This window comes from Talpa europaea, assembly GCF_964194135.1.
Source record: "Talpa europaea genome assembly, chromosome: 14".
NCBI lineage: Eukaryota > Metazoa > Chordata > Mammalia > Eulipotyphla > Talpidae > Talpa > Talpa europaea.
Genome location: NC_140082.1, coordinates 92,759,438 through 92,829,097, shown reverse-complemented (window position 1 = coordinate 92,829,097; position 69,660 = coordinate 92,759,438). Strand labels below are relative to the sequence as shown.

General features: G+C 56.1%; 2 protein-coding genes across 7 annotated transcripts; both read right to left on the bottom strand.

Moving 5' to 3' along the window:
• Window positions 1–15,046: 15,046 nt before the first annotated feature.
• On the bottom strand, window positions 15,047–47,432 carry LOC311183504 (AP-3 complex subunit sigma-2; the record flags this gene model as incomplete). Of its 5 annotated transcripts, none has more annotated exons than XM_084252993.1 (6): window positions 15,047–15,893; window positions 17,220–17,327; window positions 33,044–33,115; window positions 42,716–42,827; window positions 43,223–43,314; window positions 47,364–47,432. In XM_084252993.1, the coding sequence occupies 6 exons, from the start codon at window positions 47,430–47,432 to the stop codon at window positions 15,729–15,731; spliced, it is 618 nt and encodes a 205-aa protein (XP_084109119.1). In that variant the 3' UTR covers window positions 15,047–15,728. The 5 variants fall into 5 exon arrangements, with proteins under 5 accessions (XP_084109119.1, XP_084109120.1, XP_084109122.1 ...); XM_084252994.1 differs by having other exon boundaries at window positions 15,047–15,857; XM_084252996.1 differs by lacking the exon at window positions 17,220–17,327 and having other exon boundaries at window positions 15,047–15,857.
• Window positions 47,433–51,291: 3,859 nt separating this feature from the next.
• On the bottom strand, window positions 51,292–58,766 carry LOC311183503 (arpin). Of its 2 annotated transcripts, XM_084252992.1 has the most exons (6): window positions 58,634–58,766; window positions 57,656–57,731; window positions 54,934–55,066; window positions 53,313–53,519; window positions 52,862–53,025; window positions 51,292–51,797 (listed from the first exon to the last, which is right to left on the bottom strand). In XM_084252992.1, exons 1-6 carry the CDS (start codon window positions 58,723–58,725, stop codon window positions 51,789–51,791), a joined length of 681 nt encoding a protein of 226 aa, XP_084109118.1. In that variant the 5' UTR covers window positions 58,726–58,766; the 3' UTR covers window positions 51,292–51,788. The 2 variants fall into 2 exon arrangements, with proteins under 2 accessions (XP_084109118.1, XP_084109117.1); XM_084252991.1 differs by lacking the exon at window positions 51,292–51,797 and having other exon boundaries at window positions 52,355–53,025.
• Window positions 58,767–69,660: the final 10,894 nt, after the last annotated feature.

The window sequence follows — 69,660 nt, the reverse complement described above, 5'->3', positions numbered from 1 at the left end:
CTCCTCTGCGCGGGCCCTGCCTGGTCTGTGTCTCTGGGGGAGGCCCCGGTCCTGTGTTCCGTGCTGGCTTTCCTCGTGGCCCCCCAGTGTGGCCAGGGCTCCCCCAGGGCCCTGTGGAAAGAGTCCTGGCGGTTCTGTTTGCCACCGAGGATCCGGACTGATCCGGGGAGCGGTTTGGGCCCCACATCACTGAGGAGGAAACAAGCACAGAGAGGCTGGGCGGGTCGCCCAGGGTCACACAGGCAGAGGGTGGGGACCAGGCTCGACCAAGATCCGTGGAGGACCTTTCCTGAACATCCCAGCGCGGGAGGCGGGCGGGGGCGAGCCCACCGAGCGCTGCTGCCCCCCAGGCCAAGCGAGTGGGCCTTGGCTCATGGAGCGGAGAAGGGGGTGTGTGGGTCTGCTAGACTTAAGCGGCTGCTAGGCTTAAGCGGCCTGCTCAGCCACCAGGGTGGTCACCTGCCGTCTGCGTTCCTACCCGAGGTCAGAACCGCCCAGCCACGGTCACAGGAGCCAAACCTGGCAGGTGCCTTCACATCGATCCAGAGCAGAAAGCCGGGTCACTCCGGGGCGGGCGTGCACCGCGAGGTGTGACCTGGAACGCCGGGCCGGGCCGAGGACGGACGCGTACACTTACTCCCCGCTCAGACAGCACGAGGTGTGACCGGGAACGCCGGGCCGAGGACCGATGCATGACAAGGGACCCCAGAAGCTCATCAGTGGACACTGTGTTGATAAGATTAGGACCATGGCCGGGGCTGGGGGCTGGTTTCGATGACAGCCCTTGGTCATCAAGCCGATAACATGGTCAGCAGACTCGTGTCCCCCCAGCCCTAGAAGTTCCTGCGTGTCCCCCACCCTGTTCTCCTTGTCCTCCTATCCCGCGTGGCTGGTGCTCTGTGATTATTCTGTTATAGAGCAACCCCGATATTAAACGGGTTCCTGGCTGTGGGTCCTCACCCGCGCGCTTTAAAGGGACTGTGCGCCCATATTTGAAGGGCCCATATTTGCATAGAATAGCACAACGAATCACCCGAGGTTGTCAACTATGTGCCAGGAATAACCCCAAGACTGACTCCCACCCCAAAGCCGTTGGGGTTCAATATCGAGGCAAGTGCCCTTTTGAGGACTGGCAGGTGGACTTTACACAAATGCCTAGAACAACAGGCAACTTCAAATACCTGTTGGTTTTTGTGGACACGTTCTCGGGGTGGGTGGAAGCATTTCCCACAAAGACGGAAAAAGCTTCCGAGGTTGCAAAACAGCTGCTAAAGGAGATAATTCCTCGCTTTGGGCTGCCGGACTCTATCCAGAGTGATAATGGGCCGCATGTGTCTCTGACGTCACTCATGCAGTGAGCAGTGCGTTGCAGATCAACTGGAAATTGCATGCTGCGTGGAGACCGCAGTCTTCTGGGCAAACAGAAAAGATGAACCACACCTTGAAGAAAACCTTGGCGAAACTGTGCCAAGAAACACAGCTTCGTTGGGACCAGGTACTATCCCTTGCCCTCCTCCGCATAAGAGTGGCACCTAGAAGTGGGCTACAATTAAGCCCCTTTGAGATTGTGTTCGGAAGACCCTTCCAGGCCTCCGTTCTGAAAGCCAGTCCGGACATAGCACAAGATCGCCGGATCACGCAATATGCGAAACACATCCAGGAGGTTCTGGCAGTAATTCATAACTTTGCAGCCTCGAGGATCTCTGTGCCTCCTGATCAACCATTGCATCCCTTCAAACCTGGAGATCAGGTCTTACTGAAGACCTGGCAGAGTGGGGATGCCCAAAACCAGCTGTCAGAAAAATGGACTGGTCCATATGACGTTTTGCTAAGCACACATACTTCTCTGAAACTTGCAGGTATAAAACCCTGGGCACGTCATTCCAGAGTTAAGAAAGCGCCAGGAGGAACTGACCCAGAGACGAAGTCCCACTGGTCTTGTGAACCCATTGAGGACTTGAGATATTTATTTAAGAAACAGAAAGAAACTTGAATGTTACCGACTTCTTTTCCAGTTATTGTTGCAGGATACCTAAGAACTCGTTTTTTTTTCTGAAGAAACCCTGAGAAAAAAAAAACTACCATGCTCTAACCAATCTCTTCCTTTCAAAGTTTAGGAGACGTGAAATAACATCTAGGATCATGCATATGCTGACAGTATTTTTTTTACATAGAAAGGTTTTTAATCTTGATTTTGTTATTTCCTGTCAACTTTTGTTTTTTTACTTTGAAGTTTTTTTTTCTGCTTGTTTTTTTTATTGTTACTTTGGCCTATCAGACAAACTGCAGTTGCGTGGGATATCCCACGCGTGATGAATGGTAACTAAAGAGCTCTTTGTGTCTGTATGTTGTCTGTCTGTATGTCCTTGTGTCTAACCGTCTTGACCTCCAGTGATCGACAAATTGGTATACATGGTGCCCATATAAGTTGAAAAAAAAAAAAAAGAGTCTCCAGTTATGAGAAAAACAAAAAGTTATGGTTTGATTGTCAACATTGTGCTACTGAACTAAGCCGGTGCCTTCATAGAGATTTAATATTGTTGTTTCTGTTAATTTTCTGATATTTATGGCAAAGCTTCCCAGAAATCTAAATTCAAGTACAAATTTGGTGGCCTGTCATTTGACTGATGCAAGGAAATTTTGTGGAACCTCAGTAGAGCTCCTGAGACACGCCACGAAGTTTCTCCCTTTCCTCCTGGGAAGGCATTACATGAATTTGTTCTATTTGGCTTTTACCTAATGAAGTAAAACTGGAAGGGAAGCATTGTCACTTGGGAAAATGGTAAAAACTTTGGTATGTACAATATGTTAACAGTAGTATCGGGTATGCATGTAAATTGTCAAGGGTGATTGTCACCTTGTAATATTGTATAATTCAATTGTTTCACACCTACAGAAATTGTTTCCGGAAATATAGGGAGAAAAGGTCTCAACAGATTCCTATTGATGGAACTGTTGAGAGTAAAAAACTTTCCTACAAAGGACTGAATAGACCTGGAAATACACCTGACATTTACTAAGGTTTCTTTGACATAATACTGGAAATTTTTTTTTTATGCATTCTCTCCTGAATCCACGAAATTTTTGTTTTGTTTTGTTTTGTTTTGAGTAACCAGGATCTGCAGAAAGGTTGTAATTTTTTTTCCAGCAAAGCTAACTTGTCACATTTTCTCTCCCCTTGATACCAACACAGCGTACAAATAGTGGTAGTAATTTTTGCTACTTATCTCAGAGTCTGTTTTTGCATAACTTCCATGGGGATTTTGTCTGTTTTAACAAAAAAATTGGACATAAGTTTGATTGTGTGGCTTTGTGTGGAGTTCTTCCAAAAGTTAAAAAAGAGCTGAACCAAGAAGAGGAGAACCTGTTTGCCTTGTTCGTAGGGTTCCAGAGACCTCCAAGGAAGGTGAGGAAGCCGCCTCCATGGGCAGGACTGGGCAGCCCGGCCAACGGAAAGCCCTGGTGCCCTCGAGAAGAGGAAAGCCCAGGTGGAGTCTGATGAGACCAGCTTTGTTCCTGAAGCCTACATCGACCGGATGCCACCGGTTCGCTCTGATCCTGTATGGAATATTTCAACAAAGCCAGCTAAAATTGCTGTTAGTTATTTCTACCCTGTGATTTTATGCAAAAATAGGAAAAATGGTTTGAAAGTAGATTTAGTTTGCAAACTTTTGCTTTGCTGTTAAAAGTTTGGGATCAAGGTTGAGAAAATTTTGTGTTTTTACATCAGTTGAACCATTTTAAGATTTTTTTTTTCTGAAATTTTTACATATCTGCTGACTTGTTTTGGCTAACGCCTCCAGATTTTTTTTTTGGCTTAAACTGATGAACTATTTTTCCTGGAGTGGAGGACTTTTGCTTTCCACAGTGGACAAATACCTGGAGACACTGGTTTTCTTTCACACTAAAACCTGACAAAACGTTCATCTGAGACTGCATCCCAACCTCCATATATTCGATCTTCATCACCATGGAAATGGTGGCAACAAGTGAAAGGGGGGAATTGTTAGGGGGAAAAGGCTGTCCTAAAGCTAATCCCATACAGGCTTTGCGGACTCCACCCCCACCCCAGGCCAAAGCCAAAGACACTGGGAACTCCACATCCCGTCACCACCCAAGGGAAGGTGGCTGGGACCTGAGGGTGGGGTTAAGCAGCCAGGTGGATACAAAAGGCAGACACGTGGGCTTTGGGGGGCTCTCTCCATTTTTGGGCTCTCGGCCAGCTCGGAGCGTCCGGCCAGCTCTGAGAGTGACTTTGGGTTCCAGGTCAGCAGATCGGGTAGGACGCATTAAAGACTTTATTTCCCTATTTTCTCCCTGAGTTGTCCATTTTCCTTATTTCCTTTTCCCTTGTAAATAAACCTTTTATTAACCCTTTTGCGTGTGTCTGTAGTAGAGTATTCATAAGTCCCTTTAAAGCGCGCGGGTGAGGACCCACAGCCAGGAACCCGTTCAATATCGGGGTTGCTCTATAACAATTCTATCAGTAAACACGGCCAGGATCTTGCTCTCGGCAGCCTCCTGCCTGTGCAGCCCGCTCCACGATGCCCGTGTCTCTGTCAGTGTGGTGTTGCCCGACGCAACAAGTGGCACCCGACAGGGACCCCGCACCCCGCTTCTCAAGCTGGGAGAAGGGAATTGGACGTCCTCTCAAGCCTGGCCAAAAGGCTTCACAGCCCGAGTCTGCGACGAAGCGGTAAGAAGGTGTTTCCATTCGTGTGTTTCCTACCTTCTTTTTCTTCAAAACCAGCCCAGTAACAGGTCCACAGACAGCATCTGTGACGATCGTCAGCTTGGTAATAGGCCCCCGACCCAGACTCTGCGACGCTTTTCAGTTGAAGCTTTCCTTTCTCTCTTAGAAACTTGGGTAAGAACCCCACTCCCCCTCAGAGCAACATATAGAACAACTCGGGGCTCCTCTGCTAACTCAAGGGTGTGATGTGTCCGATAAGGAGAGCCCTCAATTTCTAAAGGCAATTAAACACTATCATCATAACACTCCTCAAGAAGGAACCTTAAACTTAAAAATTTGTGAAAGTCTAGGAAACCACTTACAGAGAGACTTAGAAACAACCCCTGTTTCTCATTTTAAAATATGGAATTTGGGCCTCCCCGGTGGCGCGGCGGTTGAGCGCTGGGCTGCGAAGCTGCCCGTGGCCTCTGCAGTCCCAGTTCGATCCCCGGCTGCTCCCCGGCCCCCGGAGGAGGGTCCCGCACGGCGCGCAGACCTCTCCTGCCGCCCGCTGCTCCCCTCAGCAGTGTCCTTCGGTCCTTCTGCCTGCTCTGCTCCCCGCTCTGGCTCTGGGGAATCCTCTCACCCTCCTGTGCTTCTGACTGTACCCAGTGCTTGTGTAAATAAAACAAACAAACAAATAAATAAATAAACATGTAAAAAAATAATAAAATATGGAATTTATGTAAATCGGCTCTTCAGTTGCTAGATAAAGAAGCCTTGATGAATCCTAAAGAGCCAAGCTATAGCTCAGAGGACGGGCCCTCCCCTACCTGACAGTGATAGAGAAGCTTTTTTTTTTTTTTTTTTTTAAAGATTTGTTTATGTATTTACACAAGCACTGGGGACAGTCAGAAGCGCGGGAGGGTGAGAGGATTCCCCAGAGCCAGAGCGGGGAGCAGAGCAGGCAGAAGGACCGAAGGACACTGCTGAGGGGAGCAGCGGGCGGCAGGAGAGGTCTGCGCGCCATATGGGACCCTCCTCCGGTGGCCGGGGAGCAGCCGGGGATCGAACCGGCGACGCAGAGGCTGCGGGCAGCTTCGCAACCCAGCGCTCACCCGCTGCGCCCCGGGGGAGGCCCCCTTACAGCATTTTCAATGGTGTGTCTTACCTCAAGGGATGAAGAATAGTCCCACCATGTGTCAGCTATTTGTGGACAATGCTTCACATCCAGTTCATGCTCCATTTCCCTCTTGTCTTATTACTGTTGCATGGATGGCATTTTGCTAGCAGCACCATCTACTAACCTCCTACAGGTTTGTTCAGAAGTTTTAATGACCCATTTAAAACTTGCAGGATTAGTGGTAGTGTTAGGGGGAAGTGATGTCCTGAGTCAATCCCATACAGGCTTTGTGGACCCCACCCCCACACCAGGCTAAAGCCATCAGGACATTGGGGAAGACAAATCCCGTCACCACCAAGGGGAGGGTGGCTGGGACCTGAGGGTGGAGTTGGGCAGCCAGGTTGGGTATAAAAAACCAAACACGAGGGCTTTGGGCTCTTTTTTTGGCTCGCGATCGCTCGCCTCCCGGCTTCACCGCTCCTGGCTGGCGGCAGCTCTCAGAGCGCCATTTTGGGATTCCTGATCGGCGGATCGGGTAGGACTCATTTAAAACTTTGTCTTCCCCTTTTCTCCCTGAGCTGTACATTTCCTCATTTCCCCTTCCCTTGGAAATAAACCTTTTATGAACCTTTCACGTGCGCCTGCAGCGGAGCATGGATAAGTCCTTTTAAGCGCGCGGGTGAGGACCCACAGCCAGGCACCCCGTTTTGTATCGGGGTTGCTCTACAACAGTAGCACCTGACAAGATTCAGTCTACTAATCCTATTCTTATTTAGGTTTCAAGATGCTTTATTCCCAAGTAATTCCTAAAATTCCCACTTTACATTTATCTGATTCCGTCACATTAACGACTTTACAACAATTTTTAGGACACGTCAGTTGGCTTCGTCCAGCTCTTGGAATTCCAACCCATGCACTATCTGAACTTCGCGTCCTTAAAAGGTGATCCGGCCCCTGCCTCTCTTTGCTTACTTACTCATGAGGCAAAACAACAATTAACATTCCTTAACGAATGTCTTTGCTCCTCTTGTGTAGATAGATGTGATCCTAAAATCTCTCTCTCTTTGCTTATTTTAAACACACCCCATTCTCCTGCAGAAATTATTGGACAATGAACCTCACCTTTTCGCATTACTGAATGGCTTTTCCTTCCCTCCCAGCCAAAAAATCGTCTATCTCCTTATTTTTCTCAAAGATGTTCCTTATTACAAAAAGGCCGTTTTCGTTGTCAGTCCTTATCCAGCTCGATTAACACAGTCATGATCCTGGCTCTACTACCACAGGCCTCTGCAAGCAGGACACAGAATGGCTCCGCGCTCAATCAGAGCAATTTCCAATTGTTTTCCAGAATTTTGTTGGATCTTTCTTTTATTCTACCCTCCCCCCCATAAACGCATTCAATCCCTACAGCTTCTCCCTCGTCATTCCTTCAATGTTGTGGTCAGTTCTCCCATCCCCAGGCTCTTACATCTTCGTAGATGGTTCCTTGGCTACAGGCCGCGGAGTCATGGTCTGGCGCCCAAACTTGGATGCTACATGGCAAACTGCCTGCACTGCACCTTTTCCTTCGGCCCAACGCGCTGAACGAACAGCTGTTATTTTGGCTCTTTCCTCATTTCCCTCACGGTCACTTACTATCACCCTGACTCATCATAGTCTCCCGCCCTAGTACAAGACAGCTCCCTGCTCCTCTTAATACAAATACTGATGACGCCCTATTATCGGCTTTTATCTTTTTACAGACTTTGCTTCCTCTACGTGTTCATCCCATTTTTATTGCTCACGTTTGCAGTCATTCCGGCCTCCCAGGTGCACGATCCGAAGGGAATGAGACGCTGATACGGCCCTGAGGGTGTTTAACATGTTTGCAGATCCTGGAACTTGTCATTCCTTCTTTCTCCAAGGAGCTCGCAGTCTAGCAAAAACATTTAACATTCCCCTCACACAGGCACGGGACATTGTTCGAGCTTGTGCTGTTTGTCAACGCTCCGGCCCTACTTTTCCCTCAGGTGTTAACCCGCGGGGCACTCAAGCCAATGACTTATGGCAGGTGGATGTCACCCCCTTCCCTTCTTTTGGTCCTTTACCTTGTCTCCACGCCACAGTAGATGCCTTTTCAGGATTTCTATGGGCCACGGCTCAGCCCGCGAACGTTCTTCTCATGTTATTTGTCATCTCTACTCGCATTTGCAGAATACGGGCTGGCCTCCCCGTATTCAAACTGATAATGGCCCAGCTTATACTTCTAAATCTCTTACTACCTTTTGATCTCAGTGGGGCATTCAGCACACTCCCGGGATTCCTTATAACCCCACAGGAACGGAACCGTGCTAATGGACTTCTTAAACTTTTCCTTACAAAACAAGAGGGGGACTGCTCCTCCCCTCCTGCTCAACTTTTTAAAGCTCCAGTCACATAAAATCATCTGCAGTACAGAGGCACAGATCGGAACCTAGTCACTCCAGTTACACTCCTTTCTCCACCTAAGGAAAATGATCATAAACCTCTAGTGTTATACAAACAATTGCCTAATCCTAAGTGGTTAGGCCCAGCTCCTTTACTCTCCTGGAGAAGAGGGTATGTCGCCACAGGGTGTTCAGTGGATTCCCGCCCGGTGTGTTAAACCCCACCATGAGTCAACACAGCCCCATGAACAATCTGATCCCAATGATGCAGAGCCTGAGACTCACCTTTCCATCGATGGAGAACCAATCTTCGAAAAGGAAGCACCAAAATCCTGATTCTCCAGCCCTTACATGGGGAGATGTCAAACGCAACTTTTCTAACGTTTGCAGCTCCCATCCCTATTTGCTTCTCTTATCTCCTACTCTCCTCTTACATTCACGGGATAATATTACTTTTCCAAAAGGTACTACAGTCACGTCTTGTATTGATTCTTCAGTTTTATCTAAACACTCAATTTTCGTTATTAAACGACATATGTATGCAGGGATCCCAGTCAATCTGACTCGTCCATGGGACGGCGGCTCCCCTTTAAATCAATTAGTTCAGGGGCCTCCCCGGTGGCGCAGCGGTTGAGCGCTGGGTTGCGAAGCTGCCCGCGGCCTCTGTGGCGCCGGTTCGATCCCCGGCTGCTCCCCGGCCACAACAGGAGGGTCCCGCATGGCGCGCAGACCTCTCCTGCCGCCCGCTGCTCCCCTCAGCAGTGTCCTTCGGTCCTTCTGCCTGCTCTGCTCCCCGCTCTGGCTCTGGTGATTTCTCTCACCCTCCCGCGCTTTTGACTGTCCCCAGTGCTTGTATAAACAAAAACAAACAAACAAATAAATAAAAACATGCCTCTATTAAAAAAAAAAATCAATTAGTTCAGGCTTTAGACCGAGTCTGCCATGTGCGCCGCTTTTTAGGCACATTGATTGCTGGGATCATGTTCTTAGTCTCCTTGGCTGCTACTGCAGCAATGGCATCTACTACATTGGCCAAATCATTACAAACTGCCAGTGAGGTGCATCAATATATGACCAATACCGCTGAGGACTTGCTGGAACAGGCGCACATGGACCAGCAGATTTGAACTCACTTAGATGCTCTTGAGTCGGCAGCCTTCCCGGCTCGTTCTCTTCTGAGATGTGATCCCGGACGTAGCCGGCTGTGTGTCACTAACTATACTGCTGAACTTTTAACTTCACATTCCTGGGATTTTCATGAAAAGGATTTGTTATGAGCTTTCAGCTCTCCATGGGCTTCCTCGGTGGATGATCTGCAGGAATGATTGTCAATCCAGTTGGACCAGTTTAAAAGGCAAATATCTCAAGAAACCATCGATGGATCACTCTGGGGCATCGAGAGGTATGACCGGGAACGCCCGGGGGCTGAGGACAGATGCATAAACTTACTCCCCGCTCAGAAAGCACGAGGTGTGACCGGGAACGCCCCAAGGCCGAGGACCGATGCATGACAAGGGACCCCAGAAGCTCATCAGTGGACACTGTGTTGATAAGATTAGGACCATGGCCAGGGCTGGGGGCTGGTTTCGATGACAGCCCTTGGTCATCAAGGCGATAACACGGTCAGCAGACTCGTGTCCCCCCAGCCCTAGAAGTTCCTGCGTGTCCCCCACCCTGTTCTCCTTGTCCTCCTATCCCGCGTGGCTGGTGCTCTGTGATTATTCTATCAGTAAACACGGCCAGGATCTTGCTCTCGGCAGCCTCCTGCCTTGAACAGCCTGCTCCGTGCAGCCCGCTCCACGAGGCCCGTGTCTCTGTCAGTGTGGTGTTGCCCGACGCAACAGGGGTGCCTAGTCATTCCCACCTGATCATCATTTATCTCCTGAAGCTAAACGTGGACCAGTGCGCGCTGGGCTCAGTCAATAGTGGCAAGAAAGCATGCGAGACCCCTCCCACGCCTGATGGGGAGACGGCTGGGGTGAGGGGTGGCTCTCTCAGGCGGGCGGGACAGGGACCTCCCTGAGGTGACATCCCAGCAGGGAGGGCAGAAGGCAGAGGGGTGGCAGGGCAGGCGCTCAGGCCAGGGACCTGCGCCCTCAAGATACAGGAAGGGGCAGGCAGGGCGGGTGGCCCCGAGGTCAGAGGCAGCTACCGCTGGCTCCGCAGGGCCGCTGTGTTTTCTGAGGCTGGTGAGAAGTCTCTGGAAAGTTCTAAGCACTGCCAGTCGCAGTGTGGTCTGCTTAGAGCTTTCGAAGGTTCATTCTGGCAGCTGAGCAACAGCATGGGCCTTAAGGAGGAGAAGGGGCGGCGGGAGAGGCCATGAGACCGTTTGGGGGTGCTGGTGTCCGGCAGGGGTTGGGGTGGGGGCACCGGGGGAGATGTTGGCTGTCAGGCTGGGACTGGAGGCTAGTGGGCCCCCAAGGAGACTGAAACTTGGGGCCATTAGGAATGAGGAAGTAGGGACTGGGGACCCTGCACCCCAATCACAAAGCCTGAAGGTTGGCCCAGAGCAGAGGACTGTGGGAGCCAGAGCAGCCCGGGCAGCGGAGCAGGGCTGGGCCTGCAGGGAGTGCCGTGACCTGATCTGACTCCAAGGCTGTGCTCGGAGGCTGACCTGGGGGCGGGGAGGGAGGGCACTCAGACTGCCACCTGTACCCGGCACAGCACGGTGCCAAGCAGGGCCACCGTGACGCCTGCTTGTCTGTCTGACCCAGGCATTTCCTTCTAATCTTGTCCCTGCCGCCTGCACTTTAAACAGCTGGCCAGGTGGCTGGCACACTGGAGGGTGCAGGCAGGGAGGGGCCAGCCCCAGGTAGTCCAGCAGGGGGGACCCTCCAGCCTACAAGCCGGTGGTCAGGGCCTCCAGCCTACAAGCTGCTCTATAGCAGTTGGTGCTTCAAATCCCGCTGGCCTTCCCAGATCAGGGACAGGAGGGCTCGCCAGGCCCCGTGTGCCACCTTGGCCTGAGCTGTCTCACGCCGGCCAGTGAGATGGGGTGGCCTGGGGCCAGCTCGGGAGCATCTGGGAGGCCTGGGGAGGGTCAAGGGAAGGGTGTCCAGGGCCAAGTGCACAGAACTGAGGCCAAAGGAGAGCATCCTCCAGGCTGCCCAGGTGGTGCTCCGCAGGGATTCCTGAGGGCAGGGCCCAGATCCTCCCACTGCAGTGCCGGGGCAGGGGTCCGTTGACTCCCCAGGCCACACACGCACGCCTTGGGGGGTCATTTGCACCCCAAATGGGTGCCACAGGAGAGAAGGCCCAGGTGGCAGAACCATCACGGACCCCTAGTGACACCCCTCGCCAGCTGGCACTTCCGTTCTGGTGCATCCATGCCTGAGGGGTCCTGGCGGCTCAAGATTTTGAATATCACCACAGCTGGGCACCGATGGACCCATCTTTGAGTCACTGACTGGCACCCCGTGCTATGCTCTTGGGTCGCCAAGGGGACTCCCGCCGGGGTACAGGCCACCGTCAGCAGGGGCAGCCCTGCGCTCACGCGCTCGGAGGGGCCAGCTGATGTCTCAGCTGACAAAACCTTAGGTTTGCTCGGGGAAGGGGAAGCGTGGCATCCCCACAAGGCCCTGCCCCAGTCCAGCTGAAGCTGAGCCCTGGCCTGCCCAGCGCCCCTCCATCCCCTCCCTCCAGGGCTGGCTCCAGGCTGTGTGTCCCACTCTTGGGGTCCTTGCAGTCACTGCTGTGCTCCCGTCACCAAGCTCCTGGGGGGGGGGGGGAGCGTCACTTTCCAGAGACCCCACCAGCTTCTCCAGCAGGACCTGGGCGGGGCAGGAGCTGTCTCTAGCCAGCACGGGGCACAGCCGGGGCGGGGCCGGCGCTCACCGTCCACCAACCCCCCTTTCTCCGCGTGGAGCCCTTCTGGTGCCCATCCGTGCTCTCGCCCGCAGGACCACCCCCACCCCCGGCAGGAGTCACCCCTTCAGGCCCAACCCCACCGAGACTCTGGCAGTGCCCCCGACCCTGCTGTGCCTGGACACACCCTGCCCCTCAGGAAGAGCCTCGTCAGGTCTCACTTCTCTGCCTCCCTCCGGGGAGGAGGGGCGAGGCCCCGGCAAGCCCAGGTCATCTCTTCCAGTCCCGGCGCCTCAGCAGGGCCTCCCCACAGAAAGCCTGCCCTTTCTAGAAGACCCCCCACTGACCACTCTCCCCCTGCCCCGCCCAGGCCTGCGTCCTCACCCTGCTCCCAGCCCCGGCCACCTCACTCCCGAGCTTTGACCATCGCCTCCTGAAAGGACACTCACTTCCTCTGCTGCCTGCTCCCATCGCCCGCCACCCCCCTCCCGGTGCGCCACCCCCCTCCCGGTGCGGGGGCGCCTTGCCTCCTCCCGCACCGGGCTTCCTCCCCCCAACGCCTTGCCCCCACTCCCTGCCGGCCCAGGGGCCACCAGCTGGGCCCTTCTCCTGTCCCTCTGCCTCACAGCCCTCACCTGACAGGGCCGCGGGCGGCAGGGAATGGGCTGAGGACACTCCCTGGCCACCTCGCTCCCACCACTCGGTCCAGGTGTTCATCGAGCGCCTGCAGACAGGCCTGGAGGAGGGGTGCCCCTGCCCTGGGGGGGCTCCCATCCACAGCTCAGCACCATGGAGACAGGCGAGGCCGAGGGAGGGCAGAGGTCAAGCACCAAGGCCAAGTGGAGCCCACACCCGAGGAAGACACTCCGTTTCGGTGAAAACCCAGGGTCTCTTTTACTCGGTCACATTCAAACCGCTGTTTCCTTCAGGCCCAGGCTGCGGGCGGCAGGCCGGGGTCTGACCGGGCGGGCCGCTGGCGTGCGTTTGGAATGGCTTCAGCGTGTTTCCTTTTTAAAACACAAATTCACCCGACGGGGAAAAGCTACAGGGGCCTTTGGAGATCAAGAGTCCGCTGGCCCGGGCAGGGCACGGCCTGCATGGCCTGACCCCGGTGGGCGGAGGGTAACAACGAGACAGTGGGGGGGAGGCCCCAGGAGGCTGAAGAGGGGGGCCTCCTCCTCCTCCTGGGCTGCCCTCCGGGCACGGCTCTGCCACGCGCTGTCAGGAAAGCCATTTCCGAAGTCCAGGAGAGCCCTGCGGGCGGCCCCGCGGACAGGGCTCAGCTGGCCGCTGTCTCTCGCGCTCCGCTGGCTCTTCCTGTGAGGCTGGGCCAGGCAGGGCCTTGCCAGGGGCTCCCAGGAGGGAGGAGACTGCGGGGCCTCGAGCCCCACCTGACCCTGTCCACGGGCAGAGGAGAAGCGGGCAGCTCGGAGCATGTGCGGGTGTCGTGGGCCTGGTCCTCGACGGAGCACCTGGCAGTGGGGCCTTCGTGAGGTCAGGGGGTGGACGGAGAGCCCAGAGCCGATGGCAGAGGACGTGGCCCAGGAGACGGGCGCTGCTGCCTCTGGCACCGGGAGGCTCGGCAGCTGCTGCTTCGGCTCCAGCCTACACGACCTGTCACAGCCGCCAGAACCAGGACAAGCGGTGGCGAGCACGGCCGGCAGGGCTCCCGGGGGCCAGCTGGCGGTGGGGAGGGTGAATGTCCTCTAAACACACAGAGCCTCGGCGTCTCCCCCACCGGAGCCTGGCGTTCAGCACTGAGTTGGGGGATCTGAGGGGTCCGCACCCCCAGGAAACGCCAGCGCCAAGCACTGGGCTAGCAAGCTAGCCCAGCCCCACGTCTGTGCAGACCCCCCAGCAGACGCCAGGCCTGCAGCAGCCCCGGGCAGGTGGTGAGCGCTGACCCAGGCTTGTCCGGATAACAGTTTTTCAAACAAAGCCCAGGCTGAAGTTTTAAGCCATTTAAAAGGCCGGGAGGATGCTGTCGGGGTGCCCATGCTGGGGTCTGTGGGGAGATCCATGGTTTGGTTTAGGGGAACCACTGGTTCCTGGCAGGCTAGAGAAACGCAGGACACGTGGCCGCCTGAGGGTCGCGTGGGGACATGCACAGACAACCTCCAGGAAGACCAGCTGGCGCGGCCTCGTGGCCCCCACAGCGCTCAACACAGGCTTGTTTAAGAGGGGCGTGGAGGGGGCTCCCTCACACTCGCCGCTGCCCTGTGACGGGGAAACCACGCCAGCCCCCACCACAGCTCCTGAGAAGCTACTCCAACGCTTTAGCCTCCGTTTCCTTCTATGTAATGAAAACACAACTGGGCACCATCTCGAGCAGTGACGTGAGGCCGCAGGACCGAGCGCCGTCTCCCTTCATCCACAAAGCGGAGTGGCCAATGCTGCAGGGACGCCGGGGGAAGCCAGCCACGCTGCGACAGCAGTGCGAAACGAACACGGCTCCCTCTTTACCCCTCTCCCACGTGCAGCACACGCGAGAGAAACATGTGATGTGCTCGAGTGTCTGCTAGAGAGGCGAGGCCTTCACCAGGAGGCAGGGGCTTGGACAACGGACAGACGTGCATCCATCTCCCTCTTCTGGAGGAAGAGGCCGACCCATCTCCTCCTCAGCGCCGCCCAGCTCTGAAGCTCTCAGAGGCTCAGAGAGGAAGGATGGGGCCCAGCTCGGGAAGCGCTCACTGAGGAAGCGGTGCGGTCCAGCCAGGCACCCCCTGCAGGCCCCTCAGGAGGCCTGAGAACAGCCCGGGGCCGGGCAGCAGTCACAGGTGAGACGCCGCACCTCCCCTCACGGAGCACAGGCAGGTAGACTCCACCACACACCACCTCACGGGTTCCCAAAGCTCGGGAGGGTGTCACCTGAGAACAGGCTGAGCCCTGAACGGCACCCAGGCAGGGCCGCGCACACCCCAGGGAAAGACACAGCCCCGCCCCACTTTGGCGGCAGCACATCCTCCCCCCCCCCCCCCCCGCCCCCAGAGCTGGACAGGGGCCCTGGCTTCCTGCATTCACAACACAGCGACCGAGTGCCTGTTCCTCGTGAGCAGAATGTATTTCCAGCCTGCAAGAGCGGACTCTGGACTATGCCGTTTTACAGTCAGTTTTACCTTCTAGAGACACACTCGCCCCGTGCGGTGTGGGGACAAACACCAGGTTTGAGTGTGGACTGCGTCCGGCACATAAACCCTTCCAGAGCAGCGCGAGGGCTGGACCAAGGGGGTGACGTGCTCTGCAGAGGGGGCCACTGAGAGCCCCGACCACACAAAGGGGCTCCAACTCGGACAACCCTGAAGCAGCCGGTAGGCAACTCTGGTTCTTGTAAAATCCTGCCTGTTACACGCCTCATCCCCCAAACTCGAGCATCGGCCAATTTCCGGCTACGTCGCCTGCAGAGGAGACAGGCCCTCAGAGCCTCGAGGGCTGAGGAGACTCTTGTCAGAGAGGGGACGGCACTGGGGTGGGGGTTGAGAAGCAGAGGGCCCCTCGATACGGGCCCCGCCGCTGGGGATCGGGGGGACGGGGCGAGGCTTGTCCGCGCTGCCCCTCCGAGGAAGGCAGGCCCCCGCGTGGGCAGCGGCCACGTGCAGAGGAGGCCGCACGACCGCAAATGCGAGAAGGGGGCCCCGCCCTGCTGGTGTGACTCTCCGGGCGCAGGCGCTGCTGCGGGACTGGCTCGGCCCGGCCCCCGCACCCCAGTCTGTGCGGGTCCTGGCCCTCAGACAAACTGGGACAGGTTGGGGACTTTGATGTTGAGATCGCCGATGTTGATGTTCCGAGGGATCTCCGGGAGATTGATGTTCTTCACAGCAGACACAGCCCTGGCGGGGGCTGCCGAGAGACCACCCTGAGGAGAGAAGAGGTGGGTGAGGCCGACCTGTGTCTGCTTCGTGCTTAAAAAAAAAAAAAAAAAAAAAGCGGAAGAGGCTCCGACGCTGAGACTGAGCACACACAACGCAAGGTGCGATGTTCAGGTTACAGGGGCTTAGGGTCCGGGGGCCCGAGTTCTGTGGGCCTTTAGGGGCTGTGTCGAATGCAGTTTTGTAGCCCCAGCACAGAGCGGCACCTGGCATACAGGAGGCGCTCAGTATGGTTTACCCAAGTTGTACTCAGCCCCTGGGGCACTTCTCTGGTTATGAAGCAAAGTAAAACCCTCTCTCAAGAGAGGCAAGGGGTCACAGGGAAGTTCTTAAAAGGAAAAGGCAGTTCCAGCCCCGGGCCATGTGAGCTGGCCGGGGGACGTCACGTGGCCCAGGAGGGAGGCGCCTGTGCCAGCCCTCGCTGTCCCCGGCCCCCCGGTAGGGCTCTCTCCCAGCTGCCTCTCCACGATGCAATTCCAGCCTCACCCAGGCCTGTTTCTTCTGGTCTCCAGTCCCCTTGCCTCTGACTCACTCACTATTCCTGGAAGCTCCCCAGCCTGCATTTCTGAAACAACCGTAGTTGCCACAAAACACGTGGCCTGGAAAAGCTGCTTCAGCGGGGCCGGCAGTCCTCACGGGAAAGAATTCCAGTTTCTTCCTTTGTAAGATCTACTGCAGTTACAACGAGCGACGAAGCCCTTGAAGATGCTCAGTAACTACAGAGCGGCCTGTTCCGCCTGCTGGCACGGGTGGAGGTGCGTGCCGTGACCTCTGGCTCCCCGGGCAGGCCGATGAAGGGGACGGAGGCCTCGGCACAGGTACCAGGAGCATCTTGGTCAAACCCAGAGACCACCGGGCCTGCGCTGGGGCATGTCATTTCCAGACCAACCCAAACTCTACTGTAGCTTTCTATAAGGTTAACTGGAAATACGGGAACTGGGAACTCTGCGGTCTGAAAGACACCAAGAGAAAGGGCGGCTGGGAGCGCAGACTCCCACCCCACACACAAGTGAGGACGCCACACTGGACCCGAGGGGCCTCTGGCTCTGTCCAGGGACGTGCGGCTTGGAGGAGAAATCACAACCGCAGCCACCGACCACAGCCCCCACGCCGGGAGCTGCTTGCCGCAGCCACCGGCTTTCCCAGTCACACTGCCAGCCCGAGGCCGAGATTTCAAGCATCATTCTGACCTGTTGAATTCTCAAGGCCGGCCTTCCGGTCAGTGTGTTTGGGTGGCTCAAGGAGGAAAGGAGACAGGCTCGGGGCGCTCCGGCAGTTGCACCACGACACGAACCCCCACCAGCGCCCGCTCTACCCTCGCCCGGGGCGGAAGAGCCGCTACAACTCACCTCGGATTTCTCCAGCCTGTTCTGAGCTTCCATCTGAGCCACGATTTCATTCATGTTTGTTTCCAGCACCATCCCGCCCATCACCACCTCCTGGAGGATGTAGTGCACCTGAGGAGGAAGCAAGAAGAAGGGTCAGGGCAGTGGGGCCGCCGGGGCGGGCCAGGCGGCAGCCTCGGGGGCCCTCCCGCGCGGCGGGGCCCCGGTCAGACGAGACTCCTGAGGTCCCAGCTTCTCCGCTGCCAGGCGAGACCACTGGGCCTGCCCACGGGGCATCATACCCCAACCGCTCGGCTGCTCCCGGCCAGGGGAGGTGGCGAGTGCACAGGCCCTTGAGCCCCACCTTGGCCGAGTTTCGGCTCTGCTATTTGCGAGCTGGGCGCCGAGAACTAAACGCGACACCGTGTGTGAAGCACTGAGCTGGCGTGCGGTCCACGCTGGGTTCTGAGACGGTCGCGGCAGCTTCACCGCTGATGCCGTGGCGCCTGGCGCGGTGTCCCGCAGCCCCACAGCAGCCCGCAGCGCTGGCGGACGCCCGGGTTCCCACGCCGCCCTCTCCGCCACACTTCCTCCAAGCCCCAAACTATCTTCCCCCCAGATCACCGCTCGCCCCTGGCTCAGAGGGCAGCACGACGGAGGAATGAAAGGCACACGCGCCCCGGGTTCTGGGTACTCGGGAGGCGGGTGGCAGTATGAGGGGAGGCTTGAAGGAGAAGGTGCAGGAAAATGCCCGACACAGGCCCCGGGGACCAGCAGTCGATCATTAGGGGAAAACGTGCGTTAAGGCTGGATCTGAGCACCACAGCGCAAAGTGAGAACTCTTCATGCTGTTCAAAATGTGTTCCAAGTGCAAAAAAAAAAGTAAATAAAAATGTACACTCTGTTTTCTTTTCTTTTTTTTTTTTTTAAAAGATTTATTTATTTATTTATGCAAGCACTGGGTACAGTCAGAAGCGCGGGAGGGCGAGAGAATCCACCAGAGCCAGAGCGGGGAGCAGAGCAGGCAGGGGAGGTCTGTGCGCCATGCGGGATCCTCTTCTGGTGGCCGGGGAGCAGCCAGGCATCGAACTGGCGCTGCAGAGGCTGCGGGCAGCTTCGCAGCCCAGCGCTCACCGGCTGCGCCACCGGGGAGGCCCTGCACGCTCTGTTTTCTATAAAACTAGAAGATACCAAAACTCTGGCCCCCAAAGTAGGTGCAATAGCTGCCAAAATCAGGGACCTGTAAAAACATACTTCCTACAGGCAAAGGACACACCCTCTGGGACCAGACATCCTTTGCCTGGCAAAGCAGGAACTTGCGTGGGCCAAGAGTTAGGGCCAATCAACGTGCAAACAAGCTCTTCACCTCCCAAAGCGCGCCTGCGGCCGGGAGAGCACTGCCCTGCCCTCACAGAGCCCCATGCCTGGGCTGCGGAGGGACAGCCTGGACCCCACGCACGGAAGCGTGCAGCCAACCCGGAACAGCAGCCTGGCACCTCCCCAAGCCGGCATCCTGCAAACAGCTGGGCCATGGAAAACTTACCTATTTTTTTTTTAAAGACTTATTTATTTATACAAGCACTGGGTACAGTCAGAGGCGCGGGAGGGTGAGAGGATTCACCAGAGCCAGAGCGGGGAGCAGAACAGGCAGAAGGACCGAAGGACACCGCTGAGGGGAGCAGCGGGCGGCAGGGGAGGTCTGTGCGCCATGTGGGACCCTCGCCCGGCAGCCAGGGATCGAACCGGCGCCACAGAGGCTGCGGGCAGCTTCGCAACCCAGCGCTCAACCACTGCGCCACCGGGGGAGGCCCAAATTTACCAATAAAGACATGTTGTAAAAGGAAAGCTGCCCCGGGAAAACAGATAAACAAAATATGAAAGATTTGGAAAGAAAGAAGAAAACCGAAGGCAAAGACCAGGCGACGCTGCGTGGAGCAGATGAAGTGGCAGGGAACGAACGTGGACACGCAGACCGGCCCACAAGGCTACGGGCAGGTACAGTCCACACTGCGTCCACCAGGCTGACGGCATGTGGTGGCCAGGGCCAGCCACTGGCGCCAAGACAGACCTTCTAGGAAGGTTTCTAGATTTCTGCAACTAGGCGAAAAGATCAAACTGCTCAAAAGAGACAAAATCTTGAAAATGTTCACAGTAGAATTCAGTGCTAGCAGACCAAGGAGAGAAAGAGTGGCCCCGGAACTCTGTGCCCAGCCGACTGTCACTCAAGGACACCAGGACAGGAGCCTGGGCCCGCGGGTCTTCCGGAGGGAGCTCCCGAAGGACACTCTTTCGCCAACCCAGGGCGGCGGGAACGACCACGACGGCCGGCCACGAGCACCGAGGCGGCGAGCGCAGGCTGTGGGCGGAAGTGGGTCAGAGCGACAAGCGCCGTCCAGGCTGCAGGCCCCCACAGGCGGCAGGACGAGAACGCGGTGGGGAAGGGAGTGGTGCAGAGGAGAACACTGGTTTCCTCTCCATCACTAACAGAGTCCGTGGAAACCACTTAAAACCGACAACTCACGTACCAGGCGAGCACGGTGACTCCCCCCCAGTATCACTTGTTAAATAACAGTTGCAAGCCCCCAAACGTTGGATGTAAGGCCAATAAGGTCTTCCCAACGGGTTAGTGCTTCTTGCTTAAAATTCACCACAATGTGGGGCCTCCCCGGTGGCCCAGGGGTTAAATTCTCAGCGCTATCACGCTATCGCCAGCCACGGTGGCACGCACAAGTTTGATCCCAGGCCAGGGAGCTACTCACATGGCGCTGCAGACCTCTCCTGACTCGCCCGCTGCTCCCCGCAGCAGTGTACTTCGGTCAATCTGCCTGTTCTGTTCCCCGCTCTGTCTCTGGTGAATCCTCTCCCCCCCCACACCTCTGTCCTGCACCCCAGCTCTTGTGTGCATTAATAAAAATCAATCTTAAAAAAATACCATTAAAATAATTCACCATGGTGCACCCACAATGTCCAGTCTCTCTGAGGGAGAGAGAGAACCTGCACCGCTCTGAAGCAGGAAGGGCGGGTGCCTGGGTTTCTAGGATTCCTCCAGCCTAGTCTTTGGGAGTCATTCTGCCCAAACCTGGCTCAAGCGCATTTCCTTTTTAAAGGAACTTGCTTCTCCAAAGCACTTACCCTGGCGTTCACAGACCAACTCTCGCTCCCCACGCTGGTCCACCTGTGCAGCATCGACGATGTCACATAATGACCACCAGTGCAGCTGGCACCGACAGGCTGGACAACACCCCACTGACCTTTGGTAAAGCATCGTGAGCGACCAGCTGCCCACGGTGCTGACACGTCCCGGACCCCCCACTGACCGGGAGCGGATGACGAGGAGGAGAGGTGGGGAGCCTTCCTTCGAGGGGAGAGAGGGGGACCCGGAGAAAGCTGGAGGCCGCCAAGCAGGGGTGGAGGGAAAAGGCCATGAGTGACCAGTGCAAAGCTCAGGCACCTAAAAGTTAGAGTCATCTACAAAGAACGGCTCTACGCCGCCAGAGGGGTGACCCGATGGGACTGGTCGCAAGGCTGCCCGCAGAACTGCGGGGAAGCACTGAGAGGCAAAGGCCCCGACAACAGAAGAATTCTGAAGTCCGAATCACACAGCAATAAAACCCATCAGCGAAGAGGTACGGGTGCTCAAGCACCCCAACGCCAGCCTAATTCGGGGTGCACTGAACAGCAAGCATTATTAAGTAAAAATAATTCACAGCTTCCTGCTATGCTGGGCACTTCCCGCACAAGCGCCTGTGGATAAGGCCGCAGCAGCAGTGCTGCGGGTTCCCGCGACACGGCCAGAACGCAGGGCGTGCTCCCCAGAACCAACACAGCCCCCCGGAGCCCCCTTCCCTGACCCACCCACCGGACGCCGGCGCTGCCCCGCTGTTCCCCAGGAGCCGTCACGTCCGCCCCCCACCCAAAGGCCCTGGCTTCTGTAACGGGATCCCCATCTCATGTCCCAGAGCAATATGACTGTCCTGATAAGGATGGGGACCCCGCAGTCCCCCGTTTCTGGTACCCTGTTCATGTAATAGGTGAGATCAAACAGGCGCATGCTGAGGATTCAGGGTGCAGGTACAACTCTGGGGTGCTTATGTTCCACAGAGCTTGGATCAGAGGCGTGGCCAGCACATCCCCTGAAAATGCACAGAAAGGGGGGAGTAAAACCCGGGAGGCTGAGGGGAGTTAAAGGACTCGAACCTGCTGAGGCTTCCTCCCGGAAGCAAGCACTTTTCCCAGGTGGAAGGCGGCTGAGTGCCCCACTCTGCTGAGATCTGCTGATCCCCACTCTCCTGCCTGCACCATTCTTCACAGGCCCTCTAAGCAGCTCTGTGAAAATAACACACGTGCTTCCAGAACCTGAGGTGCCGAGTACCCAGGGCTGGGCCGGGAGAGCTCAAGGGCGGCTAAGATCCCTCTGGGTTGAGACGTGCTCCCTCTCCTCGGCTGCACCTGTGCGGGTCTCTTCTCCGCGGTCATCGCCCCAGGGCAGGCCCTATGTCCTCCTCCTCTGGGCCGCTGGCGTCGAGCCCGGACTTGCCCAGGTGCTGGCAGAATGGATGGGAGAGACTCAGAGGGTCAGAAGCCTTGACGGAGGAAACGCAGGGCTGGCGTCCCTTTCTGGCACTGAGACACGCCACTGCCCGGGACAGTCACAGCTACAACGAAGGAGCCCAAAACGAGCCTGCAGCGTGGATGGGGTCCACCAGGGAAAACAAGTCACTTCGAGGCGGGGCCTTGGGGACACAGTTCTGGAGCTTTGGGGGAACAGGTCAGTTTCAACGACCCGGAGGACAGAAGGTTCAGGACCCTCGGGAGCTCCATCCTTGGGCGTCTCTCACGACTAAGGTCGCACGAATTCTGAGTCCAACACCGGGACGGCAGAGCCCATCCTGGAGCCAGACGACGCCAGACCTGAGCCCCCAGGGCGCAGACACAAGGCACTGGGAGGTGTGGCAGGTGAGCAGCTCAGAGACTAACCGCTGACAAGGCTCCCCGCAATGGCACCGAGCCCAGCCCCAGAGCAGTAGTTTCTCCACTCAAATCCACCTACGTCCAGGGCAGGACCCCCTGCAGAACTGCACGGGCAGAGGAGCTAATGTGCCCCGGCCCAGCGCCTGCTAGACCCCTCCCTCTGCAGGCGCCTGGTGGGAGACAAGGTCTGTGGTACCACAAAGGAGGGCGCGCCTCCTACAAAGGAAAGGTGCGCCTCCACCCTCCCACACATCCTTCTTCCAACAACGGTGGCCACAGCACACCCATCAAACGCAGAAGAGCTAGTGTCAAGCTGTCACTACGTGCTGATGACTTTTTCTGCCCCTTCCTGGCTTGGCCGGCTTCACTATTTCCTAGGAAACCTGCGAGGAAGCAGCAGGGGGGTCCTCGGGAGGATGCTGGAGCGTGAGGTGGCACCCACTGGGCCAAGGGTAGGCGGCAACTCCAAGATGCCTTGGCAAACGGGGAAAGAAAATTACCTGTGAGTCATCTGGGCACAGATTCAGTTTCCAGTTCCACAACACCCCTTTCAAGAAGTGAAAGGGGAAGCGGGCATGAAGCTGCCCTCTGGAACTTGCTGTACACGCGGCCTTCTCTCTTTCATCCCCAAGTCCAACGTTTCATCGGGTCTTTTCATTTTTTAAAGATTTATTTATGCATGCAAGAGCCGGGGCACAGGCCAGAGGCGTGGGGGGTGAGAGGATTCCCCAGAGACAGAGCGGGGAGCAGAACAGGCAGACTGACTGAAACACACCGCCGAGGGGAGCAGCGGGGAGACAGGAGAGGTCTGCCCTGCCATGTGGGCTGCTCTCCCGCCAGCCGGGGATTGAACTCGTGCTGCAGTGGCCGCGGATTGCTTCACAGTGTGGTGCTTAACCGCCTGCGCCACCAGGGAGGCCCCTGTTTCATCCGTTTTTAAAAACATGCTGCAGCCTGGCCTCCCCTCCCCCAGCTCACCTGCTGACACCCGAGCAGGGGGGGGGGGGGGCGGCTGGGGCGTCCAGGCAGGATGCTGGGGGAGGCCTGGGGCGCACAACAGGAGGACGGCCGCTGCACAGGACGGCGACCCCAGCCCGGAGACGCGGCGCACGAGACCAGCGTCAAAGCACAGCAGCGACCGCACTGGACGCTCCCGGGACGTCTAAAACAGAATATTCTGGACATAGTTTTGCCTTTTCTTTCACTCCTGGTTAACGCCCACTGCCAAGCGCTTCCCGCAGCGAGTCCTGGGGGTGTCAGACGCAGGCCGCGGCCACACCGCTCCCAGCCAGGAGAGCAGGCGGAGGGAGCAGCCTGCCCGGCTGGTTCCGTGTTGCTCTTTTCTTTGCTGTCAGTGTTTCCTGACCCACTTCTTGTGACTGTCCTTGGTCTGCAGACTGGACAATTCCAGAAATGTCATGTGAAATCCCGAGACTCCACCCTGGGTCTTGGATGGACTTTCTCTCTCTTCCGCTCGCTCGTCCACACAGCGGTCAGTGAAAAACAAATGAACGCAGGGGAGCCTCGGCTTACACGAGGTCTAAGCTACCAGGAAAGATGGAAACGACAGCTCGCCACAGCTCCCGCCACCCGCCGGTGTGGTCCAGCCCTGCTACGTCTCCCTCTGGCCACGGAGCTGTCTTTCCCCTGCAGCTGAGCACCAGAGGAAGCGGCCAGTCCGCTGAGGGGCCACCCTAGCTGAGAGTCAGCCTTCCACGCCAAGCACTGCCATCACCCTGGGACCGCAAGGTGCGGAGGGGCACGTGACCCACACGAGGGCAGAGGCAGAGAGGGGCCGAGTCAGGTCTCCCACCGCAGGCCCAGGCGAACAGGGCAAAGCTGTGGCAGAATCACCCCGTGCGTGGGACGTGCGTTCTCTTTCTCTCTGCCAGACGACTGGAGCGGGTCTGTGTGAGCTAAGTGCGCCCGTGTGGCCCCACGGTGCCCTCACACAGGGTCATGTGTGAGGTTCAAGACACTCATTTCCACTAGAAAAACATGTCCTATAAAATGCCTATTGTCTAAATGCCACCGGGCCACAACAGCCAGGGCTGGGAGGAGGAACTGGAGAGAAGGTGTGGACTCTGGCCTCACAGGGCGTAAAGCAAGGAAGATAAAACACGCATCAAACTAAATATAATAAAGGGATAAGAGCCACAGCTCTGCGCGGAACGCCACGGGGGCTCAGCTGAGGGTGGGCCTTGAGTTAACCCGTGAGCAGAGGCGTCTCCAGGCAGGGGAGGGGCGGACCGCCCAGCAGCCCGGTCAGCGTCCTCGTCCTCGTGCCCTGCTGACTCCCTCTCCCTCAGCAGGGGCCGGCCAGCCCGCGGGCTTAAGCTCCTTCGTGCAGCGAAGTATACGCCCTGCGCATTATTTCTTCCTCTTTAAAACAAACAAACAAACAAACAAACAAAAAATCCCAAAGACCCAACACAGTTCTGCTCAGAGTCAGAGTTCTCTGTGGAAGTTTTTAAACATGTCCTCACGGGGCTGCGCCTCTGCAGCCCGCAGCTGCGTCCTCCCTCTCCTGCTGCCTGCAGCGCCGTCCGAGACGCGAAGCACAGCGCGAGGTAATGAAGACGGGCCGGGCAGCGCCGCCATCCCTCCGGTGGGTCACAGGCTAGCGAAACAGGACCCGAATCCACCTCCAGCCTCGCGAGGCCGCTCGGGCAGGGGAGGACGCCAGGGGGCCGATGACCAGTGTGGAGCCGCAGGCCCCGCACTCAGAGCCCCGGCCGGGTCGGCTGCCGCCCTTCCAGGGCTCTGGCTGCCCTGAGACGCGGCGTCCGGCTTGGCATCTCCCCAGACCCCACCTGTGTCCTCTGAGCAGCAAGAAGTCCCTGCCCTCTGCCCTCGAGCCTTTCAAGCTTCCTCACCTGAAGAGGCAGGCAGGTAAGTGCAGCACAGGTTACCTGACCTTTAGGTAAAAATTCGAGCTGCCGCGCCTGGATCCACAGTCCTGGACCCACCCTTTGCTCCTGGAATGGGCCTGGCCCCTGCCCCTCCACTCCTCTACCCCCCGGGTCAAAGCTCACAAAGCTCAACCCTAAAGAGAGCGACAGGACAGTTCAGCGGGCCACAGCGCAAAGCTCAAGGAGGAACAGCAAGCGCGAGGCAAGGGGCAGCTGGGCAAGGCCGGAGGGCTGGCTTCTCTCTCAGCCCCGCCAAGGGCCTCCGTGCCATCGGCGACAGCATCCCCAGCTCGTCCTACATCGGGAAGATGTACTTGTGGGGCATACTGCCCCATCGCTCGGTGTCCACTGGCATCGCACAGGCTTGAGGGGGGCGGGGGGGAGGGAGGCCCACCCCACTTCTGCTTAAGCATCACTGTGGGGGGGAGGGGGGCAGCCACTGCAGAACTCAAGCAAGGTGCCCAGCGAGGCCGCACCACCTTTCGAGCAGCCCTCCCGACCGCTCCATAGAAGAGACCAGGCCACGTCCACCCGCCCCTCGGCCTCCCCTTCTGCTGCACTCACCAGCCCCTCACACGGATTCTGGCTCCCCCACGGGGATTCGAGAGTTTTAAGGCATAAGGACTCGGATAGCCGTGACAGGTGAAAACGCACAGAACTGCACGGGACGGACGGGAGGAGCGTGAATGTTGGGGACGAGGCCACAGTGCCAACTCTGAGTAGGTGCAGGCCCGGCCCGGGCGCGCATGGGTGGCATTTTGTGTGCTGCGAGTTTTCATTGAATTGCGGGCGTTTCACGTGCTTGGCCCTTCCAAATGCCAGGAGGGCCCCTCGCCACAGTGAGGTGGGCTGGGGCGGGGGGCAAGACAAGGACTGCCCGTTCCAGGAGCAAAGGGCTTCTGAGGACCAGCTTCCCTGCAGGGTGAGTGGACCTGCCAGCCCAGCGGGGCGGGGGCGGGCGCGGCGGAGCCTGAGGTGAAGGAGTGTGGCTGGGCGGCGGGCGCAGACACAGGAACGGAGCGCAGGAGCAGAGTCGGGTCGTACTAGGTTTCCTAGGAGGCTGCTGGGAGAGAGGCCGCTGAAGCAGCAGCTCAAGGGCCAGAGGGAACACTGGACAGCGACCCGCCGAAGGGCTGGCACGCGGGAGGCTCTCAGCATGAGGAAGTGTTGAAAGCGCCCGCCCGGAGGGCACTGGGAAGTGTCCTCTGGACTCGCTAATGCCATCCACTCAGGCTTCTCTCCACCTAAGCCCCCGAACCCTCCGAGCTCTCCCAGGGCTCCCAGCCCACTCAGAGGTGCAGCGGGCAGGGCCCTCCTGGGTTAGTGGAAAGAAGATGGACTTTTAGCCTCAGGCCCTCAGTGCAGGCCTCACTCCCTGGACCGGCACCACCCGCGCCCAGAAGGGCCCTGCCTCCAGGCGCTCTCCTCAGAGCCTGTGCAGGCCTGCGGCTCCAGCCCACAGGCACCGTCCTCCTCCTAGAAGCCAGCAGCCCCAGCTTCGGCGGCCCCCCGTCAGCTAAACTCGGCCTCACGCTCTCCGCCTTGTCCACCGAGCCTCAGAAATGGCTGCTTCTTCAAGGCCCTACTCTTTCTCTGCCTCTGATCAAGTATCACAGCATAAAAGATCTCGCGGGAATCAGGTACAGACACCCCAGCTCCACGAAGTGTGCCTCGCACCAACACTGTACCGTGGTCAGCACCAGGTGGGCTGAAAAGCCACGTTCAACTTATGGCACCTTTTCCAAAAGTGCTGCTGACTCTGGGGCCAAGACCTGGCCCGAAGGGACCCACCTGCGAGCAGGGCCGCGGGCTCGAGGGCAGGGCGCCTGTGGCCTCCTCCCCTGCCCAGCTGCCGCGGTGTCCTTCCCGCCCACACATGCTTGGGAACAGAGCGAGAACGCCGGGGACCTGGGGAAGCTTCTGTGGGGGGTGGGGGTGCCTGCTTCCCGAACATGGGAGCAAGTGACTCAGGGCAGGAACGTGAAACCTCCCGTCGCCTCTGCAGGGGCAGCGTGCGCGCCAGCGCCGATCACGCTGTGGGAGAGACCGGAGAGCTGCTACGCAGGATGCCTTTTTCTAAAATTCAACCGCGCTCCCTTCCTCCCAGGGCCTGTCTCCTCCTTTTGGGCACCACGGTTTCCAGGCTCCACCTCCAAGGCGATACTGAAGGAAACATCAGCTTTTCTTCTAAGAAAACAAACGAAGGGCGGCAGCCGTGAGTGACCTCCAGAGCCGTTTGGGGTTCGTCTCCTCCCCTGGCGCGGGCGGGACCCCACGTCCCTGGCCCCTCAGGTGCGGGCGCAGTGAGTGCGGGGGGTGGGGCTCTACCGGTGGCACCAGTGCCTGGGCCCCACCGGCGCAAGCTCCCCAGTGGCCACGCACCCCGCCTGGCAGAAGTGAACCGCACTGGCTGCTACACACCAGTACACCCTGGGGTGGCAGATTCCCCGGCCCAGCTGGACCCACAAAGGACAGGCCTGGCACAGGGCCCTCCGCACAGGCCCAACTCTGCTTTCTGTCAGAGCAGAGCAACCGGCCTGCGCCCTGCAGGGCGGCGGCAGGAACAGAGGCCGGGAAGGCAGCGAGTCCGGCAGGGCACAGCGCGGTGATGGCGACGCTTATCTGCGGTGTGGCCGGGCCGCCGCGCCGCTAATGACCCGCACTATTGACTATGGCCTCGTAAGCGGGGGGTTTATGGAGCAGGCGGCTATCAAACAGAGCACGAAAGGTCAGCCTGCTGATCCCGAGCACTGTCATCCTAACGCTCCCAGCGGTGGTAACAAGGAAAGACTACACGGCCTCGAAGGCTCCCCTCCGCGCGGGGCGGGCAATCAATGCCAGGGCGCGGGCGAAGTCCAAGGGAGGAAAGGGGGCGTGTGCGCGAGGCGGATGCTCGGCGCCACCGGGGCGATCTCGCTTTTCTTTCTTTTCCACAACGCGGTGTCAGACATGGAAGGACTCAGACGGGCGGCCAGAAGCAGCCGCACGCCGGCGAGCTCCCGCCACCAAGCGTGGGCTTCTTCTAGGCCCAAACGCTCCTCCCTCACCACCACAAACACAGAACACACGCCCGAGCACCGTCCCCGCTCCGGGAGGCCAGCGACCAGGTCACCTGCGCCAAGAGGGCGAGGGCGTGCTGGGCGGTAACGAGCTCTGCTCTCGGCCCGGTACCCGGAGGCACGCTGATAGGCACCAGGCGCTATCGTGTTTACGAGCCTCTCCTCTGAGGGCTCCGCCGGTCATTCACATTTTGAGCCTCAGCATTTTCCCATCTCAGCAGCTGACTCCACAGCAGTTTAAATTCCATACTATGAGGTTTCCTGGGCTCAGACCCACCCAAAAGCTTATGTTTCGAGTCACCTGCGAGAGCCCGAGGCAGACGGACGTCTGTGACCTGGCCTGGGCCCAGTCCCGGCCCAGTCCCGTCACGCGGCCGCTGCATCGGGAAAGCCCATGGATCCAAACCCAGCACCGCCACCCTAAAGACCCTGGCGGGGGGGTCCGAATGCCAGGCCGCCCACAAGGTTTCCCATGAACCATCAATTCACCAGGTTGACCCCGACCCCCAACTCAGTCACGATGTTGAGCTGTGTTTGGGGGCTTCTAAACACAGAGGAACAAGTCACGCCAAGCAAGGTCAACTCCAAATGGTGCCCTGGGGAGAGCTGAGAAGAACCAGCCCCGAGAACAGGACCTGAGCCCCGCAGCAGTGTCAGCCCTGGGCAGCCTGACAGGCCAGCTCCCGGGGCTCTTCGGTGAGAGGCAACACAGCAGATCTAGGGAGGGAGGCCAGGGCAAACGCAGGCAAGGAACCAAGTCGGGAAAATGTACACACTTACAAAAACCAAGGTACACAAGCCAGAAAGGCCAGCAGGTCACATGGTCCGCAGACAGCATGACAGGCAGGGTGATGAGGACGCGCTGGAGGGTGGGAGGATTCGAGCAGAGGGAACCAGAGGCAGTGGCAGCACCACTGGAATGGGAGAGCGTGGGGAAGAAGCCACTGTCAGGACAAGCACTGAATCTGGCTCTGGATAAGAAGTAGCAAGAGGGGGGCCTCCCTGCTGGCCTAGGCGTTGAGTCTCAGCGCTGTCACCGCCATGGCCTGAGTTCGATCGCTGGCCAGCCAGGGTGCTGACCCGCAGGTCATAGCAGACCTCTCCTGTCTCCCTGCTGCTCCCCTCAGCCGTGTATTTCAGTCAATCCACCTGTTCTTCTGCTCCCCACTCTGTGTCTCATGACTCCTCTTACCCCCCCCCCGGCCTACACCCCAGTTCTTCTACACAAAAATAAATAATTATTAAAATAAGTGGCAAGAAAGAGAAAGAAACTAGCATACAATGAGGAAGACGCGACTTCAGGCAACTGGAAATACAGGAACAGGCCTCCAGCCATACACCAGGACTGGAAAAGACAGCAGAGAACTACCTGGATGGACAACGGGTGAGATCTGCAGGAAGATGAGCGAGGAGGTGACATCATTGACTGACAAAGGCAGGAAGAGAAACGGAGAACACCAGAGGGTTCTACGCGACAGGAAGGAGTAGAGGAGGACGAGAAGGCGGCCTGCCACAGCCAGCCATGGCACCCGGTCCATGGAAAGTGAGAGCAGGCGCAGCTGGCCAGGGGGTTAGGAAGTGGCCAGCACATTCGGGGGAAGAGTGAAGACAGGGCTCCGGAAAGGGAGCGGGGGAGCAAAACTGCAAGGGGGCACATCACTCACTCAGCGGAGTGGTGGGCGCAGGGCTAGTGACAAGGGGGAGCAGAGCACAGGCGCCCTGCACTCTCAGGTGGGCCAGTCGGGGGCGGCCACGGAAGGAGCAAAGACACCGCAGGGACAGACTGAGAAGCGAGACCGCGGTGAACGTCGGGGGAGATGAGAAGAGGACTGAGCTAACATTTTCCTCCGACAGGAAGGGAGAGGGAGAAAGTGAGCAGAGCAGCCGTGACTGAAAGAGGCTGTTAGCAAAGGTAATTCAGGAGGGGAACAAGAACCCTAACTTAGAATAAACAAGCCGCCAGGGCCGAGGGAGGCCACCTCTAGCCCCACCAGGGACCTGCTCTTAGCCACCCCGCAGCAGCGCCCCTACAGTCTGACGCCAAGCCCCGGGCGGAGGCGGAGTTCCTCACTCACGGTGGAGCAGGCTGTGCAGGGAAGGAGGGTGGAGGTCAAGGTGAGAGTGCAGCTGTCTATGACAGACCTTTGTGATCTGGGGGAGACCATCTGCTCCTCTCAATGGAAAACACACCTGCCAGGAGCAGCGCTCCGGAGGCAGAGAGCCTGGAACACCGGCTGGGAGACGCTTGCAGACCCTCGAAGGCTGAGCAGAGCAAAGGTCTGACTTCTTACATCATTACTTTTCAAAAGCCTCAGCAGAAACAGGTATAAACTGCTGATGTCACGTAAACAGCTAAAAATAGACCGTTTTATAAAGTGTAAATGAAATGAGCAGCAGTTGCCAAATAGTTCAGGGCACTGAGCTGAAGATAAGATAGGACAGATGACATTTTTATGGTCTTTCCTTTTCAAGCCAAGTCCAACAGAATCGCTGGGACCGGGATCACTTCGCTGCTTTAGCAGCTGTCCTCACGTCAGCTCCAGAGATGGAGAAAGGTTTGATACTTTTAAAAATCCTTCACCTAGAGAAGGAGACGCCTCAGCCCGATGACGAATATTTATCAAACTCCTTCAGCAAACACTGTGCGGTGATGGTGGGAGGGCAGCTCCCTGTGCCACTGTCACCGCCTCTCAGCATTCCCTGGAGTGACCAGTCAGCAAGGAAAGCAGCGAAGAGACATGAAAAAGGCAAAGGTGTTTTTTTTGGAAATAAATGGGCAAATATTCACAGAAAAAGGCCCGGCATAAGAGCTCAACACAACCTCTGGATTCAAGCATCAACATACAGAAATAAAATGATTCCTACAGAGCAAATATGAATATACACCATATAAATACTGAACATAAAACGTGTAAAAACCTCGACGGGGAAATGTATAAAAGTCCACGACACAAGCTCCAAGAGGACGCGAGGAGGAGCACTTCACAGGCGGACGGGGCTCGGAGGACAAAGGTGCGCGTTCTCCTCAGCTGCTCTGCACGCACCGATCCCCAACCAAAATCCGAACAGGGTTGGGGTACGTGTCATTCACAGGCTCAGTTGTGCACTCAAGTGCAAAGGACCCAAAGTCCCCTCCCCACAGGACGCTGCCTGCGGCTGCCCCTCCAGGCTCTCCCTCCGCGGGCCCAGAGTCTCCAGGCGCTAGGCAGCTGGCCCCCCAGACAGGTAATGAACAGCCGGCCCCAGCACACAGCGCCTGGAGTGCAGCTGCTCTCTCCTCTCTGGGAAAGTCACTCCCAGGAACCACCAGGAGGGCGGGGAAGTAGCTCAAGCAGTGGCGGGTCCCCGCACCTCTTCTGGGCGCAACAGGGGAGGATGGGAGCCTGGGCCTTCTCTTCCCTGGCCTGGAGGCGCCACCTTCCCCTGGTGAAACTTAGCCCCTAAGCCGTGTGAGTTCACCTCTGGCCAGGTAAGCGAGGGCTGCAGCCACAAGGTGTCCTCTGCACACAGGTGGTAACCCAGAGGTCACGCCTTGATGTCACAATTTGAAAAACTGTTTTAAAGGTTTTAAAGTAGTAACAAGACCTGTAGAAGAGAGTCCTCCCTTCCCCCATCTGCCAACCTCTCATCTTAGCCTTTCCCACCTGCATGAAAGGGAAGGTGACTGAGCCACGGCTCTCCTGGCAGAAGTGACAACACGGGGCTCCCTGGTGGTGCAGGGGTTAACGTCTCAGCGCTATCAAGCAATCGCACACAGTGCCTTGGCCCAGAAGTGCCCCCTGAGAAGCCTGGCAGAGTGAACTGAGGCTGAAGATCCCACTGGACACGGCCAAGTCCTCTCGATGGCAGTGCCAGCAATCACACATCTAAAAACACCATCATCCTGGTGGTGAAAACAGGTTCATAAAAGATCATCGCTTAGCAGTGAGCAGTCATCTACAAATCGTGAGCTCCCTCCAAAGGGCCGTGGGTCTTGGTGACAATTACAGGCGCAAACTTGAGATGCGCAGCTCCCCATTGAACACTCTGGGTACAGCTCATGCCCCACTGCACAGCTTCAACACGGCAGCTTCCACGCCCCGCGCCACCTCCTGTTTGCTGTGGCACGTGAGCGCACAAGTGGTGCCGGTGATGCCAGCCACACAGCACACTTCAATCCTGCCTGAGTTGGCTTCCTGCCGCCATCACCTGACCTGACCCCAGACTGTGTCACTGCTGCTGAGCTACTGTCACTCTGAGCCGTCAGCTCCAACTAGCCAGAGCAAGCCCCCGTGCCAGGATTGTGCCAGAGCTTCACTGTCACGGGACGATGCACAAAAAACTCTCCTTCCCGGGGCCTCCCTGGTGGCTCAGGGTTTAAGTGTCAGCATTATGACGCTATCCGCAGCCACTACAGCACGAGTTCGATCCCCGGCCAGGGAGCTACCCACATGGCGCAGCAGACCTCTCCTGTCTCCCCGCTGCTCCCCTCAGCCGTGGATTTCAGTGGATCCGCCTGTTCTGCTCCCAGTAGATCCACTCTGTCTCTGGTGAATCCTCTCACCCCCACTTTGGCCTCCACCCCAGCTCCTGTATGCATAAACAAATAAATCTTTTTTAAAATAACCTCCCCTTCCCTTGGACCTTCGCCTGGGGGCCCGTCATTCTCCTGACATGGGTCCCTGCAGCAGGAGGGCTCTCTGTGCGAAGAGGAACCACGTATATGCCCTGGGGTCTTGTGTTAAAACATCTGGTAACAGGGCTTAGCAAAACACCCCCAAAACTATTACTGAGGTTACTAAATAAAACAGGCCTCTAGGAAAAAAACTTCCCTACCAGAGTAAAAAGAAAACATGGAAGAGTAGAGGTGGGTAGAGAGGGCGAAGGCGCTTGGTTTTCCAGTACCCCCGGCTGTGAGAGACGGTACCTTGTCCATGTGGAAGATCAAGTCCAACTCACAAACATTTTCGAAACACTTATCCAGGGTCTCCACAAAAACCTAGGGAACAAGGAGAAACAGGAACATGTTCACATCATCCTCAACAGCAAATCTGAAAAGAAAGGGAGCAGTCACGGTCGGAGCCACCTCACCGAACATCTCCAAAAAGCCCAGCTGCCAGCATCAGCCAGGACAGCAAGATGCTGCTTCACCGTCACCACAGCGCGAGCGGTACGGCGGCCTTCTAGTATCCTTTCTAAGACGCAACTGTCCGTAAAGGAGTAACTGAAATGTCGCCCATTTACAGTACCACATCCTTTCCCTTGCTTGCACGGATACATGTACAAAAAGTTTTCACTGCTAGTGTGAACCTAGTTTTGTCCTGATTCCAATTCACATGAACTTCAAAACACCTTCCCACACAACAATTTAATTTAAAAGCTGATGATTTAAACTTTTCAACCTAACATTTAAACAGAAAAATGTGTAAATGACAGTGGTATAGCTTAGCGGACCCTCAGGACTGACGTGTCCTGGAACGGCCACCCCGACACGGAACTGGCAAGTCACCAGGTCCCCAGCCGCACCCCTCATGCCCAAGGTAACGCCCATCCCAACCCCCTTCACCAGTTTTGTCTGTGAATTTTTTTTTTTTTAAGATTTATTTATTTATACAAGCGCTGGGTACAGTCAGAAGCGCGGGAGGGTGAGAGAATTCACCAGAGCCAGAGCGGGGAGCAGAGCAGGCAGAAGGACCGAAGGACATTGCTGGGGGGAGCAGCGGGCGGCAGGAGAGGTCTGCGCGCCATGCGGGATCCTCACCCGGCAGGAGGCCGGGGATCGAACCGCTATTGCAGAGGCTGCGGGCAGCTTCGCAACCCAGCACTCAACCGCTGCGCCACCAGGCAGGCCCGTTTTGACTGTGAATTTACAACGATGAAGCCATACAGCAACAGATATTGGTCTGGCTTCTTGCACCCACGTTTGTGAATTCCGCTACTTGCTGAATGTCCTAAGCCTGTTTCTATTCACCGCTGCGTATTATTTCACTCTAAAATCTACCTTTTCTACAGATGGGTCACCTGCAAACGATTTGCATTTGGAAACTATCTGACATTATTCAAGACTCTGTTATGTACCAATGCTCACTGACCCAACACTTCCACTCCTGGGCCTGCAGCTGGGAGAGGCACAGAAGCGCACAAAACCACACACACCACCTCAGATCCGCACCACTCACATCATTCTCACAGGGAATGACTGTCACCTAAATCCCTGCGTCGGGCACTGAGTAAGTCCTTTTTGACAAGCCAACGCAGGTTGGGGGAGAGGTTTACCAAGTAATTTTGTTGAGAATTTCCTCCCTTCCCCATGCCCAAACCTCACGGAGTTGTTTATGCTTGGATGCCAGGCCACCTAATTTTCTCGACTTTTCTCCCCACGTTCCACCTGTGCCCTTGCCTTGATCTTCCTAGACTGCAGTCTCGGTGGGGCTCTCCCGTGGCCCCATTTTTCTCTGGGGATTTTTATTTGCGCTATCATTTTGTATGGCTTCTTGTCTGCATAGCAAGCCTTGCGTGTGTCTCCTGATTTCCCTGTGGTTAAGGGTAGGGTCTGTTTGCTTGTTTTCCTTTCTCTGTAGTCTCATTTCCTCTAAGTTGCTTTTCACTGTTCATTTTAGTCTCTATCATTCATGTTAGATTTTCTTGACTTCTGATCCCCTTTGGTTTGTTTATTCAGAAGGAAAGGCTGACTGAAAGCTCTGTAATCCTGGATATTTGGGGGATCCTCCACCCCCCTAGTTTATTTCCTTCCCCTTAAACTGGTCAGATTTCCCAAAGAAATTTTTAATGCCCTGCCTGAACACCAGCAGCCAGGCAGTGGGGGCGAGCAGCAGGACGCAGCTGGAAAGCCCCGGCGGGTGCACCTTAGCCCTGACCCACACTACCGCCCAAGCCTGCCAGCCCCGTGCGCTTTCCGGAGAGTAAATCTCTCCAGTCATGTGGGGGAAATTGGAAACGGGGGCCGCACTTAGGGACTTAGCACTAACTGGCTCTCAGACAGCGTTCCCGGTGTGCCCGCCTAGGGGGCCGCGCCGTGGCCTGGAGTGGGCGGGCCGCCAGCTCCCCCCACTGTGGGCCGGGAAGTGGCTTCTCTGGCCTTGCCAAGACAATTACCAGGCACTCTCATTCTCTCCTGCCTTCAAGAATTTCCTCATACCGCCTCCTCTCCTGTTCCTTTTTCTTGTGTGTTTATGTTCTTTTAAAACTCATGTTCTGCAGTTTTAAAAGAAGTGTGGAAATTCCCAGGAAAATGTGTTTTAAATGAAAATGTACAATGTCCAAAGTTCCTATAGAAAATACAATGTGAACGAATACTCTGCTAAGAACCTTCGGGAAAACAATGTTAGTAAGGAAGGACTTGTCTCTGGTAGGTGTCAAAATTCATGATAAAGCTTTGGTGATTAAAACAGTGTAGTTCTAAGACAGGAGTGAAAATATGGACCAGTGTGTGTGTGGGGGGGGGATGTAAAACACCGAAACGCACACGTGCTGAGGAGAAAATATGATTTTCCCTAGACTTGGTCATACAATTTTCTTTTTTTTTCTTTTAAAGATTTATTTATTCATGCATACAAGAACTGGGGTACAGACCAGAGATGTGGGAGGGTGAGAGGATTCACCAGAGACACAGCGGGGAGCAGAACAGGCAGACTGAGGAAATACACTGCTGAGGGGAGCAGCGGGTGAGACCGGAGAGGTCTGCCGCACCATGTGGGGATCTCCCTGGCCAGCAGAGATGGAACCCGCGCTGCAGAGGCTGCGGCCAGCTTCACAGCGCTGCGGCTCAACCGCCTGCGCCACCAGGGGAGGCCCAGTCACATAATTTTCAATACCCTTAAAGGCATGAACCAGATTTGGAAATTACAAAAAGGGGAAAAATCACATAAAGTCAACTATAAATGAAGACAAAGACAGATGAAAATATATCAATATCTATGTCTTCAATAAAGTAAAGCTTTTCAGGGCCTCCCCGGTGGCGCAGCGGTAGAGCGCTGGGTTGCGAAGCTGCCCGCGGCCTCTGCGGCGCCGGTTCCATCCCCGGCTGCTCCCCGGCCACCGGAGGAGGGTCCCACATGGCGCGCAGACCTCTCCTGCCGCCCGCTGCTCCCCTCAGCAGTGTCCTTCGGTCCTTCTGCCTGCTCTGCTCCCCGCTCTGGCTCTGGGGAATCCTCTCACCCTCCCGCGCCTCTGACTGTACCCAGTGCATGTATAAACAAAACAAAAACAAACAAGCAAACAAATAAAGAAAAACATGCCTCTATTAAAAAAAAAATCTTTAAAAAAATAAATTAAAAAAATAAATAAAGTAAAGCTTTTCATAAAAAGCAAAGGTAGGCTTTTGCCTTATGCTGAACAATGCTGGCTCTAGAATTCTCTGCAATCCTGAACAAAAATGCAGTCCCTAAAAATTGTTTTCCGCTTACTATGAATGTTAGTATGCCCAAATTCGACCATGTTGAAAACTGCCACTGTCTTACTTCTGCAGCTGAGTTTCAGCCACACTGTGGTGACAGTCACCTTGAGAAACCAGGGACACCACAACTTTGGGTTCTGATGTTCAAGAAAAGTAGAGTAAAGAGCTGTTGTGTACAATACTTCTAGATGCTCTGGAAGACCCCAAATCCTATCCCTTATGGCCGTCTGTGATAAAGTCACACAGCCTATCACGGAGCGGCCTCACACCCCGAGTCTGCACTCCAGAATCAACTTTCTAAGTCTCCATGGTAAGTGACGCCCAGTGCTCTCCCTGCCAGGAAGGTCTGGGGTGGGGCCCTTTATCAGGCACAGGGCCTCCCATGCCAAGAAAATACCATTTCTGATGAAGGTGGTATTTTAAATTGATGGGGAGAAGAGCTAGTTGATAAGCTGATTTGGGACAAATGGCTCTCCTTTGGGGAAAAAAAATGAAAGCAGTAAAAGTAGTTACTATTTCAACACAAATATAAAAACACCTTAGAGATATTACTGAGCTAAAAACCAAAAACAAACTGAAAAGACAACGGCAGATCCCCTTTGTGCATCTGGGTCTTTAGTGGGTCTGTGGGAAGCTCGGGGTGGGGGGGCAGGGGGAGGCCCAGTCCCCGAAGCCAGGGCACACTGAGAAGAGACCGTATTTCTCCAAAGCGACCCTCACTGGGAGACGACCCTCACTGGGAGGCTGAGAGGCATTCAGATGGCTGTTAGCTGCCCTGGCGCCATAACAAAACCCCACGGCTATGGGCTCACACAACACAAATCTATTTTCCCAGTTCTGCAGGCCAGACATCCCAGCCCAGGTCTGGCAGGAGAGGTTCTGGGGAGGATGCTCTTCCTAGCTCGCAGAGGACCTTGAAGAGCCTTTCTTTAGTCTGTGTGGGTGGAGAGCGTGCTCTGGTGCCTCTTCCTCTTCTAAAAACACCAGTTGTGTGGGATCTGGGCCTGACCTTATAACCCCCCGGAATCTAATCACTCCTTAAAGGTCCCATCTCCAAATACAGTCACAAGCAAGTAAAAGCTTCAACATATGGATGTCGGGGGACATGCTCTCACGCATGGCAGTTGGGGTTCTCAAGCAGGCTGCTGACTCAGAATAAGACGGACCAGCTCTAGAAATGACGCACACAGAGATCAAAAAGGAGCAATCAGGAGGTATCTGTTTCTCCCTGGGTCTCAAAATGTCATTTTTCTAGAAAATGATCAAGAGGAAGAAAAGTCAGAAAATGCAAGAAGGGAACACGGGAGTCAAAGCAGAAGCAGAGCGGCCAGCCAGCCACTAAGTAAATGGACGCAAATTCTCAAAGAAACACAAATCTGAGGAACATAATGACAAAGAACATTCTTCTGATAAAGGAAGGGAGCAACCAAGTTCCTCTGAAACAGTGAGCAGACACAGGCAAAGAACATCATCAAGATGCAGAAGTCACTCATGATCGAAGCCGCCGCAGGAGGGAGGGAGACGCCCGGTTCTGGGGAGCAGAGCGGAGCAGGGAGCAGCTGTCGTCCCCACGCAGGATCAGCCCACACAGGGCAGAGCAGAGCTCAAGCCAGAGAGACGGGAAAGGGGAAAGCAAGACCTAGCAAATGTGGAATTTCTAGTCCACCCTCTTCGGAGGCCGGAACACAGCAATGGCTCCTTAGGAAGCTCGAGCTAGGAGATCAGAAGAGGCAGAAAAATGACAAGAACAGACAGATGTGAAAATAAAAATGAGAAACAAGTGCAGCTACTGGAGATGCTGTGGTCAGGGCTGCTGTCCTGTTGGCATCTAGAAAAGTAACTTTTCCTCACAGAGCTGTGGCGCCTCAAGGGCAGCGCCGAAAGCCGACACCTTGGCAGAGACCAGAGTTGCCAAGCCTCACCCTTGAGCGCCAGCAGCTGTGAAGGCGCGGGCATGTGCTGACCCAGCGGCAGAAAGGAAAACGCTCTGAAAAGCAAGGAGGGGGCCACATCTGGCCTGCTCACCTACAGGATGAGAGGAGGTGTGAAAACTAGAAGCAAACGTCAAATTTAGGAAATGAATGGGTACTGAGACTTACGTTATGTCAATTATATCTCCAGGAAGCTGGGGGAAAGGGAAAAATACGATTTTTGACAAATACCCCATCAGTGATACTGACGTTAGTGCTGTCATCAGGTTAAACCACTTAATTCCTTTAAACTAGACGATATTTTTTAGTTCATGAATCTCTTTCAAATACATAAAAGCTGCAGGTGGGATACAATTTCATCCATGGATTTTGTGCGTCCACTCTCTTGTGTACTTTTGTACTTAACTTTTTGCCGTTATTTTTTTTTTATTATTTATTTGTTTGTTTGTTTTGTTTATACAGGCACTGGGTACAGTCAGAAGCGCGGGAGGGTGAGAGGATCCCCCAGAGCCAGAGCGGGGAGCAGAGCAGGCAGAAGGACCGAAGTACACTGCTGAGGGGAGCAGCGGGCGGCAGGAGAGGTCTGTGCACCATGCGGGACCCTCCTCCGGTGGCCGGGGAGCAGCCGGGGATGGAACCGGCGCTGCAGAGGCCGCGGGCAGCTTCGCAACCCAGCGCTCAACCACTGCGCCACTGGGGAGGCCCTTTTTGCCGTTATTTTCATCTCTTAAAACATGAAAGAAACATTACAAGGTACAATTTAGATTATCTGGCCACTCCTAGGTATTTACCCAAAGGACACAGAAACATCAATTCCAAAGGGCACCTGCACCCCTATGTTTATAGCAGCACTGTTGACAATAGCTAAGCTTTGGAAACAACCCAAATGCCCAAAAATAGATGACTGGATCAGGAAGATGGGGTCCATATACACCATGGAATATTACTCAGCATTCAAAAAAGACAAACACATGCAGTTTGCAGCAACATGGATGGCGCTGGAAGGGATCATGCTCAGCAAAATAAGCCAGAAAGAAAAAGAAAAATACCGGATGGTCTCACTCACAGCAGGAATCTAAAAAACCTAAATAAGAGACCGGGAAAAAGACTAATCAATGCAAAGTAATAATCAAAATCAACAAGCAACTATAAACCAGAGACACACTATGGGGCGGGGGGGTGGGAGGGATTAGGGAAGGGTGGTGAGAGGAAGAACTAGCATCAAAATAAGGGGGGGGGGTGCAATTGTATGGGGAATATAACCACAATGAAAATGCATACACTGTACAAAGATGAAAAATGATGTAAGAATTACATAAAATATTAGAAAAATTAAAAAAAAATAGATTATCTGGCCATTTGCTACGTAATCTAACACGAATAAGCTGGATGGTAATGATAATAAAAATGGTTTTCTCAATAGAAAAAAAAGAAAAAATGGCCATACTAAAGAACACTTTTATACCCTGTTAAAATGAAAGAGAATTTGCTTTCATGATGGCCGCTGGTCTCTCCCCAAGATAACACAGCTCTGGCTCTTGGTTTAAAAAGAAAATGGGCTGCTTCTAGAGAAATTAACTGCATGAACGGGGGAGCAGAGGAAAGACGCTTTCAGTGTGTATGTGCAGTATGCCTTTTGAATTTTCAACCGCATACATTATCTCTTCAACTACAAACATCGTATACCAAAAAAACACACTAAATAAAGGAATAAAAATGCTTCCTATTCCAATTTAAGAGCATTTCAAGACCATAATTTGGGTAATCATTTCTCTTGGCATCAACTGATGCAATTATACTAGCTTCCACTACTTTTCTTACTGCTGTAATAGACTAAAATTTTTTCCTTGTTAAACCCATCCTTCGGATAAAGACTATTTGGAGACAATGAATAATTCTTCTAGTATGCAGTATTCCTGAGAGAATTTCAGCGCAAGCAGAGAACATCTGGTATTCTTGTCATCAACACACAACACACACAGACACACACACACACAGAAGGGCCAAAACACAAAACTAAAGCCCAAAGGTCAACAAAGCCCAGTGATTTAAGGCCACAAGACCCGGAAAGGGAGAGCAGGAACAGAGCCAGGTCTTGTGAGCCTTACTTAGTTCAACTGGTTTTCTTTAGCAAGCCTGCAGCAATACTAAAATGCAACATTTGAGTACCATTTTCTTTTTAGAAAAGCTCTTGGATAGGGCCTCCCCTGGTGGCGCAGGCGGTTGAGCGCCGCGCTATGAAGCTGTCCACACCCTCTGCAGCACCGGTTCAATCCCAGCCGGCCAGTTCAATCCCAGCCAGCTGGCAAGGGTCCCACATGGCGCTGCAGACCTCTCCTGTCGTGCCCGCTGCTCCCCTCAGTGTATTTCGTCAATCTGCCTGTTCTGTTCCCTGCTCTGTCTCCGGTGAATCCTCTCACCCTCCTGCGAATCTGGCCTGTACCCCGGATCTTGTATAAATAAATAAATAAATCTTAAAAAAAAAAAAAAATCTCTTGGATACAACCATCCTATTCCATGAAATACACGTAAGTAGCACACTTGTTTTCATTCTGAATTTATTTATTTTTGCTCTCGCCCCCCTGCCTGTTATTCTGAATCTAAAAAATTCTTACCTATCAACAAGAAGTCATTTTTTTTTCCTGAAATTGTACATTTCATTCTAACATATTAAATACCTTTTTGTTGACATAATTTGGGTAACTTTTTTTTTTTGTAGTCAGCCTTTTAAAATGTATTGGTAATGTTGGGCCTCCCCGGTGGCGCAGCAGTTGAGCGCTGGGTTGCGAGGCTGCCCGAGGCCTCTGCGGCGCCGGTTCGATCCCCGGCTGCTCCCCGGCCACCGGAGGAGGGTCCCGCATGGCGCGCAGACCTCTCCTGCTGCCCGCTGCTCCCCTCAGCAGTGTACTTCGGTCCTTCTGCCTGCTCTGCTCCCCGCTCTGGCTCTGGTGAATTCTCTCACCCTCCCGCGCTTCTGACTGTACCCAGTGCTCGCATAAATAAATAAATAAATCAATCAATCAATCAATCAATCTTTAAAAAAAAAAAATGTATTGGTAATGTGACTACATCATCCCTAGAAATGTTTCCTTGTTTTCTTTTACCTATCAGGCCAACTGTTTATTGATTTTATTGTCTTGTCAAAGATCCAACCGCTCAGTTTCCATTATTTTCACCTTTTACTTATCAATCTTCCTATATTTCAATATTCTCATTTTTTCACTATTCACTTATCTTCCGAAATCCAATGCACACTAAATATTTAACAAATGCCATTATGTTATAGTTACATCTCTGTCTTGTTAATATAGATGATTTGAAGTACATTTCTTCTAATAACTACTTCTAAATGTAAAAAAAAAAAAAAAAATATGTGAAAACCCACGGTTTGGTTCGAAAAGCCTCCAGACTAATGAACATGGGGCGATTCCGGGACAGCGAGGCATTCAGAGAGCATGGAAGCTCTGAACCTCTTCCCACACTTCCCCCCTTGGCTGTTGCTGAGTTACAGCCTCCTATAATAAGCTGACAATCCAGCACAAAAAATGTCTTGCCGAGTTCTTTGAGACACTCTAGCAAATAATGGAACCTGGGGAGGAGGTCATGGGAACCTCTGATCTACAGCCAGTCAGATCTCCAGGTAGAGGGTCAGAACAGAGTTAAATCTGTGGGACACCTGGTCACTGTCTGGGCAAAACTAGGCTAATTACTTGGTGTTGGTGGGAAAAAACATGCATGTCAGAACTGGTGTCAGTCTTCATGAAAACCGGGGGTCTCCCTGGTGGCGCAAGGGGTTAAACACCACACTATGAAGCAGTCCGCAGCCTCTGCAGCACGCGTTCGATCCCCGGCTGGCCAGGGAGCTGACCCACATGGCGCAGCAGACCTCTCCTGTCTCGCCCGCTGCTCCCCTCAGCAGTGTGTTGCAGTCAGTCTGCCTGTTCTGCTCCCCACTCTGTCTCTGGTGACTCCTCTCACACACACACCCCTCCCTCCATCTCTGGCCTGTGTTCCAGCTCTTGTATGCATAAATACATACATCTTTAAAAAAAAAAGAAAAGAAAAAAAAAAAGCAGTGAGGGCTGGGAGAAACCAAATGAGCTGAAGCCAGTGTTTCTGCAGCTGCTCAGGCGCTTTCTCACAGCACCACCTGGTGGACAGCTGGCAACTTCTCCCCGTGTCAATACAGAGACGAATGAAAGGCTCTAGAGGTATTCTGACGTGGTAGCCATCGTTAGCTGCCTACACATACCTGGATGAGGTCCAAGATCCCAAGTTCACTCTCTGATGAATCCACACAAAACACAAAGTAGAGGGTAGCATAGTGCCGGTAAATCAGCTTGTAGTCAGAGCCACCAATCAAACTGTGGAAGACAGAATCACTTACATGCCTGCATCTTAATCAAACACATAAGAGAGAAGTGCAGTGCCCAGAATGAGAAGGGGCCCAAACAGAAGGTGGGGTGGGGGTGAAAGTCAAACAAGGGACCATTTCTGCCAGGTGAATGGCAACCAAGTGTGGCAGAAACTCTCAAGTGTTCTGCCCATCCTCTTAGAAACTACACACCTGAAGGCGTACTAGCTGAAGGACAACCATTCCACAGCTCCCAGGACAGGACTGGGGCTCCCTGGGCAGATCATGCTAAGATCCGCTCAAGCTGTCAGGTCCCTGCCTGACCCTTGGGTTCTACTTGAAGAAGCAACAGTGATGAGGACCACCTAAAGGGATGTATGGGGGAAACTAAAGCTGATCCTTTACCTTCCACCCTCCAAGAAGTTACAAATGTTGTCATCCCGCTTGAGAACTAGATGGAAGGTCTCTCGAACAATCTGCTGTTGAATTTCTTCTGGCTGTGGAATAAGAGAATAAGGCGAATCAGTGGGGATGTCTGAAAAACCACACCCCATTCATGGGGATGGGCAGGGAGAGGAGTGCTAGGAATGATCTGAATGTTTGGTACCAGTTTCCAGAAAAGATAAAAATGATGAAGAAAAAAAAAATGGACAATTGATGCAAAAATGGACTAGTTCCATTACAGAAACTAAGACATGGTCTATTTACCTAGCTATTTAGTCACTGACCACCTCCAGTCTAGGTTCAGCTGATATTTCTTCAGTTAACGAAGTAGGAAAGGAGATCCAAAGAGCTCTACACAAGTCAAAGACTAGAAGACCTGTTCACGAAGGAGTCTGTCTTCCCCCAGCAACACCAATGCCAGGGAAATAACAAATGTCAACAGGTTTAATACCTCAAGGAGGTCAAGATATAATCAGGTTTCTGTTCTTCAAAATTGAATTTGCTCCCTTCTACACTGGCATTGCATAATTGCTCTTAGTAGTACTAGAATGTAAGTATTACTGACAGATGCTGTGTTACCAACAAATACATTACTTAGAAAGCCAAAAAAGTTCTATTTACAGATAAGAATTCTGAACAATCCTAGAGCTACAAATATATATACACACACATATATCTTTTACTACACATGAGACAGCTCAACTGTGATGGAGTCACTTAGTAGCTCACTTTGATTTCTATTTGTAACTTTGAGGCTTATCATGTGCATGGGCTGTTTTTTTTTTTTTTTTAATATAATGGGATGGGGCCTCCCTGGTGGCACAAGGGGTTAAGCAACGCACTATGAAGCAATCCGCAGCTCCTGCGGCATGAGTTCCATCCCCGGCTGGCCAGGGACCTACCCACAGCAGACCTCTCCTGACTCGCCTGCTGCTCCCCTCAGCAGTGTATTTCGGTCAGTCTGCCTGTTCTGTTCCCCACTGTCTCTGGTGAATCCTCTCACGCCCTGCATCTCTGATCTGTACCCCAGCTCTTGTATGCATAAATAAATATATCTTAAAAAAAAAAAACTATAATGGGAGTACCAGTCATTAAGACAACACTAATTAAAAGCTGCATACCAGTGCTTCTCACTCTTAAGCTTAAGAAAACCTTCAGATTGGGTATGCCTAAGAGAAAAAAGATTCAAGTGATGTTAATCCCTTTCTTTTGACAGCATGGAATTTTGGTTTGAAATGGTTAATTCTTGGCCTCCCCGGTGGCGCAGTGCATTGAGCGCAGCGCTGTGAAACTGTCCACAGCCTCTGTAGCATGCGTTTGATTCCCGGCCAGCCAGGGAGATCCCCACAGGGCACAGCAGACCTCTCCTGTCCCCCCGCTGCTCCCCTCAACAGTGGATCCGCCTGTTCTGGTCCCCACTCTGTCTCTGGTGAATCCTCTCACCCTCCCGCGCCTCTGGCCTGTACCCCAGCTCTTGTATGAATAAATAAAATCTTAAAAAAAAAAAACTGAAATGGTTAGGTTTTTTTTTTTTTTTTTGAAGATTTATTTATTTACTTATACAAGCACTGGGTACAGTCAGAAGCGCGGGAGGGTGAGAGGATTCACCAGAGCCAGAGCGGGGAGCAGAGCAGGCAGAAGGACCGAAGGACACTGCTGAGGGGAGCAGCGGGCGGCAGGAGAGGTCTGTGCGCCTTGTCGGACCCTTGCCCGGTGGCCGGGGATTGAACCGGTGCTGCAGAGGCTGCAGGCAGCTTCGCAACCCAGCGCTTAACCGCTGCGCAACTGGGAGGCCCTGAAATGGTTAGTTCTTTAGAAGAAAGACATGAGGGAAATAGGGCAAAATGTCATTGTGGAGAAATTATTTTTTAAATTTATTCTTCTTTATGCATACAGGAACTGGGGTGTAGGCCAGAGGTACAGGGGATGAGAAGATTCACCAGAAAGAGTGAGGAGCAGAACAAGAATATCTACTGAAATACACTGCTGAGGGGAGCAGTGGGCGAGACAGGAGAGGCCCATCTCGCCATGTGGGTTAGCAACCTGGCCAGGGATTGAACTTGCACTGCAGTGGGTGGCAATAGCTTGAATAGTGCTGAGATTTAACCCCTTGCGGCACCAGGGAGGCCCCGGAGAGAAATTACCTTTCATAATTTTGACAACATGGCTAATCACTGGTCAGTGTAAGTTCAGGCGACACACACAATATTGTGAATAGTGTTAAAACTGAATAGTGTTAAAAAAGAAATGATAGGTCCCAAATTGGAGCCATTTACGCCTGCCAAGACTAAACACCTAAACCAACTGCACTTACAACCTCCCGCAGGCATGTAGTCTTAACCAGCCAAGATGTAATTTTCTGGTCGGCACCTTCCATCCCCTTCCATGGCCCCTGGTGGGTCTCTTTCTGATTTTTTAAAAGATTTATTTATTTATGTATACAAGAACTGGGGTGTTGACCAGAGGTGTGAGAGGATTCACCAGAGTGGGGAGCAGAACAGATGGATTGACTGCTGAGGGGAGCAGTGGGGGACAGGAGAGGTCTGCTGTGCCATGTGGGTAGCTCCCTGGCCTGGGGATGGAACTCGTGCTGCAGACAGCTTCACAGTGCTGCGACCTAACCCCTTGGGCCACTAGAGAGGCCCCCAAATCATCTCTTTTTGTATTGCATTTAGAAATCTTTCCCTTTCTGCAGCCTTTTGGAGCTCCTCCTACCTGCTGGGCGGGTGCTGCTGATTGAGGAATCGTCTAATAAAGCCAATCTCAAATGCACTCAGTTCGGTTTTTATCATTTGACAAAACCTATATTGAAATGTAATATTCTAACTCAAGTGTTACTTAACAAAATGTAACCATGCTTGAAAAAAAACTGATGTATGGGCCTCCCCTGGTGGCGCAGGCAGTTCAGTGCTGGGTTGCGAAGCTGCCCGCGGCCTCTGCGGCGCCGGTTCGATCCCCGGCTGCTCCCCGGCCACCGGGGGAGGGTCCCGCATGGCGCGCAGACCCCTCCTGCCGCCCGCTGCTCCCCTCAGCAGTGTCCTTCGGTCCTTCTGCCTGCTCTGCTCCCCGCTCTGGCGCTGGGGGATCCTCGCGCCCCCCGCGCTCCTGACGGACCCAGTGCTTGTGTAAATACATAAACAAACCTGATGTAAAAGTTATTTTCCCCCCTTCTGACAAGGGAGACGGGCCTGGAAGAGACCCGGCAGCTCTCCACGGGCGCCAGGGTCGGGGCGGCGGGGCTGAGACCCCCGCGTGGGTGTGACGGCCGCGGCGAGGCCGGTCGGCCCAGCCCGGGGCGGCCGCGAGCCCCGGCGGAGGCGCGGGAGGCGCGGGCGCGGCGGGGCGCGGGGCCGGCGGCGTTTCTGGAAACCCGGGTTCCCGTCCCCGGGGCCCCGCGCGGCCGGCGCCGCGTCTCCCGGCGGCAAACGGGGCGGCCCCCCGGACACGCCCCGCGGGCTCCCGCCGCCCGGGCTGAGGCGGCCGCCGCGCTCGGGGCTCTCCGCGGGCCTCGGGGTGTCCGGGGCGCCCGAGGGGCGGGGGCGGGCGGGCCTGGGGGCGGCGGGGCCGGGGCGGGGCCGGGGCCGGGGCGGGCGGGCCTGGGGGCGGCGGGGCCGGGGCGGGGCCGGGGCCGGGGCGGGCGGGCCTGGGGGCGGCGGGGCCGGGGCCGGGGCGGGCGGGCCTGGGGGCGGCGGGGCCGGGGCCGGGGCGGGGCCGGGGCGGCGGGGCCGGGGCCGGGGCGGGGCCGGGGCGGCGGGGCCGGGGCCGGGGCGGGGCCGGGGCGGCGGGGCCGGGGCCGGGGCGGGGCCGGGGCGGCGGGGCCGGGGCCGGGGCGGGCGGGGCCGGGGCCTGGGGGCGGGGCCGGGGCCGGGGCCGGGGCGGGCGGGCCTGGGGGCGGCGGGGCCGGGGCCGGGGCGGGCGGGCCTGGGGGCGGGGCGGGGCCGGGGCCGGGGCGGGCGGGGCCGGGGCCTGGGGGCGGGCCTGGGGGCGGCGGGGCCGGGGCCGGGGCGGGGCCGGGGCGGCGGGGCCGGGGCCGGGGCGGGCGGGGCCGGGGCCTGGGGGCGGCGGGGCCGGGGCCGGGGCCGGGGCGGGCGGGCGCACTCACGAAGCGCTGGTAGAAGCGGACGAGCCGCGGCTTCCCGTGGTTGTTGAACACCAGGATGGCCTGAATCATCGCGGCGGCTCCGCTCCGGCCCGCGGCGTCCCGGCCTCGGCTTCCGCCGCGCGCCGCCACTTCCGGCGGGTGCGCCGCCCACAGCGGTCCGCGGAAACCGGCGCCGGCGCCCGGGGGTCCGGCCGCCCCCGCGCCCCCCGCCCCCCGCGCCGCCCCTCCGCGCCCCCCGGCCCCCCGCGCCCCCCGCGCCCCCCGCCCCTCCGCGCCCCCCGGCCCCCCGCGCCCCCCGCGCCCCCCGCCCCTCCGCGCGCGGCCGGGCAGTCGCCCTCGTGGGGGCGCCCGGGCCCGCTCCTGCCCCCGGCTCCCGCCGGCGCCCCTCGTGCCGACGCCCCGCGGGGGGGCCCAGGGAGCGCGGGCGCGTTTCCCCTCGGGAGGGGCCGCGGCCCGGGCGGGAGCCGCGCTCTCCGCGACGGGGCGGGCCGGGGGCTCGCGCCCAGGGCCGGGCGGACCCGCGGGGTCCCCGCCCCGAGGCCTGCGCGGAGGCCCGGCCGCTTCCTGGGGCGCGGGCGAGGCTCGGGGCCGGCGCTGGCCCGCGGGCGACCCCGGAGGCCGCGCCAGGCCGCGCGCCCGCGAGAAACGCCCATTTTTAAAGTCACGCGAGAGGGGGCGGGGCCGGGGGGCGCGGCGGGGCCGGGGGGCGCGGCGGGGCCGGGGGGCGCGGCGGGGCCGGGGGGCGCGGCGGGGCCGGGGGGCGCGGCGGGGCCGGGGGGCGCGGCGGGGCCGGGGGGCGCGGCGGGGCCGGGGGCGCGCGGCGGGGCCGGGGGCGCGCGGCGGGGCCGGGGGCGCGCGGCGGGGCCGGGGGCGCGCGGCGGGGCCGGGGGGCGCCCACCCCAGGCCCCCCCGGGCCGCCCGGGGGTCCCGCGCCGCCCCTGCCCCCCGCAGCGCCGGCCTCTCCACTCGGGGCGCGCGACGCCGCCTGGGGGCGTCTCCCGCGCGGGGTTCCCGGGCCGCGGCCGCGCGAGGGCCTCAGGCGGCGCCCCCGCTCCCCGCTCCCCGCTCCCCGAGACGCGCGAGCCGCGGGGGCCGTTGTCGAATTAAAAAAATCCCACGGCAGCGAAGCCGCCCCGGGTCTGGACGAGCGTCCGGATGTCGCGGGGGACTCAGAGCCGCCCGGGCGGTCGGGCCCGGCCCTGTCGTCTGTGCGGGCTTCGTGCGGCGGGGCCCCCGCAGGGCTTAGGGCGCCACCGTGCGCCTATCGCAGCCTCTGCAGCGCGAGTTCGGGCCCCGGCCAGGGAGAAACCCGCAGGGCGGAGGCCCCCGTCTCCCCGCTGCTCCCTCAGCAGGGGGTTTCCTCAGTCTGCCTGTCCTGTCCCCGCTCTGGCTCTGGTGAACCCTCTCAGCCCCTCCCCACCTCTGGCCTGTACCCCAGCTCTTGTGTGCATAAATCAATCAATCTCTACAAAAATAAAGAAACTTAACCATGATAGGTCAGTCTAGGGAGAAATATAATAATAAATTGTAAGGTGATGTCTGCAGACAACTTGACAGTGGGAGGGAATTTAAATCAGTTTAACTGTTAGCAGCTTGAACACAAAAGCAGAATGGATTGAAGAGCTAAATGTAAAACCAGGTAATAAGTGAAATGAAGAAAATAAAATCAAGTAACACCCGAAAAGAACATACACCTAGAGGCAGTAAAAATCATAAGTCAATACACGTGTCTATGTATTGTTTATAAAATCAAGTTTTAAAAATGAAATAGTAGTCAAAATAAGGCAAACAGCTACATTGAAAGTAGGAATAACTGATAAATCAAAAATATGTCCCCTTTGAATAGAAAGAATTCCTAAAGGAATTGTGTAACAAGAGAAAATACATCTGGGAAAGGAACACTAAAAAAAAAGTCAAACTTAGAAAAGGTGGTTCTGAAGACCATGGAGCGACCTTGATAGTGACTAGTGAACATCAATTGCAAAGACTTTAAATGTTGTGTGTGGTCACAGTGTCTCAACCAGCCGGACCAGAATAGCCCCCCGAACCCGTCACTCCCCACTCTCCACCGGCTTTCCCTGTGCTGTGCTCTTGCAGAAAGGTGACTTTCCTCCTGTCTATCAGAATCTCTTTCCATCTGTACCCCCACTGCCACAGGCCAATCCACTCTAGCCTCTCCCCCGCCCCCAATATTGGAGTCTCCTAGTTGGGTTCATCTCCCTCAGTTTCTCTTTGAAATATATAAACCAGGGCCTCCCCGGTGGCGCAGGGGGTTGAGCGCAGAGCTGTGAAGCTGTCCGCAGCCTCTGCAGCCAGGTTCGATTCCCCGGCTGGCCGGGGAGAAACCCACATGGAGCGGCAGACCTCTCCTGACTTGCCCGCTGCTCCCCTCAGCAGTGGATTTCAGTCAGTCTGCCTGTTCTGCTCCCCACTCTGTCTCTGGTGAATGCTCTCACCCTCCCACACCTCTGGCCTATACCCCAGCTCTTGTATAAAAATGAATAAATCTTCAAAAACATTTTTTAAAAAATACAAACCGATGTTACCATTCTCCCTGGGTCACTGGCTTGAAGGATGTTAAAGTCCCCCAAAACAACTTGGTGAAGATGCCCTGCTCCCCGCTACAGCCTCATTTCAACACACTCCCCCCCTTTCCCAACCACTCCCTGCCTCCAGCCACAACACTTTTTCTTCTGGAAGCCCCACAAGACACTGTATCTGTCCTGCTGCCCGGGGCTTCCCCCATCGCTACACGGGGCCCCTTGTTTGCAGTGGTGGCCAGTTCATAATCAGCCTGCCCTACTCTTCAGCCACAATGCTTTGGACACTGGGTGCCTCAACCCCCAGTCAGCACCCCCAGTCCTTCTGCTTAGTCACATCCCTGGCCACCCCAAGACTGAGGTTCCAGCCTGTTTAACAGGGAGCCAGCAAGGAGGCAGCTGCTCCACCCGCCCAGGTGAGAGATCACAAGAACCTGAAGAAAAGCAGAAGAGAACTGTGAGCAGCCCAGGACCCCAACTCAGGGCTGTGGCTTCAGGAGGCCTGACTCGAGGCTGACCCCAAGCCTCCCAGCCAGTGAGTTGAGCCCAGGCTCAAATGAGCAGGAAGATAAAGCAAAGTCTGAACCCCGTTCATAAACCTGGAAGCACAATATTACCCAGTCGACTGGCGGCAGCAACGGGCTGATTTCAGGCTGGGCAGACACAGGCTGGGGCCTGGGCAAGTCCCTTAAGTCTGGGCTCACCCCCCGCTGCACAGGCTAGCCCGCTCTGGCCGGTGCTCAGGGCCCTTCCGTAGACCAAGGGAGCAGGGCAGGGGAAGCGTGGGCTTTGCTTTCCGCAGCCCTGGCTTGGGGTCCTGGCTCTGCTGCTTACTGGCTGTGTGACTCGGGCAGGCTGGCCCGCCTGGAGGGGCTTTTCTCCTCTACCGTATACGTGGAAGCAGAATAACCCCCAGTTCAGATTGTGGACTTTGAAATCTCACTGTCTGGACCTCAACTCCTCTCCTGTGTGTACTGTCCAGTGGGCCTCCGGGCTCAGTCTCATATGAAAAAACTGGGCTAATACCCACGGGATACATATGCCCACGGGAAGCTCGTGGGGTCGGTGCCAAAGTTTCGCACCATCTTCCAGTCCTCTGGGGTGCTGCGTGTGGCACACTGGGGGACTTTCCTGTTGTGCCGGCACCGCCCCACAACTCAAGCAGGGTCCACTGTTTCCCTCCCCACTCTCGGGACATGTAGTCTTCCACTCAGCAAGGCCACGTGCGTGGCCATGGAGCACCAGCTCCTCGTGGGCAGACCAGCAGTGGCCCAGGGGCTGCAGAGAAATCCTTTCCTGAATATTTATTCATAAAAAAGTTCTCATAGAACAAAACAACCAAAGCAGTTGCGTGAGTCCAACAGTGGGACTCCCCAACCATACCCCAGCTTGCCAGCCTCCTCGCCAGGACAGTGGCGGGGGGGGGGGGGGGGAGGGGAGACAGGAAGCCCCCAGGGACAGAGCCCCAGAGGAGGAATACAGAACCCGAAACTGTGGGAGACAGAGGGTGGAGCCCCGCTAAGCCCAACCCGTTTGCTCCCCAGTCTGCACCAAGTCTGGCTCCCTCACACTCCCCAGGGAGCTCACCTGGGGAAGCTTCCAGAAACCAGGCTGCTGCTCAGGGCCAGGCCCCTGGAGAAAAGGGCCGGGTGGGGAGACCCAAACCCAGGGAGGGGTGCTCCGTGGGCCGCAGCTGCAGCCCACTGTGGTCTTGGATTTGAGTGAGCACAGACTGTTCAGAGGGTGCGCCCAGGCAGGGAGGAAGCAGCAGGGAGGAAGCAGCAGGGAGGCTTGGCCGGCTGGCACCGGCAGCTGACGCCGCTCATAAGGCTGGAAGGAATTCTCAGCAGTGCTGGAGGCCGAGGCAGGGCACCTCCCACCAAGCTCAGTCATCCTGGAGAAAGGCAGGAGGGAAACGGAGCAATGAATCACCAGACACCCGGCTGGACGCCGGTCTAGAGCCTGGCCCTGGCCGTGGCCTGCCCTGATGAGAGCCGGCCCAGAGCTGCCTGGCTCTGCGTGGGGTTTCAGTCCGAGACTCACTTTATCAGGACCAAGGGGGTCCTGACCCTCCACCCAGCCTGCCCCACTCTCTCTGGACATGGCATCGCCTTCGTCACCTAGAAAACAGCCCATTTTCCTGTGGCTCTGCTTTAAATGTCCAATTGGGGCCTTTTGAGAATTCACACCTTCAGCTGCACACCTCAGAAAAACAGATCAACTGTGCAAACAGGCTGAGGCTCAAAGAGGAGGCTGACCCTTTGCAAAAAAATAAAACTGCAACAACTGTCAAGAAACAAGTCAGGGCCTCCCCCGTGGCGCAGCGGTTGAGCGCTGGGTGGAGAAGCTGCCCGCAGCCTCTGCGGCGCCGGTTCGATCCCCGGCTGCTCCCCGGCCACCGGAGGAGGGTCCCGCATGGCGCGCAGACCTCTCCTGCCGCCCGCTGCTCCCCTCAGCAGTGTCCTTCGGTCCTTCTGCCTGCTCTGCTCCCAGCTCTGGCTCTGGGGAATCCTCTCACCCTCCCGCGCTTCTGACTGTACCCAGTCCTTGTATAAATAAATAAATCTTAAAAAAAAAAAAAAAAGAAAAGAAACAAGTCAGCCACCTGGGCGGGAGCCCGAACCGGAGGCACACGGGCGCCTGGTGGGCTGCTCCAGGCCTCCCGGTGGGCCAGCGCTCCCCCATGGACGCCGGTGACATCAGCTCCCCTCTGCACCCCCTCCCATCAGCTTTTCTGTAAATCTTTAGGGCTGTTGTGTAGATTGGCACAATCCGGACCCCCCAGAAAAGGTCCCAAGTCATCCCCGCAGACCCTGAGGCTAACACGCTCAGGAACGCCACCGCGGCTGGGGGGTCAGAGTGTCTGCTGTCTCCTCCTCCTACACCCCAAAATCGGTACGAACACACTCCCGCCAAGAGACAAACCCACTCACGCCAGGGCCCGCCTCCCCTACCTACCCACTCCTCGTCCTCCGCCCCGTCCCCCTGCTCGCGGGCCTCCGCCACGGCCCCCTCCGCAGACTTCCGGGCCATGATGTTGTCTGTCCAGGACGCCCCTGTCTTTGCGTCACCAGCAAAGTTACACTTGGTCACAGTGCCAGCCTCGAGTTTGGCTAGTGAATCTGAAAGAAGGGGAGAAGGTGAAGGCCTCCCTGCCTGGGGGAAAGGCAGGGGCTGCCCTGGCCTGGGAGAAGCCACCACTCTCTTCAGGTCTGGTGTGGTCAGGGACACCCTGGGTGGGAACCCCAAGCTTGGGCAGCACCCCAGGATCCAGAGTGTTCCGGCTCACCGCTCCAGGGCACTCGTCCGGGACTTAGGAGTACCCCAAGGGGTGAGTCTCCAGGGAAACGGATCGGCCTGCTGCCAGCCCCACAGGCCACGAGGGGACCCTCAGGCCACAGCTGCTCACCCAGGAAGGGGCCGTCGCCTCGAGTTTTCAGCCGAAGCCCGACCCCCGGCTCCAGCTCCATGGCCTCCATCTCCGACTCCAGCACCCAGAAGGCCACGGTCTGCTCGGGGGTGAGGTGCTCCGTCAGCGCCAGCAGCTCGGGCTTGTTCATCAGCTCCTTCAGTGCCTCGGCTGTGAGCCTGTCCGTGTCCCCCTTGGCTTCCAGCTCTGCAGGCGCAAAGCACACGGGGTCACGGCACCGGCCAGTGTGGGGAGCAGCTGGGCGGGGGGCTTCTTTAGGGGCTCACAGCCTCCTCCAGGTAGGATGGACACTGTCCTGAGAACTCACTGAGGAGCTCAAGGCAGAGGGATCCGGGTGGGCTCTGGAGCCAGGCTGTCTGGTGCTAATCGGTGTGGCCTTGGACAAGCTACTTAACCTCTCCGCCCGACAGACAGAGATAGTTACCAACACACGTCTGCAAGTGTGTTTTACTTCCATTTTGTGGAGGAGAAAACCAAGACTCAGAGGTTAAGTAACGTGTCTAAGGTCACACAGTCTGCGAAGGAGACAGAACTGACACCCTCCATCCAGGCCTCCCACTGAGACCAGGGACCAGGCAGGGCTCTCTCCGGGGTGGGGCCTGCCGGAACCAGGAGCAACCAGGGGTGGTCTCCACATCTCTGCCGGCCTGCTCTTCCCGGCCAAGGCAGGGCTCCCAGGCTCGGCAAGGATCCCGACAGCCTCAGCTACAGACCCTGCAGATGCCAGTGGGTGGGGAGCGCCCCAGGGCCTGAAGACCTGGTGAAGGGGTTCGGAGCTGCTCCATTCCAGCACACAGAGGGCTGTGTGCACACGGACAAATCCCAGCAACCCACCGAGACTCGGACCCCCGTGCTGGTGTAAAGCCCCCGCCCGCCTGGTCCAGGACACCTGGCCGGCAAAGGAGACCCCACTCCCCCTGCCCTCGCCCGGCCAGGTCCCCGCGACAAACTCCTCACCTCCCGCCCCACAGCTAACAGAAGCCACAGGAGGGGCCTTGAGCTCCCGGCCACTTTCCTACAGCCACACAAAGCCTCCCTCCTTCCCTTGTCCTGAAGTAGCTGGGGTCTCTATTCTGCATCAAGCCAGTTCCTCTGTCTGGGCCCCAGGTCCCAACCCCCCGCCCCCCCCACCTCCTCAGGGCTAACCCTAACCCAGATCTTTCCTCCATGTCACATTCTGGCTTGGACACCGCCCTCCAGAGCCCCAGCCCCAGAGCCCCGGGTGCTCTCTCTTGTGAAGCCCGCTGGCCGCGCCACCATCCCCATCTCACTGGGCCTGGCGGCACCCAACCCCTTGCTACCTCCTTCCTCCTGGCCCCGGCTTCCCCGGGCCTCAGAGGCACACACCTCCCCACGTCCTCCTACCCCACTGGGCCCCCGCCCCTCTGCCTCCTATTGCTGAAGGAGCAGAGTTGGGGAGGACAGCCAGGCCTCGGACTTGGGGGTGAGGGGGAGAAGGCATGGGGAGACTCTGAGGAATGGGGGGGGCAGGAAGGATCTCGGCCGGGGAAAGAGTTCCTTAGGCCAGACCAGCACTTCAAGGCCAGGCGCGCCGCCTGCAGGAGGCCCCGCGGGAGCGGGAGCGGGCGCGGACACCTACTGTAAGAGGACATGAGGAAGCCGGTGTTCACCTTCCGGGTGTCGCTGAAGTTGGGCTCAATCTCATTTCCCTTGGGGTCGAACTTGCGGCGATGGATGCGGCTGGGCCGGATGTACAGCACATAGTAGCGCTCCTGGGCAGGCAGAAAGCGGGGCTGCGTCACCCCACACACAGGCCCGCCACCCCAACAAGCCAGGGAATCCCAGTGTCCAGGCAGACGGCACAGGGCGGACCCAAGGCCTCCGCACAGCCAGAGACGGGCCGTGGACAGAAAACCCAGGCATGGGACTGCAGTGGGGCGAAGCGGAGCGCAGGCCGTCGGGGCCGTGGAGCGGGGTGAAGGGGGTTCTGCGCAAGGGCTGCCACTCTGCCTCTCCCACCAGGTGTGGGGCCAGGCTCATCACGCCGGGCCAGCTCCCCCGTCACATGGAGCCGGGGATGTCCACTTCCAGCAATGCTGTAAGGTGAGCGGGCGCCCGCACAGGGCAGAGCTGGGGTGCGCGTAGCACTACCCACCGCGGATCTGACAGAGCTGGCAGAGGACATGCCCCAGAGATGGAAGAGACACCTCCTGGGAGAACAGGGAAGGCCCAACCTGAGGGGCAGAGCAACCTGCCGTGGTGCGGGAAGCCTAGGGCAGGCCTGGGACAGGTACCAGAAGCGAGTCAAGTCCAGTGTTCACGTCCGCAGACCGTGGGGCCCTGGGAGGCCTCGGAAGCCCAGGCTGGGGCTGCAAGTGGGATTGGCTCGAGGCCCTGAGGTTGGCACCTGGACTGTGGGATTTATCTGACAGACGGAATCCTCAAGGATCTCTTGAGATGCCGTTTAGGAAGCGAGTTGGCAGCCGGGTAGGAACATGCAATGGGGCAGCCAGAGGCAGGAGGGGCGGCGCAGGGTTTCATCAGGACAGGCTGAACTCCTGGGTCCCTCCGAGGTAAGGGAGGTGACAGGAAGCGGGAAAGGAAAGGAGGTACGGCCACGGAGGGCAACCGGGGCAGGGGGAGGGAAGGAAGGGACAGTGGAGGCCACAGGCCTGCAGCTGCCGGGCCAGCACACCCTCTCCAGGGAGGGGGACCTCAGGAGGCACACGTGGAGAGGGCCTGAGGGACACTTCGCGGTCAAGGGCCATCCAGGGCCGGTCTGTCAAGGGCTGTCCAGCACAGAGCCACAGCCATCAGACTTCCCCATCAGACTTCCAGGGGCCTCCAACAGTGGTGCCGTGGGTTCCAGACTGGAAGTTGGAACAGCGCTGGGCTTTAAGGCTTTTTAAGGTAAGTGTCACTGCGGACTCCAAATACCACCCCTCAGTTACCAACTGTGTGGAGCCGACGTGAGCATCCGTTTCCTGATAAGGACGGCAGCACCAGCCAGGGGCCGAACTGCCAGGCTGAGCACCAGGAGAAGGCAGAGGCTGCCGACACCCCTCCGAATATCCTGGCCCCAACCCATGGCTCCTGAGCACGTCCAGCGGCACCCACCCAAGTCATGGATGGGCTCAACTTGCCTCCCACAGTGGAGGCCCCAGACCCCAATGGAAGTAGCCCCTACCTGGCCGCTGTGGTGGACAGGGGGCACTGCAGGCATACAAAGCCGGGAACTTTGGGGGCGGGACACCCCTGGACCACTGAGAGCAGCGAGAAGGCTCCTGGTCGGAGGTGCTCTGAGAAATTTTCCAGCTCTGGGGCCCAAGTGACCCCCAAGACCCGACCCAGGAGTCCCAAACAATAATGATTAAAAAAGCAAGACCTTGCCAGCCCGTGGACCCCGCCCACCACACCATGGTGGGTCTCCAAGGGGCCCAGTGGCCAGGGCCTCCCTGAACTGCTGACCAACCCAGAGGTTTCCCAGTGGATGGGGCGGGCATATACGATGCCAGGTCCCGGGCCTGGTCAGCTACCCAGTGTGTGCCCAGGATCTGTGCCCTAACACCCCCTCCCCCACGCTCTCCACATTTGTCAACACTAAGAATAGTAATTGGAGCTTCAGTATAAGATTCAGACTCTCAGCTTCCCGTGGGCCAGGCCCTGGCCCCACTCTGAGGCCCCACAACTGGGACTGAGTCCACTTCCTGTGTCATGACCACAGGAAATACATTTTCTTGACTTCACCGAAAGAAAAAAATATGGATCCTATGGAAAGGAAAAAATCCAGGTATAAGCGCCCCAGGAGTCAAATGTAATTGAATTCCAGCGGATTCCGAGGGTACAGAGTTGGTACCCAGAAAGGGGGGAGGTCACTGTGACCCTGTACCCACATAGACCACAACCCGCTCCGAGCTCGGCCTCAGGCCCCGCACGGCCCGAACCACCATGCCAGAGAAGAGGAGGCTGAGCCGGCTGCCTCCCGGAGGAAACAGCCGCCGGACTGCCCTGGTTTCCTGACTCTGAACCTGATCCTGGTATCAGGGGTGACAGGACCCCTCAGAGGGCCTTCCAGCTCTCCCTGCACCCCCCAGGCTCAGTCCTGAACCCGCACCTCTCCTGCGCCTGCTCTCAACCCTCCAGCCCCAGCAGGCTCGGCCCCTGACTGCCAGCACAGCCCCCGCCCGCCCCTTTCCACTGCGTGGCTGGCAACCTGCCCGCCCCCCCCAACCGCTCTGTGAGCCCTCAAGGGAAAAGCTGGACCCCAAGTCTTGCCCTGGTGGATCCCTGCACAGAGAGGCCTTGTTGGCTGAAGACCATGAAGCCAGTGCCCGGCAGGAGCCGCTAAGGAAGCCCCTCACCTTCCTGCCGTGGACATCCACGATGCTGTGGCGAGACAGGTCCACCAGCTCCCCCTCCAGCAGGACACCCGGGCCCCTGCGGAGGAGGTGAATGCAGGGTCAGCGGGTTCTGCCACAGAAAGAGCCACCACCCACGTCCACGGCCCAGGTCGGAGTCTGCAGGTGGCCGAGGTGGGCCACGGGTGTCTCCCCGGCAACCGGCCATCCACACCGGCCGTTCCTTGGAGGCGTCAAGGCCAGTTCGCTGCGGGGGACCCGGCGCTGGTGTCTCCTGCGGGACCTCGGGTGCGTGTCATCAGAGCCTGCTTCAGAGCTACAGAGGGAGGGGACCAGCCCCCGCCCCGAGAGGTGGCTCAGGTGTGTGAAGGGATCGTCCCGCCAGGTGCTGAGCAAACTGGAAGGACCGTTCTGTTCCCTGAAACAGGCGCGGCTGCCAGGCGGTCTCCCTCTCACCTGCGCTAAAGCACCTGCTGCGCTTTCACAGCGGCCGCCCGACGTCACCCCCTTAGAAGGGAGAAACCCGAACTCAAGGCTGTGACCCACCCAAGCGGGCGGGTCCCCGGGGGGGCTGGGCCCTGCTGGGGATCCCCATCTCATGAACCTGGGGGCTTCCAGTTCTGGAACCTCAGGGATGGGCGGCAGCCCCCACCCTGCGCCCATCCCTGAGAGTCACTCCAGCCCCCCCCCAGCGCGAGGCGCCCGCTGGGGTGCGGGTGGGGTGGGGACAAAGGTCGGCGCCGCCTTTGGGGCCTGTTTGGGGGGGAGCCCGGCCTCTCTCCGGGGCGCGGGGCCAGGCGAGGGGTTCCAGGCCGCCCCGGGAGGTGGCGGGGAGCCGGGGAGCCGGGGTGCCGCGGGAGGGGGGGCGGGGGGGGCGGGGGCGCGGCCGTCCGCCTGCGCCCGCGCCCCGACGCGCCCTCCCTGGGGAGCCGGGGTGCCGCGGGGGGGCGCGGGGAGCCGGGGTGCCGCGGGGGGACCTACCCCTGGTGCGCGGCGGGGTCCCAGCGCCCCGGCAGCCGCGCGCTGCGCACCGCCCGGGCCCCGAGGGCGCCGTCCTGGTAGATGCGGCTCATGCCGGCCCGGCGAGCGGCGGGAGGGCGCCCCGCGATCCCGCGGCCCCGGAGGCGCGGCCGGACGTTCCCGGGCGGGGCCTCGCGGCCTTCCGGGGAGGCGCGGCCGGGCCGGCCGTGTCCCGCTCGCGGCCGAGGAGAGGCGCCCCGGCCCGCGCCCGCCGGGGGGGCTGGGGCCGGGGCGCCCGCCCTGGGGGGGGGGAGGCTGGGGCCGGGGCGCCCGCCGGGGGGGGGGGCGGGGGGGGCTGGGGCCGGGGCGCCCGCCCGGGGGGGGGCAGGGGGGGCTGGGGCCGGGGCGCCCGCCGGGGGGGGGGGCGGGGGGGGCTGGGGCCGGGGCGCCCGCCCGGGGGGGGGGCAGGGGGGGCTGGGGCCGGGGCGCCCGCCGGGGGGGCTGGGGCCGGGGCGCCCGCCGGGGGGGCTGGGGCCGGGGCGCCCGCCCTGGGGGGGGGGAGGCTGGGGCCGGGGCGCCCGCCGGGGGGGGGGGCGGGGGGGGCTGGGGCCGGGGCGCCCGCCCGGGGGGGGGCAGGGGGGGCTGGGGCCGGGGCGCCCGCCGGGGGGGTGGCGGGGGGGGGCTGGGGCCGGGGCGCCCGCCGGGGGGGGGCGGGGGGGGCTGGGGCCGGGGCGCCCGCCGGGGGGGCTGGGGCCGGGGCGCCCGCCGGGGGGGGGGGGCGGGGGGGGCTGGGGCCGGGGCGCCCGCCGGGGGGGGGGCGGGGGGGGCTGGGGCCGGGGCGCCCGCCGGGGGGGGGGGGGCGGGGGGGGCTGGGGCCGGGGCGCCCGCCGGGGGGGGGGGCGGGGGGGGCTGGGGCCGGGCGGCAGCGCGGGGTGCGCGGCGGGGCCCCGGCGGGGCGCGCGGAGGTTGGGGGGCCGCGACCCGGGAGCCGGGGCCTGCGGGAGGCCCCGCACCCCGCACCCGCCCGCACCCCGCCGTGCACGCGGGCGTGAGCGCAGATGCGTTAAAAACACAAAGCACGAAAGCGTGCGCGACGCTGAGGGGCGCCACCCCCTCGGGGGACAGCGTGGCCGGCCGCGCCCCCCCCCCCCCCCCCCCCGCAGCTCCGCCTTAGGGGCGCAGGGCCCGCCAGCAGGGCGCTCCGGGGCGCCGGGGCTTCCCACCCGCAGGGCCGTGGGGGGGGCGCTCCGAGAGCCGCAGGGCTAGTCTGAGGCTGGGGGGGCCCTACAGGGGTAGAAGCCGCCTCTGCTCCTCGGACAGGTAAAATGGCAAGCGGCCGACTCGGTCCTCACGAGCCCCAGCCGAAACGGAAGCTCTTTCCAGAACGTTCTTGCTGCGGGTCTGCTAGGCTTAAGCGGCCTGCTCAGCCACCAGGGTGGTCACCTGCCGTCTGCGTTCCTACCCGAGGTCAGAACCGCCCAGCCACGGTCACAGGAGCCAAACCTGGCAGGTGCCTTCACATCGATCCAGAGCAGAAAGCCGGGTCACTCCGGGGCGGGCGTGCACCGCGAGGTGTGACCGGGAACGCCGGGCCGGGCCGAGGACGGACGCGTACACTTACTCCCCGCTCAGACAGCACGAGGTGTGACCGGGAACGCCGGGCCGAGGACCGATGCATGACAAGGGACCCCAGAAGCTCATCAGTGGACACTGTGTTGATAAGATTAGGACCATGGCCAGGGCTGGGGGCTGGTTTCGATGACAGCCCTTGGTCATCAAGCCGATAACACGGTCAGCAGACTCGTGTCCCCCCCGCCCTAGAAGTTCCTGCGTGTCCCCCACCCTGTTCTCCTTGTCCTCCTATCCCGCGTGGCTGGTGCTCTGTGATTATTCTATCAGTAAACACGGCCAGGATCTTGCTCTCGGCAGCCTCCTGCCTTGAACAGCCTGCTCCGTGCAGGCTGCTCCACGATGCCCGTGTCTCTGTCAGTGTGGTGTTGCCCAACGCAACACTTGCTGAGGCTGTGATGTCATTATAAATATACAACTCCCCCCCACCCCCCTTTATGGGCTTTGGGCAACACAGAGATTATCAGGATTTGTGCCTGGCACAGACACGAAATCAACAAAATGGGCGCGTGTGGTGTCTTCGATTCTCGGCACCAGGTCACATCTCAGCACGTCGAACGCAGCTCGTCCTCCAAGTCTGGTGGCTCCAGAAGAAACGGCGGCGGCGAAGTAGCCTAAGACAACGCATATCCAGGCAGAGCAGAGGCCGCAAAACAAAGGCCGCGGCGGAGGAAGAAGGACTGTCAGTCGGGCGGCTGGCTGGGAAGGCGCCATCCATCACACAACACATGCAAATGAGGCTGAAAATCCATGATCCACCTCCTGATGCCACATCAGAGGCTGTTGGCCTCCAGAGCCCGTGACCTTTCCTGTCCTCGCCCGCTCGAGCTGACACGATGCCTGGGCTCCAGCTGACCCCCGGGAACCATCCCCACCCTCCCCGCCTGGCTCTGCTGGGCTTTGCTCCCAGGGCGGTCCTTAAGGGGACTCCCCGGGTGGAGGTAGATCTGGGAGCTGCTGTGGTTCTGCGGGCAATGGGGGTGACTCCCAGTGGGGTGGGTGGCAACACCTCGGCGTAAAGTGGCATCAGTCACTCTGCTGCGTGTGGGGCCGGTGCCGGCCGAGGGAAGACTGAGCTGGGAAACGGCCTGCCTGTGGCACTGATGGCGTGAGGACAAATGACAACGCTAAGGGACGTGGACGAGGCCGGCTCATATTAATAACATTGGAAACCTTGACAGAAGGAAAATGACAGTTGCCTGGCACCCTGAGCTGTGGGGGAGGGGCTGCTTGATGGCAGTTTTAAGGCTTCAGGTCCGAGTGTGAAAAGCTGGGCCGGGCAGCTGAGGATGACCCAGTGCTGGGGAGGCTGCGAGTGCAACGTTGCCAGATCTGGGACCCCAGGGCGGGGACACTGGGTGGATGAGCCTGAAAACCCTGAACCCCAAACTCCCCTGCATCCTCCTGGCAAGCAGCAGCCCCCCTCCCTGGAGACAGGTGAGGAACCTCCCTGGAAGCAGAAACCCCCACACCCCTCTATTCCCCACCTCCCCACTCCCATATATCATTTGCTTTTCTTACCATCTGCCCTCATCACCATTTGTTGCTTCCAGGCCACAAATTCAAATCTGGTCTCACCCCAACCTGGGCAGGAAGGCACACCCTAGGAATTGCAGCAGACCTGGGCAAAGTGCCTGAAGGAAACCACATGGCGGCAGACCTGGAGGTGAAATACGCGGGGGTATATGGGGCTGGATTGCAGAGCTCCCCGACAGGGCACTCCCCAAAGGTGAGGTCTGGGGCTCCAGCCAGGCTCTGCCAACAGTCTCGACGCCCGTGGAGCTAAAGCCCATACCTCACCCACGCCGTATGCTGGGCACAGGATGCCAGACTGCTTCATGTGACCAGTTCAGTCCAACAGTCACTCCATCAACAGATCCTCAAGGAGGACTTGCCTACGTCGGGACGTCCTGGGTACCAGAGAAAGAGAGTGTGCCCCAGGCTTCTGTCCTGGCGAAGGGGGGCCAGGCACAGACAGGACAACCCAGAAGTGAGAGCATCTCAGACAGCATTCCAGGCCCGACAGCACTGTGGGGAAGGGGCAGCTTTGGCACAGGGAGCCGGGAAGACCTCCCAGGTCAGAACCCTTTGAGTTGGGGACAGGCACCCAGGTAAAAGGCCCCAAGGGCAGGAAAGGCCTTGGCCCATCAAGGGCACTAAACAAGGCCTTCCGGGCACAGTGTGGTGACCGGAGGGGAACAGTCCTTCCCAGGGGTGTATCTCACCAAAGCCAGCTCTGGTCTGTGGGAGGGTCTGTGTGTCCACCCACGCCTTTCTTCTGGCCGCTGCATGTCATGGGCACAATCTTTCCGGAAGGAGAACGAGAAACCTGGTCTGGGGACTGCCTAAGAGCCTGGGGCTCCAAGGCGGGGAGGGCTCTGAGGCTTCCTCCTGCATCTTTTCATGTTGCTCAACATTTTCACCATGCACGTGAGTTACCTTCTCAATTAAAAACTAGTTAATTTTTTAAGATGGAAACATCTTAGTCTTCAGTCTCATTTGTAATCATAGAAATGCAAATGGAAACATCAGGGAAATAAGATTTTTTGGGAAGGATTTAAAAACTCATAAAGCTCATGGTTGGGAGAATGTGAGAAAACAGACTCGCAGAGCCTTTATGTACTTCGTCTGTCGGAAGGAGCCCCAGCAGTCCTTTCCCGAGGGTCAGCTGACATTGTTTGCCTCAAAGGCCTTAACCCTTGTCCTCCCCCCTCTTGGCTACTCCACATCCATGGATTTTTTCAAGGAAAAGATCTGGGAGAGGTGCAAAGATTACACAGCAAGACATTAAGCCAGCACCTTAATAATAGGGAAATTAAAGGAATGATTTAAATTCTAACAGGGGCCACTTATTTAAACAAACTAAGGTTTATCCATCCAATGCAATTGCACGACTATGTTTAAGATGCTGTTAAATGATATTTAATGACACACAAAAACGTTTTCAATTGACCAGGAATAGGTAAAAAATAAGTCACAAAATATCTGTACTCTAATCTGAGCCCAAATACTTTTGCAAATGGGTATGTAGACTGCAAAAGTAATAACAACACTTAATAAATCATGAGTGATTTATAATCTCTTCTTTGCTTACAGTACATTTTTTTAAAAATCTATTTTATTTTATTGATGCATACAAGAGCTGGGGTACAGGCCAGAGGTGTGTGTGGGGGGGGTGAGAGGACTCACCAGAGACAGAGTGGGGGCCAGAACATGCAGACTGAAACACACTGCTGAGGGGAGCAGTGGGGAGACAAGGAGAGGTCTGCCCTGCCATGTGGGTCACTCCCTGGCCGGGGATGAAACTCAGGCCATGGTGGCTGCTAATAGCTTCCTAGTGCTGGAATTTAACCCCTTGCGCCACCTGGAAGGCCCACCATCACAGTATTTTCCGTAGTAGCGGCATCGATTTACATCCCCACCAACAGCACACGAGGCTTTCGACTTCTCCACCCTCACCAGCGCATGTTCTTTCTGGTTGTTGTTGATAGCATGTGAGGTCAACATCGCCATGACTTTGTGATTACTGACATTGAGCACCTTTCATGTACTTGTTCACCAATTGCCTACCTTTTCTGGAGAAATGTCTTAAGTCCTTTGCCCATTTATTAATCGTGTGGATTGGTGGTGTCGAGTTGCAGGAGTTCTTTATGTATTCTGGATATGAGTCCCCTAACAGAGACATTGTTTGCAGAAATGTTCTCCCACCTGTGTGTCATCTCTTCACTACCTGACTGTGTCTTTCGTCACAGAAGGTTTTCATTTCCTCATCGTCCAGTTTATTTCTCTCTCTTGTTGCCTTTGCTTTGGGGTTTATATTCTTATAGCTCCTTGTCACATGTATGATATGCCAATACTTTCTCCCATTCAGGAGAGTGGCTGCATTTTGATGATTATGTATGTTGCTGTGCAGAAGCTGTTAGTTTGTTGTCATCATATTTCTTTACTTTTGCTTTAGTTTCCTTTGGAGTCACATCCCCAAGTATGTCACTGAAACCAACGTCTCCATGCTTTGTAGACATTTTCTTCTATTATTTTATGGTTTCAGGTCTTCCACCAAGTCTGTAAGTCATTTTGAATTAGATTTGGCTATGGTGTGAAGTAGTGGTCTAGTTTCATTCTTTTGCATGTGGCTGTCCAGAATTTCTTTTTTTTTTTTCAATCACATATGAAGCAGTGACAAAGATTGATTGAGTCAACCTCAATGCATTTGTAATACATAGCTATTAGACCATCATCTGAGCAAAATTTAGTTAAGTTAGAAGTTAGCAGTGTGTTTCAGCCAATCTGCCTGTTCTGCTCCCCACTTTGTCTCTGGTGGATCCTCTCACCCGCCCATGCCTCTGGCCTGTACCCCAGCCCTTGTATGCATAAATAAATAAATCTTTTAAAAAAAAAAAGGCAAGTACAAAATCCCTACATAGCTGGAAAGTTTAAAGCAAATCGCCCAATAACTCACACAAAAGAAGACATTCTGGAAATTTAAAATAACTAGAACAGAATGATATGAAAACATTGTATCTCAAATTATGTGGGGGTTACAGCAATTCTTTGCTCCAAGATGCTTAAATACTTATATAAGAATGGACGGAGGCCTTAAAATTATTGAACTAAGTGGTCACATTAAGAAGTAAGAAAATGAATAACAGAATAGAAAGAAAGAGAATAAAAATAGAAACCAATGAAATAGAAAACAGAGTCAGGAGAGTTGATCGAAAAGTGAACACTTGGGCCTCCCCGGTGGCGCAGCGGTTGAGTGCTGGGTGGCGAAGCTGCCCGCAGCCTCTGCAGCGCCGGTTCGATCCCCGGCTGCTCCCCGGCCACCGGGCAAGGGTCCCACATGGCGCGCAGACCTCTCCTGCCGCCCGCTGCTCCCCTCGGCAGTGTCCTTCGGTCCTTCTGCCTGCTCTGCTCCCCGCTCTGGCTCTGGGGAATCCTCTCACCCTCCCGCGCTTCTGACTGTACCCAGTGCTTGTATAAATAAATTAATTAATTAAATTAAAAAAAAAAAGAAAAGTGAACACTGGTTCTTTGGAAAAGAACAAATAAAATTGACACACTTTTAGCAATGTTGGTCAAGAGAAAAGACATGAATAAATATTAAGAATGAAAATAGATACTATCGCACAGAAAGTATAGATGAAAAAGATAAAAGACTGTCATTAATAACTACATGCCAACTAATCTGAGAATGTGGGCAAAATATTCAGATATTCAGAAATATATAACTAATCACAGTGGATGTAAGAAGAAATGAAAAGCTTGAATGCTTCTAAAGTATCTTTACAAGTTAATCAGTGACTGAAAATCTTTCTATAAAGAAACACCAAGCCCAAAGATTTTAAGGAGAATTCTTACCAAACTTTCCAGGAACAGGTTGACCCAATTTAATACAGACTCAGGCACACTCACTGTACCAAAGCCAGACAAAGAGAGATGTAGAAATTCTAGACAGAATGTTATCAAGCCAAATCCACGGTGTATAAAAAAGATAATACCCAATGACCAAGGTAAATTCATACCAGGAATGAAGGAGAGATTAGAAAATCTACAATGTAATGTACCATATTAAAAATTATGAGAGAGAAATTCATATAAATAATAGATGTAAGAAAATGTATGAGTGATATAATTCAACACCCACATGTATTAAAAAACGCTTAATAAATTAGAAAGAAATTTTATAAATCTAAAGTATGTGTATGAAAAAATAGCTAGAACAAATTTGATTCGAAAAGGAGGTGCTTTACAAGCATTCCTGTGGGTGGTAGGAAGAATGGGTAGGAGATTGGTGGAAGGTTATTAGAACTTTGGTGGTGGGTGTGGTGTCAGATTTGAAGAGGCACAGAGCTGCACTCCTAAAACATGTACAGTGTTATAAACTAGTGTTACCTCAATAAAACATGCTAATTCAAAATGAATAAAAATATCAGTATTCCCTTTAAATTCAAAAACAAGTACGCCCGCTGGCATCTCTTCTGTCCAAGACTGGACGTGAGGTCCTAGCCAATGCAACCATATGAAAAAACTTCATTAGAGGCACAGTGGCAGAAATAACGGAAATAAAGCCCTTGTTATTTGTAGATGACAATTCATTCACACAGAAAATCTGAAAGTATCTATGGATAAATTATTAGAAACAACAGGAGAGTTTTACAAATGGAGGGATACAAGATTAATACACTTGCATTTTTATACCCCACCGTGGTCACCTTGCAAGGCAGGCAGAGAACCGTGTTGGGAGAGCTGTGCCAGGAACCACCCCTGGCTGGCTTGTTGGGCTCAAGGATACTGCAGCCCTAGCCCATCAAGGGGAGGGGCTTCACAAAACACACCGGGCATTCCTTGAAAAGGCACTAAAAACACAAATTACAAAACTGGCATAAGAAGAAATAGACATTCTGAATATCCTGTATCGATTCAAGAAATTGAATTTGTATTTTAAAAGCATGTGCCCAAACACTTCAGCAACATTCTTAGAAATTTCTAGCTGTGCAAATATTTGCTCTCAGAAAAGAAGAAATCTCTACAATCAGCCTTACACCTTAAGTAACTTGAAAAAGAAGAGCAAATTAAACTCAAAGGAAGGAGAGGGGAAAAAAATAAGAGCAGAAGTCAATAAAATAGGAACCAAGCAAACCTTACAGAAAATCAATGAGGCCGAAAGCTGGTTCCCTGAAAAGGTCAATAAAATTGATAAACCTCTGGATTGACCGATCAAGAAAAAAGAAAGGAAGACACAAACTGTCGATACATTTTGATTTAAGTTTGTTTTAGTCGAATGTTGAACATTCGACTTAGCCCTAGAGGTGAGTCCACAGAACAAGGCAGAGTCAGAGAAACACAGCTCCCACGCGGTCCCTTCCACCCTGGCTCCTTCCTCCCCTATAGGTTCTCAGTTTATTTATTTTGTGGCTTGTCCGTTTCCAATGCTTGCATGAGAAAATACGTGCAGAGTGAACATATTTACAGTGTTTCTCACATGGGGCTCCCGTGGGGTGGTTCAAGATTCTTGTGATTATGTCATGTTCAGAAATAATCAATCCCTCCAAACAAAAACCTTTTAGGGTGTTCAGAAACACATGCAGGAGCATATTTAATACATCAGTGAATGTGGTTCTAGTTGACAAGTATCTGCAGAGAATATCAAAGGGCTTCATCTGACTCCAAGAGGAGAGGCCCGTCTGTTTGTTGACAGCAGAGTGACAAAGCACTTGGCCGTCTGCACGGGGTTTTGTGTGCAAAATTGGCCCGGTTTATCTTTTCCAGAAGCCTATTCTGTATTCCAGAGCCCCGTCTATTCTGAGTGATGCAGCCTCCCTTCATAATTTGACCAGCAGAGCTCCGGCCCTGATACCATCCGGACACGAGGGTGTCGTGCCTGGGGTGGGGGTGGCTCTTCAAAAGTCTTTCCTTGGCAGGGTCTAAATTCGATATCCTTTTCCCTCTGTAAAGTGATGAGCTTTAACTAAAAATCTTGACTAAAACTATAATTATTTGTTTTTAAACCCTGAGATAAGCACAGCGTGGACACTGATGGTGTAGCTCGTGCACACGGGGAGAAAGCCTCAGTGCCCGCGGGGTGACCACACCTACCTGGAGGCGGGTAATTCGGTTGCAGCTGTGACTGTATAAACACTTGCGCAGCTCGTGGGATCCAGTTGTTTAATTTTCTTTTTTTTTCATATTTTATTTATTTTTGCATAGAAGAGCTGGGGGTAGGCCAGAGTGAGGGGGTTGGCGAGAGGATTCATCAGAAACAGAGTGGGGAGCGGAACTGCAATCCACTGCTGAGGGGAACAGCTGGGACACAGACGAGGTCTGCTGCACCGTGTGGATGAGCTCCCTGGCAGGGGACTGACCTCAGGCCACGGAGGTGGGCCATCGCAGTGATGGTGCTGAGACTTAACCCCTAGGCCATCCAGGCGACCCTAATTTTATTTTCAAAGATTTATTTATTTATACATACTAGAACTGGGGTATAGGCCAGAGATGTGGGGGGTGGGAGGATTCACCAGAGACAGAGCGGGGAACAGAACAGGCAGACTGACTGAAGTACAGTGCTGAAGGGAGCAGCGGGCAAGACAGGAGAGGTCTGCCCGCCATGTGGGATTCTCGCCCGCCGGCCGGGATGAAACCCTCCCTGCAGAGGCTGAAGACAGCTTCACAGCGCTGTGCTCAACCACCTGCGCCACCAGGGAGGCCCGATGACAGACATTTTTTAAATGAATAGTTGAAAAAATAAACAACAAATATCGGAAAATAAGTTTACTCTCTGTATAAAGCACACAAGTATATATGAGAGATTGTCAGAGCAAATTGTCTTGAATTATCTTATGTAGGCATTTAGAGCCTTAATTTTGAAACATAATTAAATCTTACCTGGGAAAGTTAAAGGTCAAGCTATAGCATATTAATGATTTGACAAGTAACTAATTATATTTTTGGCTTAGGAAGGAACCAGTTTATCTTACACTTGGACAGAATTATACAGCTAGATCTCACGTCAGAATGTTGTGGTCACAAATTCTTGTTCCTTTTCTTTTTGCTTTTTAAGATTTATTTATTTAGGCATATAGAACTGGGGTGTAGGATATAGGTGCGGGGGGTGTGAGAGGATTCCCCAGAGACAGAGTGGGGAGCAGAACAGGCAGGCAGACTGAAATCCACTGCTGAGGGGAGCAGCGGGTGAGACAGGAGAGGTCTGCAGTGGCTAGAGAGAGCTTGATAGTGCTGAGACTAACCCCTGCGCCGCCAGGGAGGCCCCCTCCTGTTCCTTTTCTTTTAGGCTCAACTATCTTGGTATTGACTTTCTTGTATGGTGGTCTAGATGATTTTCATTATTAGCATCATTGTTAACATACCATGTTATTACTAGCATACAATAATGGTTATTCTAAAAAGCAAAGGAGGCTTATTGTCCTTCTAGGACATTAGGGAGGATACCTATGTATGTGCTGACAGATTTTATGTGACTAATAAATGTTGGAATATAAAGAAAAACACTTTTTAAAAAAGATTTATTTATGCATACAAGAGCTGGGATACAGGCCATAGATGCCAGGGGTGAGAGGATTCACCAGAGACAGAGCGGGACAGAACAGGCAGATTGATCAAAGTACACTGCTGAGGGGAGCAGCGGGCGAGACGGGAGGGGTCTGCTGCGCCATGTGGGTTCCTCCTTGGACGGCCGGGGATTGAACTGGTGCGGCAGAGGCTGCAGATTGCTTCATAGTGCGGTGCTTAACCCCTTGCGCCACAGGGAGGCCCAAGAAAAACACTTTTGAGGTATAATTCTCAATATTCTGTTGTTTAGGTTGTATAGACAGATTTATCTAAAAATTTAATGTGCATATTATGACATTATTTCTGAGCTTTTGTTTTCACTTCTCTTGAATACTCAGAATTGGAATTGACAT

Coding starts and splice junctions, on each gene's coding strand:
- LOC311183503 (XM_084252991.1), bottom strand. CDS start 58,725: ATGAGCCGCATCTACCAGGACGGCGCCCTCGGGGCCCGGGCGGTGCGC. Junction 55,067..57,655: donor TGGATGTCCACGGCAGGAAG/GTGAGGGGCTTC, acceptor CTGCCTGCCCAG/GAGCGCTACTATGTGCTGTA. Junction 53,520..54,933: donor CTTCCTCATGTCCTCTTACA/GTAGGTGTCCGC, acceptor TTGCGCCTGCAG/AGCTGGAAGCCAAGGGGGAC.